The following is a 72,089-nucleotide window of genomic DNA, read 5'->3' as shown; positions in this document are numbered from 1 at the left end:
TAGTTCCCTCCTACTGATTTCCCTTCATTCAATACGGGCTGTTCAACAGGTATCGTAGTTTCTTCCCTATGTTGTTGTAGTAATCGCCTTGTCTCCTCCATCTGGCGATCTAACATCATCTGCATCATTGCTTGTACCCCAGCCATCGTCATTGGCTCAGGTGCAGCTCCTACAACAGGTACTTGCTTAACTACTTGAGGTTGAGGTTGTTGATCCCTGTTTCCGTTTGTATTTGCAACTCCACTACGAGTTCTTGCCATTACAATCTATATACCAAATAAGACGAATTTAGGTCTTTATCCTCGATACGTATTTAAATTCCCTTATCACTCCGAAACGTTTACATGGTAGTTCTAATCTCGTAATCATATGCTTAGAATCTAATACACATAAGGTTTCCAGATCCGGTCGGCAACAAACCGTAGATCCAAACAAATAATGGCATATATGGCAAACATATAACATTTAACACATAAAAGCATTTTAGGCATCTTTGCTAAAATAACCTAGTGCTCGTGTCTTAAATATGGTAGACATGTTGGATTAATGTCTAAGTCCATAACTATATTTGGTATGTACTTTTCCCGAACCGGCATGGTCCATTTGGGTTGCACTTCACCGGCACAATTTATATGGATAGTCTTTTGAGAATAGTATATTTATGATTTATATTAATATATTATAAGTTCTAATATATTAATATGGAATCATATTATTTAATTAGTATTGATCAAGAATTAATTTAGAATTAATTAAGTGATCAAAAAAGAACTAATTAAATATGGACTCTTATATATATGGAATGGGCCAAGTTCATTTAGGTTGGGCTAAGCTTTCATGGATGGTCCATGGAGCTTTTAACCCATGGATCCTATGTAAATGAAAGGTCATGGGTATTAGGGTTTACATGGATGTAACCCTAATCCTCCATAATATATAAAGGGGTCATTGGCTCACAAAATTGGGACAAGTGTGTGAAAAAAAGTGTGGGCCGATTTTAGTGTGCATACATATTCTCTCAAGTTCTTCCAAGGTGTTTTAGTGATTTGTGATTCCATTTGAGGCTTCCACACTATTGGGGCTAAGCTCTTAAAGCTTGAAGACATCAAGCTACATCAAAAGGTATGTCATCTAACTAGAACTTTGTAGTATAGGTGCTTCATAATATGCTAGTTAGGATGAAACCTTGGAATAGTTAATATTTGCATGTATAATAGAGAAAATATAGATCCAAGTTTTATAGAGTTGCATGTACACCATAGGAGTGTTAGAATGCTCAAAATCCAACAAGACACTCATCTCACAATCATCACTTCGCATTCTAAGTTTAAGTCTAGAAATTCTACAATTTCTTAGTTCGCTTAAACTAATGCTCTGATACCAACTGTGACATCCCCTAATTTCTCGGCCAGAAAAGACCGATTTAATTTATGCTTTTTAAAATAAAATCAGAGAAATCTTTTTAAAAGATGTTGCGGAATTGGTCCCCAAAACAAAATATGATAAAAGTTTGTTAAAACCTTTCTTTAAGAAATATATAATTTCATTTCAACAGTTATTTACAACTACTGGCCTATAATCCAAAAATCTCTCATCGTCCTCTGACTATGCTCGGGGTCCACTACCTGTAACATAAAAAGCTGAGTGGGTCAGGCTTGGGAGCCTGGTGAGCATATAGGGTTTTCAACCCACAGTAATAATAAACTTATTAAGTTCACCAATCAACAATAACCCTGATTACCCGTTCCCGTTATCCTCACTTTACGTCCCTAAACACTTATCACAAGGGACCTAGCCTAAAGAATATCATCGGGATGGACACTACTGCTAAGGGGTTTCCTCAGCCATACATGTCCTAAAGGTAACCATGAGGGGGATGGAGTACAGCGAATGAACACTCAAGTTCATTACACCTACAGGTTGCGGGCCGTCCAGTGTTCCCTTGGACTATCTAGAAAGTCCGTGGTCGTCATCCAAACTCCGCTAGATGACCGAATCACAATCACATCGAGGCCTCTCATTATTTTTATCTCATCACACATCAAATATCTACCCATGTTTTACCCAACATATTTGTAGATAAAAATACATATACAGTTTAAAACTTGTATAAAACATCAATTCAACAGTCACCTCAATTAAACAATTAATATAATTACACGTAGCACGTATTTTATATAAAATACTTCATATCTAGGTGTAAGATGAAGGTGACTATACACTCACTTGATTTGATGATAATCGGGCAGCAATTTGTTTCCTAAAACGTTCGTTTCTAATAAAACCGGGAGTTTTATTCAGAAACCGGGCTCTGCGAGGGTCGGGCTTCGAAACCGAAAAGATAAATTTTCCGGGCTTCTCGGGCTCTTCGTGGCGTATTTCGGGGATTATAATCGATACCGGGGCTTTGGGGGATGTTAAGATGAAGAAAATATGGAAAAAGGGCTAAATATGGCAAAATTCCAAAACTACCCGAGAAGGCTCGCAAGCCCTCTATTTATAGGGGAGTCCGAAGTCGGTTAGATGGGAGGAGTCATCAGGCGAGGGTGCGTGGCAGCTGCTGGGCGAGGGTGCGTAGGTGGCTCGCACATGGGCTGCGCGTGCGAAGGGGCTGCTGGCAGCTTCTTAGTGGACCGAGGTCTAGGGTCCGAAGTAGGGGGGTTCGTGGCTCACTGCGAGGGCTCGGACACGTGATAAAGGGCACGCGTCGGACAGCCATTGGACCACTTCGGATGACTCACGAGATCGGATGACTCAGCCATATTTCGGATACGTGGCACATGCGAGGCGAGGACACATGGCCGAAGTCCACCTATGCGAAATTCCTCGGTTTTGGGGATTTTTCTCGATTTTCGCGCCAAAACTTCTAAAATCCATAACTTTTTGCATACGAGCTCCGTTTTTAACGTTCTTTATATGCACGCGTAGGTAAAATTACGCTCTACAACTTTCGTTTAGACTTCGTCGGCTAATTTTGACTTTAATTTTTATATTATTATTTTTAACAGACCGGGACAGGAAATCCGTTAAAAATTCATAACTTCTTCATCCGACGTCCGTTTTCGTCTGTCTTTTTACCGTTGTGCTACAATTGACGAGACCTTCGATTCTCGTTTAGGTCGTGTCGGCTAAAAATCACTCGATCTAAAATTCGCGTTTTTAGCGGTCTACTGCTAAGCTGAAACTTCGAAGAATCATAACTTCCTCATACGAATTCAGATTTGGGCGTTCTTTTTATACCTACTCTTGGTTTAACAAAGACTACGACTTTCGTTTAGATCACTAAGGCCAAAAAGTAGTTTATCAAAAACTCACTTTTTACGCCATTCGGCCCCATGCCGGTTTTGTCGCGAAACTTCGACAGGTCATAACTTCTTCGTTATAACTCGGATTTCGGTATTCTTTATATATCCGTAATCCTTGTCATGCCCACTACAAGTTTCTTAATAGATATCGGCTTTATCTAATATTTTATTTTTGACGCTCATTTTTATTCTTAATTAATTAAACCCTAATAATTAAGCATAAAACACATAATTCACATAATATTCACATAATTCCTTTTCATTTCTTCAAAATGAGTTACAAAGGTTAACCTAGACTATAATGTCAATATTAATGCCTAGCCTAGAAACATGGGTATTACATCAACCGACTTGCCGAGTTCATCCTTGAACTCGTCGAGTTCATCATCATCGCATGAATGTCTAAAACATGACTCGCCGAGTTGTATGAACAACTCGTTGAGTTCATCTTCATAACTAAGGAGATTGTCTTGGACTCGCCGAGTTCCTCCTCGAACTCGTCGAGTACTATGATCTTCATGTCCATTACGGACCCAGTCTGGCTGAATCCTTCACTAACTCCACTCACTGATCTGAATCATAACAGAAGGGTTTGGGTTTGCGACCCGACTCGCCGAGTCCATGAACGGGCTCGTCGAGTCCACCTTGTGACATCTCTATTCTGTCGATTACAGCCCATTCTAACACTTCCAAATCATAGATCTGGACTCCTAATGCTGGCATTGCACGTAAAGTTGCTAACTTTACGTGCATGCAAGGTGCTATGAGGCTAGGACACTTAATCCAAGCTACAATGAAGGCCTAGGTCATGAAATGGGACCTTAGCTGGATAAAGCCAACAACTTTGAGCTTCTAAAGCTCAAGAGTGTCCAGATCTGTTGTCCAATCCATCCTCAAAGGCTTAATACTTGGATTCTACGTGGAAATGACCCAATTGTGACAAAAAGGCAAGCTAGAAAGGGGATCTATAAATTGAAAGCTCAAGGTTCAGAAATTTTACCTCCTAACAGTTGCCAAGTCGATATGGAGGCTGGATCTACTCTTCCTTCCTTGTTCCTTTCTCTCCAAGCTTCCAAGATGCACTCTAAAGGCCCTTAATCTTCTCAAAATCTCAAACAATGGAGTTGGGTGGCTAGGGTTTTGGGTTCTGGACGAGAGAGGCTGCAAATGAACCCTAAGGAAGAGAATAAGATGCTTAAATAGGGTACCAAGTCCCGAAATTAGGGCTTCCTAACCCAGACCTGACTCGCCGAGTCCACTTGCCGACTCGTCGAGTCGGTCACTTAATCTTGCACACGGGTCCTGCTCCGACTCGTCGAGTTCTTCCTTGGACTCGACGAGTTGACCCCCCTTTGACTTAGGGTTTTCCTTTCCTTTCTTGGCCTTTCTAATACTGGGTGTTACAACTCTCCCCCACTTAAACTAGACTTCGTCCTCGAAGTCCGCTACAGCCAACTGTCCTGCAATCTGCTTTCAACTTTTCCACCTGATGAATCTAACTCCTGCTGACCGCTTCCATTGACCTTCCGCCTGGTCATTCAAACTAACACTAGTCCTTTCAAATAACAATCCTCAGGTGCACTCTGATCCCGTTAATCCTGAGTACCCAACTTACTCAACTGACAATCCTCCCGGTACTCCCCGAGTTCTTATGCTGGACATCCTAGGGGTTCACCCCCTTTTTCCTTGCGCTGCCACTTGCCTTTCCAAGGCAACTTCCTATAAGCAATGATATTTCCGATCTCCACCAAGAACAAATCTTATGCTGAAACCGCACTTTTGGCCACTCTCAGTGCCGACCATCATACCAACACCCACGAAATATGCCCTCATACGATGCTCCAATCCCGAAAACTCCACCCAGCGTGTGAATTCAGACCATCTTCCGAGATTATCCGATTCCGCAGTGAGCAACTTAGCATTACCCGATCAGCTCACTGCCTTCTGCACCAAATACCTTTTCATCATTCCTGCCTGAAGTCCTGCCAACTCCCATCCGCCTTCCGGATGAACCGAGACCACCCTGGTCCCAACCGATCCACCGTTACCCAAAATACCGGTCCCCCACCGGTTACCGAACGCGAGAACATTCCCTCAGTCGCTCCCAGCGACTCATGAAGATATCGCGACTACCTGAACTGCTCTACTAACCCAGCCACTGTGGCTCTAGAAGATCTTGGATCCCTGATCCCCTACCTTACCCTAGGGTCTCTACCAGGTCCCACCTGTTGCTAAAAGAACACGGGCCTCGCCCACGGGTCCCACCCATCTATACTTCGGAGCGGCCTCTCCCACAGGTCTCACCTATCCAGGGCTATGCAGACCCACTCCTCTTCTGATCTCAACTAGCTAACTTTCCTGATTCTTATCATGCTAGCTCGGAGATACGGGACCCCGCCCACACTCCGTGAACTAGGAGATACGGGCCCCCGCCCACACTCCGCTAACTAGGAGATACGGGCCCCCGCCCACACTCCGCTAACTAAGCTGCTAATGAATGCTACGGCTTACCCGCAGTCTTACATCACTTCCCTCACTGACTCGCTGCTGGGGAATGCTGCGACTACCCCGCAGCCTTATATCCCGACTAAATTCGCACCTGCCGAAGGCTCTCCGACCTGGTTTCACCGAACCAGCCATTAACTACTCGCGAAGACGCGAACTCAAGGTTGGGAAGTTTCCCCCAACTTCCAACCTAACTGCTCCTCAAACCAACAGCCACTAATATCGATGCAGTACCATAGCAATTAAATCATAAATAAAACTGTCAAGCAGCTAAAGGATACGCACCTGCCACATCCGGGGCTGCTCGCATGTCATCTGAAACCAACTGGTACGTCCTGCTCCGTGCCGTAGGCGCCTCTGCCCGGCCCTGCCGACCGTCGGTGATCCTCAAAGTCGCGGGAGCAGGTGCTATCACCTGTCCTGCTGAAAGCAAACTCGGACACTGGGCCTTCTTGTGGCCCCTCTGACTGTAATGAAAACATATCAGGTCTGATCCCTAAGTAATGGTAGCTGTACAATCTCTGCTGAAATGGCCAGTCCGGCCGCACTTGAAGCAGCCTGAATCACCACCACTATCGCTCCTGCACGTACCCTCATGCGTCCTGCCACAGTTCCCGCATCGGCTGCAGCTCTGATAATCCCTCGATCTCGAATCTGACCCCTTGGGCCTTTTGCCCGAACCTGTGGCTACCTGAATCTCATCCGACTTCCTCTTCCTGATCTGCTCCAGATCAATCTCCCTCTCCCTGGCCTGAGCAATCATGTCCTCCAGCGTCTTGCAGCTGGACATGCTCACAAACTCCCTGATGTCAGCTCTCAACATCTCGTGATATCGGGCCTTCTACATTTCCTCATCCGCGACATACTGTGGAACAAGAAGAGCCCTCTCTCTGAACTTGGCGGTGATCTCCGCCACTGTCTCAGTAGTCTGCCTCAAATCCTGAAACTCTCGAGCTAACTGTTGCACCTCAATCATCGGTGCAAACTCGGCCCTGAACCGGGTCGAGAAATCACTCCATGTCATTGCGTCCAACGCGGCATCATCCCCGATAGCATGAACAACCTCCTCCCACCAATCCCGTGCTCTGTCCTTTAGAAGACAGGAGGTGAGTCGAACCTTGTCCCCCTCGGGACACCGGCTAGAACGAAAAGCGTTGGCAACATCAGCCAACCATCTGCCATTAGCAATGGGGTCCCTAGCCCCATGGTAGTCTGGAGCTCCACAAGCTCTGAACTCCCGGAATGTCAATGTACGTGCTCCCAACAAGGCCATCATCTCTGTGCGGAAGGCTCCAAGCCTCTCATCTAAAATCTCCATGATGCCCTCCTTGACCGTGCCAAAGATCACAGGAGTCTGGTCTAGAATACTGCTCGTAACCTCCGCTGATACAAACTCCCTCATCCGCTCCTCGAGCTGCTTGGTCCCTGAACCCAAGCCTGATCCCTCTCTGACACCTGACCCATCAACTGGTCCATCTTGCAATGTCGCCATTCTTCAAAAAATCATAACTATCATCAGAATACACCCTTCTACTAAGGGATCACACTCACACTGCAAGTTTCCCGGTTTCATCTCAGCCCTTCTTGAATCGAGTACAGATCCTCTGCTTTCAGTAGTATGGGCCCCTACTACCTTCCACATCTATCCGTACTTTCCTCAAGAATTGCCTCGACTACACCAAGTCCCTTTCACGGCTACTAACACTGCTCCCATCACTACTCTCATCCTAGGCTTGGCCTAGGGTAATCTCCAACTCACTATCTGCCATCAGCTGCATAAGAAGTCCCTGTTATCTCCCCTTAACTAACTCGCGAATATCATTACATATTGCTTAGACTAGATAATTCTTCGAATGAGAGGTCCTTCCCTACAACGGTTAGACTCAGACAAGAGCTGCGAAATAAGGCTAGACCTAACCTTCTGAAATTATTTAGTCCTTGCGATATGTAACTTAACATATTCGTTTACTAGTTAATTGGAGATAACTAAAACTCCTAATAGCACTAATCAAGCAGCATTCGGGCATTGGAAAGATAACCACATAATACAATCAAGTTGTTCTCTCCTCCAATCAGGAATCTGTACTAGCATGCAATTCATAAGGCTCACGCACATATAACAGGCACATAAGGCATCCTCCTAGATCCTTAGTCCTAATCTAGCATGCAATTCTAATAAGCATATCATAACATAACTTGTATGGGTATTTTGGGGTACTTACTTGAGCTCGGCTGATTGCATGCACCACACCCTTTTCTATTTTCCAAAACTCTTTTCTCTTTTTAAGTTTCTTTTTCAAAAATTCTTTTCGAAAATGATTTTCTTTTGAAAACCTCATACCATTTCCTTAGTTTGAGTTCAGACACATCCGAAAGCGTGCCCGAATCCCTCAAACCAAGGCTCTGATACCAACTTGTAACATCCCAAAAATCATGACCAAAAATTTCATTTCTAATACCTTACTTAAACCACATTTGTCAATCCATAACATAAATCATAACATAAAATCTGAGTGTTAATTCAAAACATATTCTTATTATCAGAGTAAAACATCCCAGGCTGATTGACTATGGTGTGTGCCATGCGATCATCCCGAGCTCTTCCCTCCGCTACCGGAAGTACCTGAAACCAAAACTGAAAACTGTAAGCACGAAGCTTAGTGAGTTCCCCAACCTACCACATACCATGCACATAATCGCATACTGCAAATACTGGGCCTCGCCCACTACCTCGGGCCCCGCCCGCTACAACAGGCCCCGCCTGCTCCAGGCTCCGCCTGGCTTCAAGCCCCGCTCGGTGTACATATCTGTTTCTCTTAGGCCCCGCCTGTCTCTGGGCCCCGCCCGCTAACATATATTAACATACAATCATATCATAACACATAAACTGAACATATACTACTGGATTCTTGTTCTAAGGCCTCACCTATCTTGGGCCCCGCCCCTGTCCTGCTACTGATGAGTCATGGAACCCCGTCCACGCTCCTACTGATAGTGAGATACGGGCCCAGCCCACACTCACTCCTTTCCTACCTTGGGCCTCGCCCCTTCTCTGCTGCTAATGAGATATTGAACACCTTCCACACTCTGCTATTGGTGAGATACGGGACCTCGCCCACACTCACCTCCCTACCAGGCACATACATGTATCACACATACAACTAGTATAAACTATCATGTTAACCGCTACTTGGGCACCCGCTCGCTAACATTGGACCTTGGTCCTGAATATCATACTAGCATACAGTGCCTAGGGCTAACCCCTGGGTCTTCCTACTCAAAACTACATGGGCCGGCATTGTGGCCATAGACCCATCCACACAAAGGGAAAACTCACCTCGTACTGCTGAAACTGCTAATAACCCTCTGGCTGCTATTCAACAACTCTCCGAACTGCTGCTCCTCTAGCTTCCCGAGCTACCAATACCAATAATAGTAACACTGAGCCTATCTGTCCTCAAGAAGTCAACTATGTCAACTCTAGTCAAAGTCCTTCTCAAGGTCAAAGTCCTGGTCAAAGTCAACCTTCCAGTTGACTCGACTCGTCGAGTTGTTCTGCCAACTCGCCGAGTCCATGCTCCTCAAAACCCAAACAACCCCGACTCCACTCATCGAGTCTAGCGATAACTCGACGAGTTCTCCTTCATCTAACACTTCGGGACTATCTTCAACCGACTCGCCGAGTTCATCCTTAAATTCGTCGAGTTCATCATCATCGCATGAATGTCTAGACCATGACTCGCCGAGTTGTATGAACAACTCGTCGATTTCATCTTCATAACTAAGGAGATTATCTTGGACTCGCCAAGTTCCTCCTCGAACTCGTCGAGTACTATGATCTTCATGTCCATTACGGACCCAGTCTGGCTGAATCCTTCACTAACTCCACTCACTGATCCGAATCATAACAGAATGGTTTGGGTTTGCGACCCGACTCACCGAGTCCATGAACGGGCTCGTCGAGTCCCCCTTGTGACATATCTATTCTGTCGATTACAGCCCATTCTAACACTTCTAAATCATAGATCTGGACTCCTAATGTTGGCATTGCACGTAAAGTTGCTAACTTTACGTGCATGCAAGGTGCTATGAGGTTAGGACACTTAATCCAAGCTACAATGAAGGCCTAGGTCATGAAATGCGACCTTAGCTGGATAAAGCCAACAACTTTGAGGTTCTAAAGCTCAAGAGTGTCCAGATCTGTTGTCCAATCCATCCTCAAAGGCTTAATACTCGGATTCTACTTGGAAATGACCCAATTGTGACAAAAAGGCAAGCTAGAAAGGGGATCCATAAATTGAAAGCTCAAGGTTCAGACTTTTTACTTCCTAACAGTTGCCAAGTCGCTATGGAGGCTGGATCTACTCTTCCTTCCTTGTTCCTTTCTCTCCAAGCTTCCAAGATGCACTTTAAAGGCCCTTAATCTTCTCAAAAGCTCAAACAATGGAGTTGGGTGGCTAGGGTTTTGGGTTCTGGACGAGAGAGGCTGCAAATGAACCCTAAGGAAGAGACTAAGATGCTTAAATAGGGTACCATGTCCCGGAATTAGGGCTTCCTAACCCAGACCTGACTCGCCGAGTCCACTTGCCGACTCGTCGAGTCGGTCACTTAATCTTGCACACGGGTCCCGCTCCGACTCGTCGAGTTCATCCTTGGACTTGACGAGTTGACCCCCCTTTGACTTAGGGTTTTCCTTTCCTTTCTTGGCCTTTCTGATACTGGGTGTTACACAAATCCCTCAACGACTGATGCTCCATCTGAGAATTCCTAATTCTCCCCCACTTGGGAAACTAACCACTACCTACTAGTGGCAAAATCAAAACACTATTTAACCGTCCAAACCAAGCATTTCCACACTTCACCATAGAACGATGAATCCTGAAACGAATAATCTTCGCAAAAACAACCCTCCTGGCATGGAGCAACTGCACTTCAGAAGAAACCCGAATCCCAGTTGACACTTCTGCATCTCCAATTCATAGTTTCTGGCCCTGGAATGGTGATCCTATATCCTAACTTCCCGTTCTCAAACATCCCTAGATCCTAACCGTCTATAACCCCTCGCTACTAAATTCCTCAAACCCTCCTATGTCCTAATGTCATATGCTGAAGGAGATGGAAAATTCACAATATAATTACAACAGTAAGATAAGAGGTAGAAAACATACCAGCAACTGCATCTGGCGCTGTCTTGGCCTCCTCTGCTGTAAGCTGGAAGGCACGTCCCTGAGCCCTCGGGGGCTCCGCTCTACCCTGACCCCCGTCAGTAATCCTTAATGTAGCCGACGTTGGAGCCTGCACCGGTCTAGCAACCAGCTGTGGATAGTTGGTCTTCACGTGACCAACCTGATGGCAGTGATAACAAATCCTCATGTCCTGAACCGGGGCCAACTGGCGACAATCCCTCGCATAATGCCCCTCCTTTCCGCACTTGCGGCACGCACCACCGGACCTACAAACTCCGGAGTGACCTTTCCCGCACTTCTCACACGTGCGGCCGCTCTGGCCTCCAAACCTAGAATCAGCGGTCTTGGACCGCTTTGGCACCGGCTGTGACTGCACCGGGGCCTGCCTCTACTCTCGCAACTGTAACTCAATCTCCAGGTCACGCCGCCTAGCGGCCTCCTGCAAGTCCAGCAACGTATCACATCGCTGGGTAGCAACAAACTGTCTAATGTCAGCCTTGAGCATGCTCAGATAACACGTCATCCAAGCCTGCTCTGAAGCAAACTCCGGGCAGAACATCGCCCTCTCAGTGAACATACGGGTGATCTCCGTCACCGAATCTGTACCCTGTCTCAACTCCAAGAACTCCTAAGCTAACCGTTCAAGCTCGACTCGCGGAATGTAACGGGAGCAGAACATCTCCCTAAACCGATCCCAAGAAACTGCAGCTCTCTGCTCATCTGAATAAGACCCTGTCATCAACCTCCACCAGTCCTTCGCCTCGGACCTCAACATGTTCAGGGCACACCTGACCTTCTGGTCAGCCGGGCAGGAACATGTGAAAAAGCATCCCTCGATGTCCGATATCCACCTCATGGCTATTATAGGGTCCTGAATCCCATCGAAAGTCGGGGGCTTCGTGTTATCGAAGTCCCGATACTGAAAAGCCCGACTGGCTCCTACCCCTGCCGTTGTTACAGCTGCAGTCGCTGCCGCGACAGCCGCCTCTGCAAGGGCTGCATAGCGCTCGTCAAAGTACTCGACCACGGCGGTCTTGATAGACCCAAACATCTCTGGTAGTTGTGCTCGAAACATAGCGGCAACCTCATCATGCAGGATCTCTCGAATCCTGGCATCTAGCTCCTCTGTCCCCATCTGTACCACAGTCTCGGGTGCTGCTGGCCTCCATCTCCTGATCCTGATCCTGACTCGGATCCAGTCACCAAGCGTCTCGTAACCACCATTCTGAAAACATACCAAGAAGATATCAAATAATCCGCATAATAATAGGGGACCAACTTCTAACTAAACCCTAGGGGTTGTGACTTCCTTGCTACGCGTATGGGTCCTGTGCTTTCAGTAGTATGGGCCCATACTACCATCCACACCTACCCATATTTGTCTCAAGTATCATCACAACGCCCTAACAATATACATAAATATAGCGCGCGCTTAATCCTCACTCCTAGAGGAATGATAAATATCTCGTAACTGGCCTCCCGGCCTCTCACTACCCACCCATCCATGAAACTTCCACCAACCCTGTAGCACTAGTGTATGCTAGCCATACATAACGTGGGACCCAATAGACTTTCCAATACCTGATCCTACCCTAAGCCCTTCATCATACAAGAACAGGAAATAAGGCCAAACCAAACATTCTCAGGCTGTAAGATCTTAATTATGTACAGCCGTGATGCATACACTAAGCAACTACAGTAATGATGTCAACTTCATATAAGGAAAACTCTAGGCTATCAGGCATCATGTAATCAGGCAATTCTATCATGCAATTCCTGAAGACCCCTAGCCTAGTACTAGCATGTTGTTCTAACATATCACATAATCAAATAAATGCATGGTATTTAGGGGTCTACTTACTGGCTCCGGCTGATCGTACACTTCGCATCCTCTTTTACTTATTTTGAAAATCATTTAAAAATCATTTTGAAAATCTTTCCTTGATTTGAAATTGGATTCACAAAAGTGTTCCTCCAATTCACTCAAACCAAGGCTCTGATACCAACTTGTAACATCCATAAAAATCAAGCCAATTTAAAACTTTTTAAATAACCAAAATACCATTAATTATTACATAGTGTTTTCAAAATAGTTAAGCATCAGAGTTCCCAGAAATCATAATCATCAATCGAGGAAGTGTACGGTCACGCCTTCGCCTTCCCGCGGTCGTCCGCTGAACCTGAAACAATAAACTGAAACTGTAAGCTCGAAGGCTTAGTGAGTTACCCCCAAAATACCAACCTCATATAACCATAATTATATCATATCGACAAATACAGAACAACCATGCATCTCGATTCTATAGTGTGACTAGTCCGCCCGCACCGGGCCTTCGGTCCACCTGGTCCACTCTCTAAGTGTACAGTATGACTGGACCGCCCGCACCGGGCCTTCAGTCTATCTGGCCCACTCTCCGAGCCTCGGCACGTCTGGACCGCCCTCTCGGGGCCTTCAGCCTATCTGAACCGCTCGCCGGATCTTCCGCCTGACTATGTGCCCTCCCGGGTCTGCAGTCTATCCGGTCCGCCTTGGGTATGTTGGCCTACAGCACAAAGCAGGACCCGCCTCAACCCAACCCCCAATCAAACAACCATGTGCACATATAACAGATAATCACATAACATTCTATAATCAAACAAACTGATCTAACAGATCATATAGCATAGCAACATCCTACAACGAGGATACCGACCTAAATGGTCACTAACATAGCATCATCCTATATACCAGGATACCGACCTAAACCAGGTCACTAAACATAATACCGTCCTAATTACCAGGACGTCGATCTAACAGATCAATAAACATATCCAACAAACATGTATACAATCCGAGGAAGGGTCGGCCTTGGTGCCTTAGACCCTGTTGATATAGTGAGGATAACTCACCTCGCAAATAGTGTTGCTACAGCAAAAACCTCTGATCGTTGTCTCACCGGAAAACCCGAACTATCACAAAATATATGCCGAGTCAATACACAACATAACAGTCTTGGCTAAGGGTCCACTCAATCCATGATGTCCATTCTCTTTTATTGGGCCAAGGCCCAATTCCAAGTCCATAACCTTGAAAGTTTTTATGCAAGGCCCATTATTGGCCTAATTTACTAAATTGGGACCAACTTCCTTATTGGGCTTAACCCCATGATCCACTATCACCAAGACTGGTCCAAAACATATCTACTCAGAAAGTCCAGCAAGGCCCAAACCCTACAAGCCCAAAAAGTTGCCCAAACCCAAAGCCCAAATCACCAAAAGTCCTCAGAAGGCGTACGTTGGGCGTACCCCAAGGCTACGCGGGGCGTACACGAGTCTCGCATTGACTGGAAAACGGGGTCATTGACTCAGTACGTTGGGCGTACAAAACCTTACGCTGGGCGTACGCAGGGTTTCACCAAAACCCTAATAAGTGCTTAATGGCTTAAGTACTTAAGGCCAAACTCCAGATCCAATGACCAAATGTGCCTAGGACTCATAAAGTCTCGAACTTTATCACTTTGGATGTCCATAAAGCTCTTAATCCATTAAGACCCTTCTACTACATGCATGGGACATCTTAAGCCATTGGGACCTCATTTTTATCACTTAAGACCTCTTCAAGGTCCAGAAAGGACAACATATCTCGTCCAAAATGTATCATGCACTATAATGGGGGTTTTTGGGACGAGAGATAGTTCCATAATGCTAGAAAGGCTAGATCTATGACCTACAAGCATAAAGTTTGAAGCTTTTTACCTTTTGGAGCTTCTAGGGCACAACACAACTTCAGATCTACAAGCCAATCTCCTTCTTCAACAATTTGATGGAATGACTTCACCTTCAAGAGCTCAAAATACCCACCAACTCACTCTCACACACAAGAACTAGGGTTTGGGGACGTTTATGGAAGATGGAGGCTGAGAAGGAGGAGAGAAAATGAGCCATAAGGATGTTTATATAGCCCCCAACCCGAGATATTAGGGTTTCCTTCTGTTATGAGTACGCCCAGCGTACACAAGTGTAGGCCCAGCATACTAGGGCGCGCCCTAGTACGCTTAGCGTACCCTTATGTACGCGCATCGTACTCCCCCTAACTAGCTCGTGAATACCATTACATATCACTAAGACCAGATAATTCTTCGAATGAGAGGTCATACCCTACAATGGTTAGACTCAGACAAGAGCTGCGAAGTAGAGCTAAACCTAACCTTCTGAAATTATTTGATCCTCGTAATATGTAACTTAACATATTCGTTTACTAGTTAGTTAAAGATAGCTAGAACTCCTAAAAGCACAAAGAAATCAACATTCGAGCATTGAGTAAACAAAACCAAGCATATCCTAATCAGGCCATCATATCACTGACTATTCAGTACTAGCATGCAGTTCCTAAAGCTCATCCACATATAACAGGCATACAAGGCATCCTTCCTAGATCCTTAGCCCTAATCTAGCATGCAGTTCTCATAAGCATATTATAACATAACAAACATGTATGGGTAATTTGGGAGAACTTACTTGAGCTCGGCTGATTGCTTGCACCACACCATTTTCTCTTTTCAAAATCCTTTTTGTAAAATGGTTTTTCTTTTAAAATTTTATACCAAGTCCTCAGTTTGAGTTCAGACACACCCGAGAATGTGCCCGAATCCCTCAAACCAAGGCACTGATACCAACTTGTAACATCCCAAAAATCATGACCAAAATTTTTTGTTTTAAATTATTAAATAAACCATTGTTATCAAATCATCTCATCCAAAGTGTAAATCATAGTATCTCAAAACATCATATCTAAAAACATATGTCAAAACATCAGAGTAACATCCCAGGCTAAAACATCATGGTGTGTGCAATGCAGTAATCCCGAGCTCTTCCCCTTGCTACCGGAAGTACCTGACACCAAAACTGAAAACTGTAAGCACGAAGCTTAGTGAGTCTCCCCAAACTACCACATACCATACATATAATCACATAATAACATAATAACATATTATGGGCCTTGCCCCGCTTCATCGGGCCCCGCCCAATATTAGACAATGTCTGACATCGTTCCCCGCCCGACAGCGGACCGAAATCTGGCATTGGTCCCCGCCCAGCATCGGGCCCCGCCCGATGTCGAGCAAAGCTCGGTATACATATATGCATATCATCAAATACACATAAATAATCACTTAAGATAAACATGTAAACATTCCTCAGGCCCCGCCCGGCATCGAACCGAAATCTGGAAGCATACAAACATTCCTCGGGCTTTGCCCGACATCGGACCGAAGTCCAGAAACATACAAAACAGACACATGCAAGAATCACGAGGACATCAAGCATACAAACATTCCTCGGGTACTGCCCGACATCGGATCGGAATCCGGAAACATATAAACCTACATCGGGCACTTCCCGACGTCAACCTTGGCTCGGAACATACTAGCATACATATACAGGCCGGCATTGGTGCCTTCGACCCGTTCATACAGGAGGAAACTCACCTCCAATGTCGTATCATAGATGAAACGTCTTTGTCCCAGAGCTCTACACACTACCTGAATCAAAATAACCCCTTAGATATCATTTATACTCATACCTCTTTATGGGTCAACTGTGGTCAAAGTCAAAGTCAAGGTCAAGTCAAGTAAACGCTCCGAGTTGATTAAACTCGCCGATTTTACCCTTTAACTTGTCGAGTTCCCATGAATCGTAGAATCATGAAATCGTGATCTAACTCGTCGAGTTTTCCTCCAACTCGCCGAGTTTCTACTTCTCAACAGAAACGAGACTTTCCTAATACAACTCGTCGAGTTCCCTTGTGGACTCGCCGAGTTCCTTCAACAGAATCGGGAATGTTCGACACACTCGTCGAGTTCCTTTATGAACTCGCTGATTGCCTCTCATTTCTAGTCTATTCAGCCCTTTTCTTAGATCTAAAGTTCTAGAATATAGATCTACATTGTTTCAATGGTGTATTTCTGTAAATTCGACAACTTGATGGCTTTGCATGCCTCAAATGGACCCAATCTCGAGATATAGCAACCTACTTCTATGGACATGGTCTTTTCTTGGACAAGAACGGGTTTAGAACCCTTTTATGAATCCAAAGACCAAATAACATAGAGAATGGGAGTTTGTAGCATCAGGACTATGAAGGTTATCATGTTCCAACAAAAGGGGGGTCAAAAGTTCCATAAAACAACACTAATATAGATCTAAGCTATTATTCATCAAGTTAGGGACTTTTTACCTCAGAAAGTTGCCAAAGATGGACGAGATCCCAAACCTAGTGCTTCTCCTCAAGCTCAATGACCTTCTAGTTCTTCCAAGCCCTTCACCAAGCACAAGAACACACAAAATCCACTCAAAACTTCAAGTTTCTCAACAAGGAGCTCACAATACAATTTAGGATTTCAGGGAGGCTGATGAGGGCTGGTGGGGAAGGATTAGGTCCTTTAAATAGGGTGCAAAACCCTAGAAATTAGGGTTTCATCCCAACCGGTCTACTCGTCGAGTTGAGGCCTCTCAACTCGTCGAGTAGGTTACTTAAATCACGTGGTCATGATCATCCCTACTCGATGAGTTTGGGGCTTCCAACTCATCGAGTTGCTCTATAAACATGAATAAATTATAAATTAAATGCATACCAGGAACCAAGCGTTACATATAAGTCAAAGTTTATCTGTTCCTTTTGCCCTAACGGGAAAAGTGATATCTTGGGCCCCTCGATGATTTTGTGCTGACTTATATGTCGGGCCCGGTCAGGACTGAATTGATGTGTTCAGTTAAGTTCCTTGTCAAACAAATCATAAATCGGGAAAAAAACTGATGGACATTGAGAATGATTATGTTTCATGTCTTTGTCCACACGATATCTTGCAGAACGGAGGATTATATGATCCCTTATCTAAAGGACGCGCCATTGACTAGGTCAGAGTTCGACAGTGGGTTTTGAAAGCTACGATTGCTTATTATATTCTGAAGTCATACTTGCAAGTTTAGTTATTGGACTTATCCAAGTAGGGGATTGTTGGATTAGGTGTCCAAGCCCATAACTATTATTGGTATGTACTTGATCTGATAGTAGCATGATCCTTTTGGGTTGTCTTCACCATAGCAACTTGACAGGATGACTTTGGAGAGAGAGGTTATTTAATGATTTATTAATATATTATAAGAATAATATATTAATTAGAAATCATATTATTTAATTAGTATTTAATAAGAAATTAATTTGGTCTTAATTTTGGGATTAAAGGAACTGATTCAAAAGTAAGGGGATTGGTTTGCAAATCACAGATAGTTGCAAACTAGGCTGTTGGACTCCTTTGGAATGGGGTGGACGCTTTTCTATAGGGAGGCCCTATAGAAATCATCCAAGTCCTTCTAGAAGGAAGTCCATGGGCTGCTTGGAGCCTAAGCAAGGAATTAGGGTTTCAACTGGAAACCCTAGCAGCCACAAGTATATAAATGCCCCTAGACCACTTAAAATCGGCCACTGCTTCACAAGGAGAAACCCTAGCCGATTTATGCCCCCCTCTCACTCATCCTTTGCTTTTGGTGTTTGTGATTCTATTAGAGGTGCAACACGTGAAGCAATCAAGCTTTCAAGAGTCAAGATCATCCGTGGATTACTTGTTATTACGAGATAACGAGAAAGGTAACAATTAAACCCTAGTTTTATATTAAATTTCGAAATTATATGCTAGTATTAGGGTTATTGCTTTGGAATATCTATTTATATATATAACTATAGAAAAACGTAGATCCAAAGCATTAGCGTTGCATGAACACATAGGAATGTTGTTGTGCTCAAAACCCATCAGATGAGACCTTCTCACCAGTGGTTAAGATTTAATCTATTAGGATAATGCTCGTCGTAGCTGCCTTTCATGATTATGAAATTTGGCAGATGGATGTCAAAACTGCTTTCCTTAATGGGAAGTTGGCTAAAGATGTTTACATGATTCAGCCACAGGGCTTTGTTGATACAAAGTTTCCCAATAGAGTGTATAAGCTTGAGAAATCCATCTATGGATTGAAACAAACATCTCGCAGCTGGAATCTTTGCTTCCATGAAAAAGTCGAAGAATTTGGTTTTTCTAGGAGTGAGGATGTAACATTTGAAATTTACTGGTATGTTTTTTTAAACCTTAATGTAAAATTCCTCTCATTTTAGTCCCTAGCTAGTACATGGGGCGTACTAGCCTATTTATGGGTCGCACATGCACCCATGTACGATGGGCGTACGTAATGCAGGGGAAAAACCCTAATTTTTAGGTTTTATGACCTATTTAAACAACTTATGACACCCTTGGACCTCCTAATGAACAACCTCCATCTCTCTATACCCTAATTGGCATTTGTGAGATTTGAGCTTGGTAGTGAGTTTTGGTGGTGTTTTGGTGAAGTAGAAGAAGAAAAACACTTGGAGGTTACTTGGGAGTGGCTTGAGCTTGTACATCCAAAGTCACCTTCATCTTAGAAAGCCATTTGTGGTAAAAAAAAAAAGCTCTCATATTGATGGTTCCTTATGCTAGATCAAACTTACGGTGTTATTTGTGCATTTTTCGGTCCTTTAAGCCATATTTGAGATTATGGTCTACTCCAGAAGCCATGTATGCTAGATCTTAGCACCTTTGAGGTCCTTTGTCCATAAAAATGTAATCTTTATGAGTTATTTTAGTCCATGCAATTTGTTAGGGTCCTTAATATGGTTCTTTTTGAGTTTTGGGTCCTATTAAGTCGTACATGAGTAAAGTCGCCAACTTTACGTGTTAAGTCACCATTTAGGATCAGATCTGAGAGTTTGACTTGATGGCTTAACCGATTAAGTGCTTAATGAGTTAGATTGGTTGTATGTGGAGTATGCGGGGCATACCCAACTCGTATGCTGCGTGTATTGGCCCCGGAGGAGTACACTAAGCGTAAGTCTGAGTATGCCCAACATACTCAGTAGTTGGACTTTTGGTTGACTTTCATGGGTTTGGGCCATATTTTTGGAATTTTAGGGTTTGGGCCTTGTTGGGACATTGGACTTCTGATTTTGGGCCATTGCTAGACTATAGGATTTCTTGGAATTAGGACCATGATGGTTTTCGGGCCCAATTAGGAATTTGGGCCATATTAGGCCTTGGGATGCCATTTAGGAATTTGGGATTTTTGAGAAAATGGGTTGGGCTTTGGTTTTGGGCCAAGTAAAAGAAGGGTAAAATGGTCTTTTACCCTAGATATTGGACAAGTAATTTGGATTCTTGAATATGGGTCGAGATCCAATTACTAATCGAATATTATTTGATGGTGTTAGCGCGGGGATTTTTCGGATCAGTAGACCAAAATTTTATTTGAGAGATTCAGCAGCTTGAGGTGAGTTTCCTTACTGTGTTTAGCGGGTCGAAGGCACCAATGTTGGCCCATGGTTTATTATGATTAGGATGCTAGTTGTTTGCGTGACTCTACATGTATATTTTCTGATATGTTTAGCGGGCGGGGCCTGATGATTATATTTTATGCTATTTATCTTTGTGATTCTTGCATGTGTTTATGTGTTTGTATGTATATCGGGCAGGGCCTGATGACTGATAAATTTGTTCCGAGCGGGGCCTGATGCCGAGCGGGGCCTAATGTCGGGCGGGGCCCATTATATGTTTGATACGTATGGTATGTGGTATTGTGGGGAACTCACTAAGCTTTGTGCTTACGATTTTCAGTTTATGTTTTAGGTACTTATGGTTCGAAGGGGAAGAGCTTGGGATGACTGCATTGCACACACCACATTGTTCTGCAGTTTATATGACTATGATGTACTTGGATGTTTATTGACACACTATGATTTGACTATGGTTTTTTATGATATTGTTTTGGGTGTTGGTTTAATTAATATACAAATCGAAATTTTTGGTCTTAATTTTTGGGACGTTACAGATAATGAGTTTTGTGTATATGTCAAAGTTAGTGGGAGTATAGTAACTTTTCTAGTGTTGTATAATGACATTCCAACCTTGCAAGAAGTAAAATTTTGGCTTGGAAATAGTTTCGCTATGAAGGATCTAGGAGAGGTTTCCTATATTCTCGGGATAAGATTTTTGAGAGATAGAAAGGACATGCTAATTGGACTTAGTCAAAGTACATACTTGGACAAAGTACTAAAACATTAGTATGGAAAATTCCAAGAAAAGAGAGCTACCTATTCAGAGCAATGCCAAATTGAGTAAGACTCAAAGCCTAAGTACAGATGAAGAGATAGCTTACATGAGTCGAGTCCCTTATTCTTCGGTTATAGGATCGATCATGTACGCTATGACATGTACTCACCCAGGTGTATCATTTTCTTTGAGCATGGTCAGTCGCTATCAGGGAAATCTTGGCCAAGCTCATTGGACAACAGTTCAAAACATTCTTAAGGATTTGCGAAGGAAAAAGGACATTATTCTAGTCCTTGATGGCAATGATACATTGAGAGTGACTAGTTATAGTAACGCCAACTTTCAAACAGATGGGGACAACTTTCGTTCTCAATCTGGTTGGGTATTTACATTAAGTGGAGGAGTAGTTACTTGGAAAAGTTCCAAGCAAGACACAATGACTGATTCTACCTGTGAATCAGAGTACATAGCAGCAAGTGAAGCATCAAAGGAAGCAACACGGTTGAAGAACTTCATCGGAGATCTTAGAGTTGTTACTGTTGGATTAGGTGTCTAAGCCCATAACTATAATTGGTATGAACTTGATTTGATAGTAGCATGGTCCTTTCGGGTTGCCTTCACTTTAGCAACTTCACAGCATGACTTATGGAGAGAGAGGTTAATAAATGATTTAATAATACATTATGAGAATAATATATTAATTAGAAATCATAATATTTAATTAATATTTGATCAGAAATTAATTTGGAATTAATTTTTGGATTAAAGGAACTGATTAAAAGAACGGGGACTATTTTGCAAATCTTTGATAGTTGCAATACTGGGTTGATGGACTCCTTTGGATGGAGTGGATGAAATCTATAGGGAGGCCCTACAAAATTCGTCCAAGGCTTCTAGAAGTGGAGGTCCATGGGCTGCTTAAGGCCTAAGCAAGAAATTAGGGTTTCCACCTGAAAACCCTAGCAACCTCAGCTATTTAAGGACCCCTTCACCAAGGATTTTCGGCCACTGCTTCCTTGAAGAAACCCTAGCCAAAATTCTAAGAGTTTTGTCCTCTCTCTTTCTCATCCTCTTGATACAAGTGTTTGTGAGCCATTAGAGGTGCAACATTTGGGGCACTAAGCTTTTGAAAGTCAAGATCAAGCAAGGAATTCTTGTTATTACTATATAGCAAGCAAGGTAATCTTCATAACTGTCACAACCAGCATTTTAGCTAGAAAATTCTATTCCTGTGTAACCATTCAACTACTGTAAAACTTATACTCTAAGTAAATCTCACTCAATGCTCATTTAGATTCATCAATTATGTTCCTCAAAGAGTCTGAAGCCCTAATAACCATGGTTTGAGCCCATATTGGACTAGGGATTCCTTATTGGGCCTAATGGACCAATAAGCACCCAATTCAACCTTATTGGACTTAGAAGCCCTAATTGGATCCTAATTGGACCCAATTCATAAATCTAAAACATTTTGGACCATTTGGGTCTAGAATGATTCATTCTAACCCTAATGGGCCTTATTGGGCCATAACTAATCCAATTAACCTTAGTAAGCCATAAGCCCATTCTTTTATTCTATTTGGGCCGTGAATGCTTCCAAGAGCCCAATAGGCCGAAAAATCTTATGTTTAGGGTCCAAAAATCTTAGCTAGAGTTAATGGGCCCAATCTACTCCACCCTTTCTTCTTGGCCCAAAAATATCGGCCCATGTATAAATAAAAAAAAGGAAAATAAGTGAAATGGGAGAAGAGTTGACTTTGGAGTGCCACCTCCATATTGCCCAACATGTATCAATACTAAGATCTTCCATACATCCATGCTTGTCACTTCACCATCTCCCTTCCCCTCTCCTCTTCTACTCTCGGCCGAAGACAACACACACACACACACACACACTACACCAAATTCTCTCAAACACTCTCAAGGATCATCCTACTCCTTCCATCAAAAATCTCAAAAATTGATTGTGTCTCAAGAAGGTTTTCACAAGATAATCATCACTTCTTGGTAAGTCTTTACACATCCAAGTTTATAACTCCATTCTCATGTTAGATCACTCTTTTAACCAAAGGTTTTGGTGATTTTTCTTCCTAGAACTTCTTAAGTTCGAAATCTACTCAAGAAAGCTTGCTAGGACCAAAATCTTCTTCACTTCTTCTTCAAAACCGAAACATCAAAGCAAAGGTGAGTTCATACCCCCTTGTTTTCGGTTTTCATATGATTTTTGGGGGAGAATGCAAGTAAAATGTGTAGATCTATGTGTTATATGCATGTTTTGTGTGAATTCTTAGTTTGTTTGGTAATAATGCGTTAGATCTTGGCAAATCTCGAAATTTTAAGTATTATTTAACAAAGATCTATGAACTATGATATGATATACATTACATTATCAAGACAAAAGTGAATACATGTTTAAGATGCAAAAGAATTCAACAAAAACCTTGTTAAAGGTCAAAATTGTCAAGAAAACAAAAGATAAGGGTAAAAAGTAAAAATTATGTTTTTAAAGGGGCCAAACAGGTCCTATATGTATAAAAAGGTATTTTTATGCTAAACATACTTTTAAAAGGGCCAAAAATGCAAAATTTAGCTTAATTGGCCAATACTTTGGGCCTCACGGCTTCGGGCCCAATTTGCGAAAAAAATGAAGTTTTGGGGTTAAAAATGTTATTTGGCCAATGTTTGAGTCATAAATGTAAATAAACCAAATTTAGAGGTGAAAATATCATTTATTTTCAAATTGGACCAAAAATGTAAAGTTTTCCAAAAATGGGGCCGAAAGTGTAAACTTTTACAAATAAGGGGCTGAAAATGTATTTTTCTGCAAAAAAGGGTTCTAAATGCAAAAATATAACCTTTTGGGGCTAAAACCGTAATTTTTTAGACATTTGGGACAAAATGGCAAATTTTTATAAATTATGGACTAAAGTGTCATTTTTACAAAACTTTGGGCCTTAATTAAAAATTGGAGGTTTATTGGCCAAAAACGTCGTTTTTACAAAAAGAGGATTTTTATCATCAATCTATTAAACTTCGAGCTAAAACAAACAACGGAATAAAACAAACGAACGGAATACGTCGATAACTATTTATTGGGCCTAATATACACGTTATTCGGCCATTGGACCCTAAGGGCCCAATTAAATGCATATTAAGCCAAATGAATTCCATGACGTGTTTATTGGGCCTTATGACCCACTTACATGTTAATTTGGGCCTAGGTTATGGATTACATGTTTATTGGGCTTTTGTGACCCATTTACATGTCTATTGGGCCTAAGTTACCATTTTACATGTTATTGGGCCTTTGTGGTCTAAGTACATGCTAATAGGGCTTGAAATGGAAATTTCACATGTTAATAGGCCGTAACTATACCTTTGCGAAATCGTTAAACGTCGTATATTTATATATGTAACTTTTGAATACAAAAACATACCACAATTACGTAAACATTAAACAAAATAACAAGGGGTTAAGAATCTAGTGAGACATGTAGGTTGGCACCTCTGAGTGTACAATCATAGCCTGTAGTTATAATCAGAGTTTCCTGGTAGGAAAGCGGGAGTTTGTGTATAGATCTATACGGGGTGACCCCCCACGCCTTAGTTGTTCGCTACAGCTAGACTAGGCCAGTCTAGGGCGACAACATCCTTAGCAAGACCGACATTTGGAAAAAAACCAAGACGGGCGACCTAGTCATCATCATGCATGGTTATAACGGCTCATATAGGGATTCGATACCAAAAAGCTTAACCTTTTGAAGATAAATTCTTTAATTGTGTCAATGCAAAACGACTTATTTAACGATACAAGAATCTAAACGATGTTATAAAACAGAAAATATCAGATTTTCTGGGGAAATTATTCATACAAAATTATCATTTATTGAAAATAAAATGAATCTAAACTACACTCATACAAGGTTTATCTATTAAATTCACACATGCATTTATACTCGATTTTCACATCATTTTCAAAACATTTTACAGAAAATATCGGATTTTCTGGGTTTTTATGAAAGATACAAAGACTTTTACTCAAATATACTTATGAACTCACCAACATTATATATGTTGACCGTTTTCAAAATAACTTGTATTCTCAGGTAATCGTTAAGCCGGAAGATTTGCAAGTATGTATGGTTTCGTTTATGTAATAGCACTTAGCGTACTTTTAACAATTTGAACTTATGTATTTTAACAATGTACTTGATGTGAACAATGCCAGTTGTATTATGTAATGTTGGTGATGAATGTGTTATGTTTCATGTATATTCATTGTGATGATTATTCAATTGATAGTCACACGAGCCCCCGGACGTTTCCGCCGTCTGGTTCGGGGGTGTGACAATAATCCTTTTTATATATGAATTTCGAATTATATATGCTAGATATAGGGTTATTTGTTTGGAATTTCTTTTGCATGTTCAATTAGTGAAAAACTTAGATTCAAAGCAATTAGGGTTGCATGAACACATAGGACGTTGTTATGCTCAAAACCCATCAGTGGTATTAGAGCCTAGGATGTTTTTCAATTGAATTTGATGCTTTTGTGAATTGTCCAAAGTTGAAGCAAACAAAATTCGCAATCTGTTTACTGAACTCGAAGAGTTCATTGAGGAACTCGACGAGTTGGGTTGACTCGATGAGTTCATGGCCTGACTCGACGAGTTGACTCGTCAGATGCCTGATTTTTCGATTTTCAGATCTTGTTTGATTTAGGATAATTACCATAATTCATTTTTAATGCCTTAAATTGAATCTTCTGAATGGTAATCTGATTTCCTTATCAAATAAGATTGATTTGGTCAAATTTTAAGATAATGGTAAAATTATTTGATTAATTTAATTATTTAAAATTTGATCTAGTAAGTTTGAAAAGTTACAAATTACACCTTTTAGTTTTGGAATTTAAAATTTAATTAAAAGTTTAATTTTGAAATATTAAATTCTAAAACCCTAGTATTTTAAAAGATTAAAATACACCCTTATACTACATAGAATTAAAAGTCTAATATTATACATGTATAAGAACAGTCAGTCTTACCGTTAGTAGGCCTCATTCACGAAGCTGGCCTATAAGGGGTGTTTAAGGAAGCTGCCTATAAAATGACCGTCATTGGGTATCCATTCTTACCCACCACACTCTTGACTAGTGGAGGGTCATTAGCCGAATGGGTAGGATAGGACATTAATCTTCATTGATAAGTATAATGATAACTATACAGTAACTAAACATTTTTCATAAATTCCCAATCTTAGTTACTTTAGGAAAATGTGAATTTGATGCTAATCCATGAAATTGCACATTGCACTTTGTCAAGTCGTTAGTGGAGCGTGTGTGGTTATCCGACACACTAACTTGGACTAATAAAGAGTGGAAATGGGTAGCTCGTAAATTATCATTGATCAATGGAGCGTGTGTGGTTAACCGACACATTGATTTGGTGGTAAATGACATCGAGAGTACCCAGCTAATTTGCATGGTTATTCACACCTTGTTTGTGATCCTCGGTATCCCAGTCACAAACTTGAAGGGCATAATCGAGATTAAACATGCCATTGAATAGTTCAATGAATCTCAAAGAATCTAGGAATTTCATTTCATTTAATACCTAATTCACTTAAAAAAATTTCGTGGTGGAATTGGTAAATCGTCATTTACCTACCTTTAACTAATTTACAATTGAATTAAGGCATCCCTCTTCCGAATTGTGAATTATTTTGTTGGGTCATAGCCTTAATATTTCCTTTTGGGTGTTATATTAAGCATTCGTTATCTAATCAAAACTTCTCTTTCTTCTTTTTTAGATGTCAACCTCAAACAACGCTTCTGGCTATTCAAACAACAACAACTCTGCTAACTCTTTCTCGCTCTTGAACATTTGCACGAGGATCACATTCGATGGTTCCGGTTTCAATGATTGGATTCGCAACATCCGAATGGCCTTGCGTTACGAGGACAAGGAATACGTCCTCGACAAGCAGTTGAACAAGATAGACGAAACCAAAGCTACTCCGGAAGAAATGGCTGAGTATACGGCCCAATGCAAGGATGCTACTAAGGTGTCTTGCATTATGGTGGCTACTATGACTCCTGAGCTGCAACGGTTCTATGAGGACTATTGGCCTTACGAGATGTGCCAATACTTGATGGAGAAGTACTATCAAAGTTCGCATCAAGAAAGGTATGAGATATTTAGGTTACTTATTACCACAAAGAAGAAGGACGGAGAGTCCGTCACGACCTACCTGCAACACATGCAGAGATATGTGGATCATCTACTCAAGATGAATGTGAACTTCGATGAGGAGCTGGCTATTGACATAGTCTTGCACTCATTGCCTCCTTGCTATGATCAGTTTAAAATGACTTATCATTTGAGCAAAGAGGAAGTCACCTTGAGTAAGCTTCAAGGCTTATTGAGAACTGCTAAAAGTGGATTGAAAGGAAAAGGTATTAAATCCAATCCTACTACTGCTCCAGTCATGGCTATTCGGTAAGGAAAGGGGAAAAAAAGAGGAAAGCTCCCTCTAAGCAAAGATGGAAGGGAAAGTCTCATGATGGGTCTTCTTCTAGTGGACCCAAAGTAAAATCCGGTTCTGCTCCCCCTGTCTCAGATCCAAAAGAGGCAACGTGTTTCTACTGCCAAGATAAGGGGCATTGGAAGAGAAGCTGCCTTAAGTACCTGCATGACATCAAGGATGGCAAGATCAAGCCTACCTCGGCAGGTATTTACACTATTTTGTCTAAAAATTCATCGCACTCTAATTCTTGGGTCCTTGATACACGATGTGGTTTTCACATTTTCTCTTACTTGCAGGGACTAAGAGAAAGTAGGGATGTGGAGCTTGGGAAGATGAACCTGATAATGTGCAATAGGAGATCGTCACATGTTACCAAGATCAGCGTTTACTCTTTAAAGCTTAATAGTGGATTATGTTTAGACTTGAATAATTGTTGCTACTCGTCAGAAATGACGAGGAATAATATTTCTTTTCATGGTTTGTACAGACAAGGCTTTATATATTCATTTAATAATGAAATTGGTTCTATTAATTCTTATTATAATGGTGTATTTTATTTTGAAGCATTTCCTTATGATGGTGTATATTAAACTATGATGGTTGTAGAATTTTTAGGAAATAGTGTGGTGCACATTGATTCGTCTAAGGGTTTCGACAAAAAATGCTTGTGGCATTGTCGTCTTGGACATGTCAACAAGAAGCGCATAGCCCAACTCCAAAATGATGGAGTGTTGGAGTCATTTGACCTAAAGTCAGATGACACGTGCGAATCTTGTTTGCTTGGAAAGATGACTAAATCACCTTTCACTGGTTCGCATGAAAGAGGTGAGGGATTGTTGGATATCATACACACTGATGTGTGTGGGCCCTTCAGATCCATCACAAGGGATGCGAATCGATTTTATGTGACTTTTACCGATAATTTTAGCAGATATGGATATATCTACTTAATCAAGCATAAGTCAGGAACCTTTGAAAAGTTTAAAGAGTTCAAACATGAAGTCGAGAATCAATTGGGCAGGAAGATCAAGATGCTCAGATCTGATAGGGGTGGTGAGTATCTTAGTATCGAGTTCCATGACTATCTTAAGGAATGTGGAATTGTTTCACAATTGACACCTCCTAGGACACCACAACTTAATGGTGTGGATGAGAGGCGTAATCGAACCTTGTTGGACATGGTTCGTTCCATGATGAGTCGAGCTTCGCTTCCAATATCGTTCTGGGGGTGTGCCTTGGAGACTTCCGCCCATATCCTTAATCTAGTCCCAACAAAGAAGGTTGCCAAAACACCTCACGAGATGTGGACAGGGAAGGTTCCCTCGTTGGCACATATCAAGGTTTGTGGTTGTGAAGCTTTTGTTAGATGAGAGACTCACGACAAGCTTGAACCTCGAAGTGAGCGGTGTATTTTCATCGGCTACCCACAGAAGTCCTTTGAATACTTGTTCTACAGACCTAGTAAGAACGTGGTCTTCGTAGCATGAAGGGAAGTTTTCTGCGAGAGGGAACTCATATGCAGAGAGGACAATGGGAGCATAATTGATCATGAAGAAATTAAAGAGTCAAGCGATGAAGGAACCTCTAACATTGGCACTCAACCAGAGGAAGAAATTCCTGATGAGGCAATTGACAGTCATTACCTCTTAGGCGTTCTAGTAGGGTTAGCATTCCGCCTGTGTTGTATGGTTTCCATATGACAACAGAAGGTGATACATTTATCAGTGATAGTACACTGATAAATTTGGATGAACCTGCTAACTACAAGGAAGCCATGGCGGGCCCTGAGTCTGCAAAATGGAAAGAGGCAATGGACAGCAAGATCTAGTCCATGTATGACAATCAGGTTTGGAACTTGGTTGACAATGTACCAGGTCGTAAGACAGTTGGCTGCAAATGGATCTTCAAAAAGAAGACTGACATGGATGGAAAGGTGCACACGTTCAAGGCACGGCTAGTTGCGAAGGGATTTACTCAAACCCCGGGGGTTTACTATGATGAGACCTTCTCACCAGTGGCCAAGATCAAGTCTATTAGGGTTATGTTAGCCATAGCTGCATTTCATGATTATGAAATCTGGCAGATGGTTGTCAAAGCTGCTTTCCTTAATGGGAAGCTGGCTGAAGATGTTTACATGTGTCATCCAGAAGGTTTTGTGGATGTAAAATACCCTAATAGAGTGTGTAAGCTTGAGAAATCAATCTATGGATTGAAGCAAGCTTCTCGCAGATGGAATCTTTTCTTTGATGATAAGGTCAAAGAGTTTGGCTTCTCTAGCAGTGAGGATGAGTCCTGTATATATGTCAAAGCCAGTGGGAGTATAGTTTGCTTTCTAGTACTATATGTTGATGACATACTACTCATAGGAAACGACGTTCCAACCTTGCAGGAAGTTAAGTCCTGGCTTGGAAAGTGATTTGCTATGATGGCTCTAGGAGTGGCTACCTATATTACGGGGATAAGGATTTTGAGAAATAGGAGTAGAAGACTAATTGGACTTAGTCAAAGTACTTACTTGGATAAAGTGTTGAAGCGTTTTAGCATGGAGAATTCCAAGAAGGGAGAATTGCCTATCCAGAGCAATACCAAGCTGAGGAAGTCTTAGAGTCCGAGTACTGATGCTGAGATAGCAGAAATGAGTCGAGTACCATACACATCCGCAGTTGGATCGATCATGTATGTTATGACATGTACTCGCCCTGATGTGGCCTTTGCTTTGAGCATGGTCAGCCGATATCAAGGGAACCCGGGTAAAGCTCACTGGATAGCGGTAAAGAATATTCTTAAGTATCTGCAACGAACAAAGGACTGGGTCCTTGTTCTTAGTGGAAGTGATGACTTGAGAGTTACTGGTTATAGTGACGCCAGTTTTCAGACAGACCGAGACAACTTTCGTTCTCAGTCTGGTTGGGTGTTTACACTTAACGGAGGAGCAGTAACTTGGAAAAGTTCCAAGCAAGAGATCGTGGCTGATTCAACATATGAGTCAGAGTATATAGCTGCGAGCTAAGCGTCAAAGGAGGCTATATGGTTGAAGAACTTCATTGGAGACCTTGGAATTATGTCAGCCATAAAGGAGCCTATGGAGATTTTCTGCGATAGAGAAGGAGCGGTTTCCTTAACCAAGGAACCAAGGGATCATGGCAGATCCAGACATATCGACAAGAAATATCACTTCATCAGAATTCGGGTAGAAGAAGGACTCCTCATCGTCAAGAGGGTATCGTCATAAGAGAATCCTGCAGATCCCCTTACTAAGGGTCTGAGTAGGATTAAGCATGTTCAGCATGCTAGGAGCATTGGTCTGAAGGACGATATTAGTTTTAGTGATTAGATAGATATTTTAGAAACTTGTAATTGATAAATGTAATTGACTTTTCGTTATTATATAATGGAGATTTATATATGAGTATTTTTTTACTATCTTTTGTCAAGTGTTTATTTTGTGTTTCAACTTTGCATGTTTTACTTCCAGAATAATTGGATTATTCAAATTATCCACAGTTGATCATACTTTGGAAGCAAGTAGTGAATTAAGACTGCCATGAATTAACTTGTAGATTGTCTAAGTGGTTAGACATAGCAATGGTTTGCTGCAATGTTCATGAGTACTCCTGAAGTGGGGATTTGAGTATTGGATTAAACCCACGCTCATTTGAATTACTTCATGGAATTTATCATGAGTAATTGTGAGACTATAATATCGTATAGTCTTTAAGCCGAGATATATGAGTTGTTGTTTACGAGTTGGTTGTGCATTGATAATGCATAAACGCATCAGTAACTTGATGTTATAAAACGCATTGTTGTGTATGATTTGATGAGTAAATAGTACAATCATATAAGTCAAAGTTTATCTGTTCCTTTTATCCCACGGGGTAAAAGCGATATCTTGGGCCCCTCGATGATTTTGTGTTGACTTATGTGTCGGGCCCGGTCAGGACTAAATTGATGTGTTCATTAAGTTCCTTGTCATACAAATCAAAAATCGGGAAACAAACTGTTAGACAATGAGAATGCTTCTGTTCCATGTCTTTGTCCACATGATATCTTTCAGAACGGAGGATTATATGATCCCTTATCTTAAGGACACGACTAACTGGGTCAGAGTTCGACAGCGGCTTTTGAGAGCTACGATTTCTAATCAGATTCTGAAGTCATACTTGTAATTATAGTTATTAGACTTATCCAAGTGGGAGACTATTGGGTTAGGTGTCTAAGCCCATAACTATATTTGGTATGAACTTGATTTGATAGTAGCATGGTCCTTTTGGGTTGCCTTCACTTTAGCAACTTGACAGGATGACTTATGGAGAAAGAGGTTAATAAATGATTTATGAATATATTATGAGATTAATATATTAATTAGAAATCATATTATTTAATTAGTATTTGATCAGAAATTAATTTTGAATTAGTTTTGGGATTAAAGGAACTGATTAAAAGAACGGGGACTGTTTTGCAAATCATTGATAGTTGCAAAACTAGGTTGATGGACTCTTTTGGATGGAGTGGACAAAATCTATAGGGAGGCCCTATAGAATTCGTCCAAGGCTTCTAGCAGTGGAGGTCCATGGACTGCTTAAGGCCTAAGCAAGAAAGTAGGGTTTCCACCTGAAAACCCTAGCAGCCTCAGCTATTTAAGGACCCCTTCACCAAGGATTTTCGGCTACTGCTTCCTTGAAGAAACCCTAGCCGAAGTTCTAAGATTTTTCTCCTCTCTCTTTCTACAAGTGTTTGAAAGCCATTAGAGGTGCAACATTTGGGGCACTAAGCTTTCGAAAGTCAAGATCAAGCAAGGAATTCTTGTTATTACTATATCGCAAGCAAGGTAATCTTCATAACTCTTTTTATATATGAATTTCGAATTATATATGCTAGATCTAGGGTTATTGCTTTGGAATTTATTTTGCATGTTCAATTAGTGAAAAACTTAGATCCAAAGCAATTAGGGTTGCATGAACACATAGGATGTTGTTATGCTCAAAACCTATCAGTTACGACCATTCAGGAACCAATGGAACTTTTCTGCGATAATGAAGGAACAGTTGCTTTGACCAAAGAACTGAGAGATCATGGAAAATAAAGACATATCAAGATAAAGTACCACTATATCACACATAGAGTTGAAGAAGGTCATATCATAGTGAAAAGAGTCTCGTGAAAAGATAATCCTACATATCCGCTCAAAAAGGCTATGAGTAGGATTAAGCACAGAAAGCATGATAGGAGCATTGGATTGAGAGATGACATTAGTTTTAGTAGTTAGATGATTAGTTTGAAACTTGTAACAAAATAAATGTAACTGACTTTTGGTGATTAAATAATGGAGATTATTTATGACTTTGTTTACTGCCTTTGTCAATTATTGATTCTTGTGTTTCGTTTTGCATGTTTTACTTCCCGAATAATTTAATTATTCAAACTCCACAGTCGCTCATACTTTGGGAAGTGAGTACTAAATTAAGACTGTTATGAATTGGATTGTAGATTGTCTAAGGGAGTTAGACATAGAAATTGTATTGCTACAACATTCATGAGTACTTAGAAATGGAGATCTAAGTATTGGATAAACCCACGCTCAGTGAATTACTTCATGGATTATATCACGAGTAATTCTAAGACGATACTATCATATATTCTTGAAACGGTGATATATGAGTTGTAGTTTACAAATCGGTTGTGCATTGGTGTTGCGTAAACGCATCAGTAACATGATGTTATAAAACACATTGTTATGTGTGATTTGGTGAGTAAATGATACAATCATATTGTAACATCCCAATTTTCAAGGCCAAAAATTTCATTTTAATTAAGTAATTTATAAAATAGTTAACCAAAACATCTCCATTGTTACATCAATCCACAAAACCATAATATCGTATCTCAAAACCAAATCACCAAAAGTAATGAAAACCAGAGTACAATCCTAGGAGTCTCAGAGTGCGGAATCCAGTCTGTGTGTGATGTGCCGCTACCGCGTCGGCTCCTTCCCCTTCGCTGAAGAGGTACCTAAAACCAAAACTGTAAACTGTAAGCACAAAGCTTAGTGAGTTCCCCCATCATACCACATACCATACGTAACACATACTGTCAGGCATATCGGGGTGCCCAACCTACCCCATGCCAGGCATGTCTGGGTACCCGACCTACGCTGCTGAGCATACCGGGGTGCTCAACCTACCCCTGCTAGGCATACCGGGGTACCTAACCTACCCCTGTCAGACATACCGGGGTGTCCGACCTACCCCTCCGGTTTATCTCAACCTGTGACGGGGACTATTTCACCCCCTACTACTACCACATAATATCATATCGCATATATCATAATTTGTCTAGCATAGTTGGGCACTAATCTACCCCTTCGGTCCTATCGACCGGTAACCGGGGACTATTTAACCCCCTACTATCACTATCACATAACATCATATCATACTAGCACATAAACATAACAGGTAGTAGTAAACATAGACAATTATCACAAAGACAATCATCTAACAACTCCTACTGGTGGGCACGCATTGTGGCCGTAGACCCACCCCTACTGGAAGGTAACTCACCTCAATGTCGCGTAGTGTCTGGACTGATCTCGGTGTGGAAATCGACTCTCCCCGACTCTGCAATCCCTACAAGACAACTCTTCTAAGTTATCAACCCATACTCGTGACCCTTACAAGGGTCACTCAATCCCAGTCAATGTCCAAGTCAAATCCATGGTCAAAGTCAACATCTGGTTGACTCAACTCGTCGAGTTTGCCCGCCAACTCGACAAGTCCCCATGACCACAAAAGTCATAAACTCGTTCCTACCCGTCGAGTCTAGCAAGATCTCGACGAGTTCGCCTTCAACAACACATCAGACAAATCTTCAACCGACTCGCCGAGTTCGTTCTTGAACTCGCCGAGTTCATCTTCATCCATAAGAAGATGTTCAGTCGATGACTCGCTGAGTTCCTCTTGAACTCGCCGAGTCCGTCTTCATAAGTTGGGAGATTGCCTTGGACTCGCCGAGTCTGTTCATACACTCGCCGAGTGCTATGACTTTCAGGTCCATCAGCACGTCCATTCTTTGTTGAGTCCTTTTCTAGACTCAAACAGGTTCCTCAAAACAACAAAGGTTGGGAAGCCATTACCCGACTCGCTGAGTCCCAAGAACAACTCGTTGAGTCCGCTAATTCCTTGTTCCATAAACCCGATTTCTGTTGAGCTTATCTCATCCAAAGGGTAGATCTGACCTCTTGGGGTCGATATAGCACGTAAAGTCACTAACTTTACGTCTATGCATGGGCCTTTAAGCTCAAAAGGACCAAAAATGAGATCTACAAGATGCATGGGGCTCTCATGGCCATCTCCAAGGTCCAAGATCTGAAGCCATTACTTCTGGAAATGAGAGGGACGATGGAGGCTGGTTTGGGACGAGTTAAGTTGTTTAAATAGGGTGCAAACCCTAAATGTTAGGGTTTTGTCCAAACAGCTCCTACTCGTCGAGTCGGTCTTCCGACTCGTCGAGTAGGTCACTTAAACCCCCGATCATCAGTCGAGTCTACTCGACGATTTGGGCCTCCAACTCGCCGAGTCCCAGAGTAAAATGCAATATTTTCTTTAATTTAAATGCGTACCAGGAATCGGGTGCTACAAATCTCCCCCACTTATTTTAGACTTCGTCCTCGAAGTCTGCTGTTGAATCTGGAAAAAGCTCGGGGTAGTGCTCCCTCATTTCTTCCTCCAGCTCCCAAGTCCATTCTGATCCCTTTCGGTGCTGCCATTGCACCTTCACCAGCTCGACCCTCTTGTTCCTCAGGTCCTTCGACTTCCTGTCGAGGATCGCCACTGGCCGCTCGATGTAATTTAGGCTGTCATCCACCTGAATATCCTCCAAGGGTACAACTTTCGAGTCGTCCACCAGGCACTTCCGTAACTGGGAGACGTGAAACATACTGTGAATCAGACTGAGTTCGGCTGGCAAGTCCAGCCTATATGCCACCTTGCCCACCCGGGCTAAAACCTGGAAATGTCCAATATATCTGGGGCCCAACTTGCCCCACTTCCTGAATCGGATGACGCCTTTCCAAGGCGACACCTTCAGGAGGACCATATCCCCGACCTGGAACTCCAGGTCTGATCGGCGCTTGTCGGTGTAACTTTTCTGCCGACTCTGAGCAGTCTGAAGTCTGTTCCTAACCTGCTGAATTCTCTCTGTCGTCTTGAGCACCACCTCGGTGCTCCCCATGACCCTCTGTCCAACTTTTCCCCAACATACCGGGGTCCTGCACTTCCTTCCGTACAACATATCGAAGGGAGGATGGTCGATACTCGTGTGATAGCTGTTGTTGTAAGAGAACTCAGCTAATGGAAGATAGGTATCCCAGCTACCACCGAAGTCTAGAACACATGCCCGCATCATATCCTCCAAAGTTTGGATGGTTCCCTTACTCTGACCATCCGTCTGCGGGTGGAAGGTTGTGCTGAAGTGCAGACGAGTACCCAATGCGTCGTGAAACTTCTTCCAGAACCTGGAAGTAAACCACCCGTCTCGGTCCGAAATCACCGAAACTGGCACTCCGTGCCGAGCTACTACCTCTCGGATGTAGATATCGGCCAACTTCTCGGCCGAGATGCTCTCCTGGATCGGTATAAAGTGGGCACTCTTGGTCAACCGATCCACAATGACCCAAATCGAATCCACTCCCCGTGCAGTCCTGGGAAACTTGGTGATGAAATCCATAGTAATATCTTCCCATTTCCACATGGGAATGTCTAGCGGCTGCATCTTGCCGTGTGGCCTCTGGTGCTCGGCCTTGACCTTCCTGCAGGTCAAGCACCGCTCTACGTACCAGGCGACGTCCCGCTTCATGCAGGGCCACCAGTAATAAGGTCGAAGATCCCTGTACATCTTTGTCGCCCCGGGATGAATCGAGAATCGGGATTTGTACGCCTCATCCATCAGAACCCGGCGCACACCCCCATGATAGGGAACCCACACCCTGCGGTGTAGCGTCAATAACCCACGGCTATCATAGTCGAAGGAGGAAATCTGTCCCATAATATGCTCGCTCTTCCGATGTTTGTCCTTCATAGCCTCCTGCTGGGCCTCTCGGATCTGCTCCAAAAGAGGAGTCACCACCGTCATCCTCATGCAGATGTCTCTGATCGGCACTGCCTTGCGGCTAAGCACATCAGCCACGACATTGGCCTTCCCCGGGTGGTAAAGGATCTCGCAATCGTAATCCTTCACCACATCTAACCACCGACGATGCCTCATGTTCAGATTCGGCTGATCCATGAGATACCTCAAACTCTTGTGGTCCGTGTAGATGGTACAACGGACCCCATAAAGTTAGTGTCGCCAAATCTTGAGGGCGAAGACGACCACCCCCAACTCCAAATCATGCATCGGGTAGTTCGCTTCATGAGGCTTCAGCTGCCTCGAAGCGTAAGTGATAACGTGCCTTCTCTGCTTCAATACCGCGCCCAACCCTGAGATGGACGCATCACAATATACCACAAAATCCTCCACACCCTCAGGCAGGGCGAGAATCGGCGCCTCGCACAGTCTCCGTCTCAACGTCTCAAATGTTGTCTGTTGCTCAGGCCTCCAGCGAAAGACAACGACTTTCTTCGTCAGCCGCGTCAAGGGTACGACTATTTTGGAGAAGTCCTGAATGAATCTCCGATAATAGCCTGCCAGTCCGAGGAAACTCCGAATATCAGATGGAGACTTCGGAACCTCCCATCTCATCACGACCTCCACTTTGGCCGGGTCAACCAATATCCCGTTCTAGTTGACAAGGTGTCCAAGAAACTGCACCTCGCGCAACCAAAACTCACACTTGGAGAACTTGGCATACAAGCTCTCCCTCCTCAGGGTATCTAACACCTCTTGCAAGTGCTCCTCATGCTGCTCCTGCGTCTTGGAGTAAACCAAGATGTCATCAATGAAAACTATCACAGACCGATCTAGCATCGGTCTGCACACGCGGTTCATGAGGTCCATGAATGCGGAAGGAGCATTGGTGAGCCCGAAGGGCATCACCACGAACTCGTAGTGGCCATACCGAGTCCTAAAAGCAGTCTTCTGTATATCCTCATCCCTGACTCTCATCTGATGGTAGCCTGACCGCAAGTTAATCTTGGAAAACCAAGATGCTCCCTGGAGCTGGTCGAACAAGTCGTCTATCCTCGGGAGTGGGTAAAGGTTCTTCACCGTTACCTTGTTCAGCTCCCGGTAATCTATGCACATGCGATGCGACCCGTCCTTCTTCTTGACAAACAGGATCGGGGCTCCCCAAGGCGAACTATAAATCCCTTTTCTAACAGTTCCTGCAGCTGCGTAGACAACTCCTGCATCTCGGGAGGAGCCAACCGATATGGTGCCTTGGCTATCGGAGCCGCACCAGGGACTAGGTCGATCCTGAACTCAACCTGTCGCTCCAGAGGTATCCCAGGCAGCTCCTCTGGGAATACATCCGCATAATCTAGCACCACCGGAACATCTGTCACCATCGTCTTACCCTCCTCTCGGGTATCCATAACATAGGTGACATACCCAGCACAGCCCTGCTGAAGGTGGCTCCTGGCCCTCGCTGCGAAACATAGTGTTGGTCCGCGTTGCGGTCTCTCGCCCTGAATCACCAGCTCTCCCCCACTCGGGATACTGATCCGAACCAACTGCTGCACGCAGTCGATCACTGCCCCGTTGGGGCTCAACCAATCCATGCCTATAATCACCTTGTTCCCACGCAACGGAATAGGAACCAAGTCTACCAAATAGCGCACCTCGAACAACCTCAAAACACACTCCCTGAAAACCGCCGACGCTTGTACTGATTGGTCATCGGCAATCTTGACCTCTAGAGGGCAATCCAACATGCCCGAAGACTCAGGGAATATCTTGCTAAGCGCAAGAGAGACAAATGATCGGGTAGCGCCCGAATCAAACAGCATCTGAACTGGGATACCGTTCACATGGAACGATCCTAAACAAGACATATCGTATGGGACATCAACATCATAAGCAACATAAAATAAAGGCTAGGGAGAAGAAATCATACCCGTCACCACATCGGGGGCGGCGTGTGCCTCCTCGGTAGTCAACTGGAAGGCTCGGCTCCTCACCACTGGAGCCTCTGTCTTGCCCTACCCACCATCAGTAATCTGCAGGGTTGCTGGAGCTGGCGCCTTAACTGGCGATGCTGCTGTCAACTGGGGGCAATTGGCCTTTTTATGGCCTCGCTGGTTGCAGTGAAAACACAGCAACTCCGATGTCTGGAACGTGGGCGCAGGGGCGGTACAATCCCTGCTGAAGTGCCCCGTCTTGCCGCACTTATAGCAGCCTAATGACCCTAGTCTACACACCCCCTCGTGCGGCTTGCCGCACTTTCCGCAGCTGCTCCGGCCCTGATGGCCCTTCGACCTAATGTTGGATCCCTTGGGTTTCTTCCCCGAAACCCCATTCGCCTGTCCCTCTGCTGCCTTTCTCTTCCGGATGTGCTCCAAATCAATCTCCCTCTCCCGCATCCTGGCGATCATAGAATCCAGGGTCGGGCAAGCTGAGTAGCTGACATGCTCCCGGATATCAGCTCGTAACATATCAAGATAGTGGGTTTTCCGCATCTCCTCATCTCCTGCATACTGGGGCACCAACAATGCCCTCTCCCGGAACTTGGCAGTAATCTCCGCCACTGACTCCGTCGTCTGCCTCATATCCAGAAACTCCCTGGCCAGCTGCTGAAGCTCTATAGCTGGCGCAAACTCAGACCTGAACCTGGTCACAAAGTCCGACCAAGTCATAGCCTCAATCGTCGAGGCTCCGAACGAGTCACCAACCGAATCCCACCAAACCCTGGCCCGGTCTCTCAAACAACCTGCAGCATATCGCACCTTCGACCCCTCAGGGCAGAAGCTTGTCAACTGTGCAGACTCGATGTCTGCAATCCATCTCCTGGCTGTGATGGGGTCCTTAGCCCCATGGAAATCCTGCGCACCACTGCTCCTGAAGTCCTTGAAGGATAGTATGTGTGATCTTGATTGACTGGATGCCATATCGCTCCTGAACGCCCTGAGGCGATCCTCCATCAACTCAATGATCCCTTTCTTGATTTACCCGAAAATCATCGGGGTCGACTTAAGGATACCTCTCGTGATCTCAGAAGCAATGAACTCACGTAGTCCCTCATCAACTGGCTCGGTGCCTGCTCCCGAACCTGATCCTGAACCGGGTCCTGACCCTGAACCTCCTCCTCCGTGACGTGTGATCATCACCATTCTGAAACATAACACATAACTGTCAGAATCATACATAACCCTCAGGAGGTCTCATACACTCTACAAGTTTCCTGGTTCTATCTCGGCCCTCCTTGACTCGAGTACGGATCCTCTGCTTTTAGTAGTACGGGCCCATACTACCTTCCACATCTATCCGTACTTTCCTCAAGGATTGCTTCGACTTCACCAAGTCCCTTCTACTACTGTTGCACTCTTTTCCAATCTCGTCCTAGGCTTACCCTAGGGTAACTCTCCGACCTACTCTCCGCCATCAGCTGCATAAGGAACCCCTGCTACCCTTACCTAACTAGCCTGCGAATACCATTACATATCACTAAGACCAGATAATTCTTCGAATGAAAAGTCCTATCCCACAACGGTTGGACTCAAAAAAGAGTTGCGCAGTAGGGCTAGACCTAACCTTCTGAAATTATTTCGTCCTTGCAATATGTAACTTAACGTATTCGTTTACTAGTTAGCTAGAGATAACTAGGACTCCCGAAGCACAAAGCAACAGCATTCGGGCATTAAGTAACCCAATCCAATCATACTCTATCCAAGCTATCATATAACTGACTAATCAGTAACATCTTGCAACTCAAAAACACATATAGCAGGCATATCAGGCATCTTCCTAGATCCTTAGCCCTAATCTAGCATGCAATTCTCATTCATATATAGTAGGCATATAAGGCATCCTTCCTAGATCCTCTAGCCCTAATCTAGCATGTAGTTCTCATAATCATATCATATCATATCATAACATAACATGTATGGGTATCTTGGGGAAAACTTACTTGAGCTCGGCCGGTCGCGCACATCAAACATCTTGTTCTTTTTCAAAGTTCCTTTTTCTCATTTCAAACTTCTTTTCATAAAATGATTTTCTTTTGAAAATATTCATACCACGTCCTCAGTTTGAGTTCAGACACACCCGAGAGTGTATCCGAATCTCTCAAACTAAGGCTTTGATACCAACTTGTAACATCCTAATTTTCAAGGCCAAAAATTTCATTTTAATTAAGTAATTTATAAAATAGTTAACCAAAACATCGCCATTGTTACATCAATCCACAAAACCATAATATCGTATCTCAAAAACCATATCACCAAAAGTAATGAATGTTGGATTAGTGTCTAAGTCCATAACTATTTTGGTATGTACTTGACCCGATGGTGCATGGTCCTTTTGGGTTGCCTTCACCAAAGCAACTTGATAGGATGAATTATGGAGAGAGAGGATTAATTATGATTTATTAATATATTATGAGAATAATATATTAAAGGAGAAATCATATTGTTTAATTAATATTAGTCAATAATTAATTAAGAATTAATTTTGTGGCTAAAAGAGATTAATTAAACTTAGGGGACTAGAACTATCAATTATGTGATAGTTGAATATTGGGCTAATGGACTCCATATTAGAGGAGTGGACGAATTCTATGGGGAAACCCATTAGAAATCGTCCAAGGCCTCTAAGGAGGGAGTCCATGGGCTGCTTAGGGCCTAAGCAGTCAAATTAGGGTTTCCTTGTTAGATAACCCTAATAGCCTCACATATTTAAGGAACCCTAGGGCACCAAAAACGTGGCTAACCGATTCCTTAGGGTTTCTAGACGTTTTGGGTGCCTCTCCTCTTCTCCTTCTTCATCCTTATTGCTCTTGGTGCTTGTGACTCCATTAGAGGTGCAACACTTGAGGCACTAAGCTTTCTAAAGCCAATTACAAGGAGGAATAGATTGTTATTACTACATAATAATCAAGGTATGATCTAAACCCTAATTCATATGTTAATATCATTATTGTATGCTAGATTAGGGTTCTTGAGTCTTGGATGAATTGCATGTACAATAGAGAAACCTAGATCCAAGCATTAGGGTTTGCATGAGCACATAGGATGTTCTTTTGGCTCAATCCCATCAGTGGTATCAGAGATTTGATTGGTTTCAATTGCATTTGATGCTTATATGTTCGTTCATTGCTTGATATGAAAATCGTTTTCTGAAAATACCCAGCTCACGACGTGACTATCTCAGTTCACGACGTGAGCCCAGTCTGTCAGACGGACACGACGAGTGCAGTAGGCTACTCGACGAGTCTGTGGATCAGATGGCTCAAAATTCGGATTTTTGACTGATTTTGTGTTTGGATAATCACCAAAATTGTTTTTGAATAATAAAAACTGATTTTTATATATATGTTATGATTATCCTTACCAAATTAAAAGATAATTACCATTTATTTGAATTATAATTTAATTATAAGATAATCTTTGATTATTTAATTTATTTGGTGAATTATCTTATAAATAATCTTGATTAGGTCAAATTTAGATAATCATTAAATTAATTGTTTAATTTAAAATTATTTGCTATTTGATCCTTTGTGTTTTGAAAAGTTCAAAACTTGCCCTCAAGTTTTGGAATTTAAATTTTTGATTAAAAGTTTAATTTTGAAATATTTAAATTCTAAACCCTAATGATTTGAAATGTTTCAAAACTTGCCCTCAAGTTTTGGAATTTAAATTTTAATTAAAAGTTTAATTTTAAAATGTTAAATTCTAAAACCCTAATTTTTTAAAAAGTTCAAATTGCACCCTTATGGTTTTATTAAATTAATTAAGTGTATAATTAAAGAGAGTTAATAAATCCATAATGATATGGTTTACATTTAATTAAATTAAAAGTGTAATTTGTTAAATTAGACCACATAGTATTTTAAAAGTGTAAAATACACCCTTATACTATATATAACATTAAAAGTCTAATATTATATATGTATAACTTAAACTGCTAGTCTTACCGTTAGTAGGCCTCATTCACGAAGCCGATCTATAAGGGGGGTATAAGGTTATGGCCTATAAAATGGCCGTTTAATGGGTGTCCACTCTCACCCACCGCTTCCTTGATTGGTGGAGGGTCGTTAGCCGAACGGGTAGGATAGGGCAAACCCTCTCCTCATTAAAAGTATAATGAATGTTAAAGTAACTAAATGTTTTACAAAAATTCCCAATCTTAGTTACTTTAGGCAAAAGTGAATTGATGCAATTCCATGAAATTACACTTTGTACCCTTGCTAAGACGTTAGTGGAGCGTGTGTGGTTAACCGGCACACTAAATGGGTTCTAAGAAAAGGTAGCAAAGGGTGACTCGATGTTTGTCATTGTTCGGTGGAGCGTGTGTGGTTAACCGGCATATCGAATAGATGACTGTAACATTGGGGGCACTATGTAAGTTTGCATGGTTATTCACACCCTGTTTTGTGATCCTCGGCATCCCATTCACAAATCGAGGGGCATATCGAGATTTAAACATGTCATTGAAAAGTTCAATGAATCTCAAAAGATCTAGGAGTTTTCGATACATTTAAAACTTAATCTTTTTTTCGTTTTTCATGGTGGAAAATTAGCGAATCGTCATTCACTTACCTTCAAATATTCTGCAATTTGGGTTACGACATCTCTCTCAAGTGGTAGAGTATTGTGTTGGGTCCTAGCCTTAATATCTCATTTGGGTGTTTTATTAAGGACTCAATCAATCAACTAACTTGAATTTTCTCCCGTTTTGTAGATGTCAAAGTATGACAACTATGGTCTTCCCAAATCCCATGGAACAAGCCTTCCATTTGAAGATGATATTCCACAATTCGATCGAGGAACGAGAGATCATACTTCACTTCCTCCACCTCCTCCTATTGTTCTTCCTAACCCACAAGTTCAAAGGTTTGAAAAGTTCAAGCTCACTCAAGCCCTTTTGGCAAGTAACCATGAAGAAGGAAAGTCAGTGTGTGCACACGTCTTAGAGATGAAGTCACACATTGATAGGTTAAGAATGTTGGGAGTCGTTGTCTGTGAGGAGCTGGCTGTTGACTGGGTTCTTCAATCGCTTCGTGACTCATATAGTGAGTTTGTAAGAGAGTACTATATGATAGACCACGACGTGACCCTCATCGATCTCACCTATTTGCTTATTGCTGCTGAATCAGCAATGATTTGGCGCACTGGAGAAGCAAAGTTGATTGGTGGATCTACCTTCCAAACCTCTATGGACATAGGCAATGGCAACGAAAGGCATGCCATGGTCGAAAAGTTTGATCATAAGAGAAAGGCAATGTCTGAAGTAGTTCCGTGTGTTGTTCCAAAAGAGTCAATTTGCTTTTATTGCCAAGAGAAGGGGCATTGGATACGAAGCTTCCCAGTCTACCTGAGAGATCTAAGAGATGGGAGAGTCAAGACGTTTGGCTCTACTTCAGGTAAAATCCACTATCTAACTCCATTAAGTTCGTATTCATTGATTCTTAATACATATTGTGATAAGATTACAATTGAATGTTTTGCAGGATCAGAGAAAAGAGAGGAAGCTTGATGGAAGAGCAAGATGAGTCTGATCACGAAGAAATGGATCACGATCGCATGGATTTGAAGATCAGATTTTGAGCTTAGAAAGTTATGATAGATTTGTTAGGAATATTTGATTACATAGTTTTTCAGTTGATTTTGCATTGTAAGGACATGTTTTCCGCTGCTTTTATGAATAAAATAAAAAATTTTGATTTGTCTTATTTATATATATCCTTGCAATGAAATCATTGTGAAAAATTGATGTTTGTGTATTTCTATAAATGGATGTGATTCTTAGTTATGTTATTTATGGTAGTGTCAAAAAATTTCTAAGTAAGGAAAGATTCCCATCACCCAAGTTTCGATTGGAATGAAACTTGGAATCATATGATTTTAATCATGTGATGTATGGAAATCTTGGTACTTAGGAAATTAAGACTAATTCTTTGATCACACAAGTATGTGAGTCAAGTGAAGGACTAAAGGACTAGAACACAATGTTGTGCACTAGTCAAGTCCACCACAAATAACAATAAGACTGTTCGTCATAATTTACCAAAAGGTCTAGTAAATGTGGTTATACTTACAAGATTAAGTGTAATTCTGAATCATTGAAAAGTTTCAATGAATGGCAGAACGAATAAGAAGAATCAATTAGGCAGAAAGATAAAAGTTTCTCCAATCTAAGAAGAGGGAGAGTACTTTTGTATTGGATTTTATGATCGTCTTAATGATTAAGAACCATATCATAATTGATCATCTAAGGACATCTTAGTGCACAGTATGGCTAAGAAGAGGAATCGGAAATTGTTGAAATGGTTAAATCAAAAGGATGAGTCATACATCGTTCCAAAATCAAGTCTTAGAATCGTACTCCAAGATTGTGAATTGAGTGACACACACTTATCAAATGTGAAGTAGAAAATTGTTTTTCTTACTCTTGCACGTTTGAAATTGGTAAGTTGTGATGTCTTAGAGAAGACAAAGACCAACTAAGACCAAATGTGTGTAATGTTTTTGTCTTGATATAAACACACACTAACTCTTGGATATTTGTTTATCAAGAAATGTTTCTTGATAAGAGAATCTAATATGTCAAGAGGTCAGTGGGAGTCTGAAAATATTGAAAAGATTGAAGAACTAATCAAGAGTAAACCTATTAAACACTAGCACACGACTTGAGGTTTGTAACCTATCGTGTTGACAAAATTCTTTTTCTGTGCCAATCTTGTTGAGTGATTATGCATATGAGTTCTACGAGTTCTCAATAGGTTGCATAAGGGCAAACACCTTGTTCAATGAAAGTACATTGACTGGCATAGGTGAGCTGCTAAATAACTTGGAAGCAATGGTGGGACCCTTGATGGCAAGAAATTAAGAATGAACAAGTTCTGTCCATAAGAGTTTGAATTTGTCACAAACATTATCTTACGATTATGGTTATTCACATGGATAGGAACACATACACTATAAAAATCTAAGTGTCATAAGGTTTTCTCCTTCATGAAAATGATTGGGAGGAAACGCTTTCACTAAGAGAGATTTTAAGAAGATAGCGATAATGTAAATTGCATTCTCAAATTCGATTATGATTACGGCATCCCTCTTCGTAGTTCGAATTGTGAGATTTGGCAATTGGTCTGAACATTTGGGACTTAGAATATAAGTTCTAAATTAGTTTAGACACACATGTGAGCTGTCTAAGGAAAGGTGTGTGATTTTGAGAAGCTTAGATAAAGGCTTATCGAAGCATATTGTATTAAAAACAATAAACTTTGGAAGTCAATAAGTATTGTTTTCTAGAAGTTTAGTTGGTTTCTAAATACATGTCAAAGCTAGTGGGAGCATAAATGTTATGATGGAATGGATATAATCATCATGTTAGTGGGAGCATGATTATTATTTTAAGTATTTCAAGTTGGCAATATTAATTATAGAAAAACAAAAGTTTCACTTTGCAAATTTGCAGGGGTTGAAAAGTTGTTTTTGCTATAATTAAGGGAGAGAATGTTATACTTCTTTTTCAATCTAAAAGCGTAGATCGAGAAATTTTAATTGAATTTAGTCAAGGATATATTTATTATTGGCATTCTCAAAGTTCGATTATGATTACGACATCCCTCTTCATAGTTCGAATTTTGAGAACACGGCAACTAGAAATATTATGACAATATTATAGCAAGAAGCTGATAAAGTATCACGTTTTTCATTATGAATCGCATCCCATACGCTTCGGGTATAGGATCGATTGCATATGCTGTAATATTTGACCGTTCTAAAAATTTTCCAATTGCCTAGGGAATTTAGAGGAAAAAGGGAATAGAACCGGATTTTACTAAAATAATTAAACAACTGTCAAGGACAATCTAAGGTTCGCCAGGGATTTGTCGCTTATGGACAGTTGGAAGTATAGTCATGGATGGACCATATTGACATTATTATGAATAGATAAGATTAAATTTAGAATGAGTTGTCATATGGCAATCATTGGAAATGTTTCCATATTGGGAGTTGGATATCGAGAATCAATGTCTAGATTAGAAACTTTTATGCAAGAAGGATGTTCAAAGGAATGTACTTTGAATATGAGACTTCATGACTATGGAATTGTCTTATAACAATATCCAATAGAGTACTTTGTAATTTCATTGGCAAAGTCTTGGTGACTTTGGCGCTGTGATATTACGAAAGGACCGTTGCATAAAATGTTAGAATCTAACATATTCTAGTAGTGGCGAGAATTTTGTATTCTTACACTAATGGATTAGGAATTGTGAAATAAGCATCATTGGAAATGTGTTCATTTGATCTATTTCACAAAGTAAGGACCATAGGTAAACATAGTGTGCATGCTAAGAGCATGGGACAACTGTTGTTATAATTCAAGTAAGAAGTTGATTACCCGAAACAACAAATAATGAGTAATCAATATGGTGATTAAATAAAATGTTTTATTTATTCTCAAAGGTCTGGGACCATATAGGATTAGAATTATTTTTGTGTTTCACTTTGCATGTTTTGACTTCCCGAATAATAGATTATTCAAACCCTCCACAGTCGCTCATACTTTGGAAGTAGGTATGAAAGAAGACTGTCATGAATCTGACTGAAGATTGTCTAAAGTGTTTTAGACATGGCAAAAGTTTGCTGCAGGGTTCATGAGTGCTGCTATAAGATTAGAGTATTGGATTAAACCCATGCTCACTTGGATCGCTTCATGGATTTTATCACGAGTGATTGGTGAGACGATAATATCTTATATTCTTGAAACCGAGATGTGTGATTTGTATTCTGCAAGTCGGTTGCACATTGACAATATGTAAACGCACCAGTAACTTGGTGTTATAAAACATATTGTTGTGTGTGATTTGATGAGTGGGTACAAGCGAGAATTGAGTCGAAGTTTATATGTTCCTTTTACCCAAAGTGGGATAAAAGCGATATCTGTGGGCCCCTAGATGATTTAGTGATGACACCCTAAGCGCTTGGCCAAGCCGGGACTAAGTTGATCTGTTCAATTGTAGTCAGTTGTCAGTCGTCATAAATCAGAAATCGGGAAACAACACATGAATAGAGAGTATGATTAAAATCCATGTCTAAGTTCATACGATATATAGAATGGAGGAATATATGATCCCTTACCTAATCTAGCATGTAGTTCTCATAATCATATCATATCATATCATAAAATAACATGTATGTGTATCTTGGGGAAAACTTACTTGAGCTCGGCCGGTCGCGCACATCACACATCTTGTTCTTTTTCAAAGTTCCTTTTTCTCTTTTCAAACTTCTTTTCATAAAATGATTTTCTTTTGAAAAATTTCATACCACGTCCTCAGTTTGAGTTCACACACACCCGAGAGTGTATCCGAATCTCTCAAACTAAGGCTTTGATACCAACTTGTAACATCCCAATTTTCAAGGCCAAAAAATTCATTTTAATTAAGTAATTTATAAAATAGTTAACCAAAACATCGCCATTGTTACATCAATCCACAAAACCATAATATCGTATCTCAAAACCATATCACCAAAAGTAATGAATGTTGGATTAGTGTCTAAGTCCATAACTATTTTGGTATGTACTTGACCCGATGGTGCATGGTCCTTTTGGGTTGCCTTCACCAAAGCAACTTGATAGGATGAATTATGGAGAGAGAGGATTAATTATGATTTATTAATATATTATGAGAATAATATATTAAAGGAGAAATCATATTGTTTAATTAATATTAGTCAATAATTAATTAAGAATTAATTTTGTGGCTAAAAGAGATTAATTAAACTTAGGGGACTAGAACTATCAATTGTGTGATAGTTGAATATTGGGCTAATGGACTCCATATTAGAGGAGTGGACGAATTCTATGGGGAAACCCATTAGAAATCGTCCAAGGCCTCTAAGGAGAGAGTCCATGGGTTGCTTAGGGCCTAAGCAGTCAAATTAGGGTTTCCTTGTTAGATAACCCTAATAGCCTCACATATTTAAGGAACCCTAGGGCACCAAAAACGTGGCTAACCGATTCCTTAGGGTTTCTAGACGTTTTGGGTGCCTCTCCTCTTCTCCTTCTTCATTCTTATTGCTCTTGGTGTTTGTGACTCCATTAGAGGTGCAACACTTGAGGCACTAAGCTTTCTAAAGCCAATTACAAGGAGGAATAGATTGTTATTACTACACAACAATCAAGGTATGATCTAAACCCTAATTCATATGTTAATATCATTATTGTATGCTAGATTAGGGTTCTTGAGTCTTGGATGAATTGCATGTACAGTAGAGAAACCTAGATCCAAGCATTAGGGTTTGCATGAGCACATAGGATGTTCTTTTGGCTACATCCCATCAATGAAAACCAAAGTACAATCCCAAGAGTCTCATAGTGCGAAATCCAGTGTGTGTGATGTGTCGCTACCGCGCCGACTCCTTCCCCTTCGCTGAAGAGGTACCTGAAACCAAAAATGTAAACTGTAAGCACAAAGCTTAGTGAGTTCCCCCATCATACCACATACCATACGTAACACATACTGTCAGGCATATCGGGGTGCCCGACCTACCCCATGCCAGGCATATCTGGGTGCCCGACCTACCCTGCTGAGCATACCGGGGTGCTCAACCTACCCCTGTTAGGCATACCGGGGTGCCTAACCTACCCCTGTCAGACATACCGGGGTGTCCGACCTACCCCTCCGGTTTATCTCAACCGGTGACGGGGACTATTTCACCCCCTACTACTACCACATAATATCATATCGCATATATCATAATCTGTCTAGCATAGCTGGGCACTAATCTACCCCTTCGGTCCTATCGACCGGTAACCGAGGACTATTTCACCCCCTACTATCACTATCACATAACATCATATCATACTAGCACATAAACATAACATGTAGTAGCAAACATAGACAATTATCACAAAGACAATCATCTAACAACTCCTACTGGTGGGCCGGCATTATGGCCGTAGATCCACCCCTACTGGAAGGTAACTCACCTCAATGTCGCGTAGTGTCTGTACTGATCTTGGTGTGGAAATCAACTCTCCCCGACTCCGCAATCACTACACGACAACTCTTCTAAGTTATCAACTCATACTCGTGACCCTTACAAGGGTCACTCAATCCCAGTCAATGTCCAAGTCAAATCCATGGTCAAAGTCAACTCTGGTCAAAGTCAACAGCTGGTTGACTCGACTCGCCGAGTTTTCCCGCCAACTCGTCGAGTCCCCATGACCACAAAAGTCATAAACCCGTTCCTACCCGTCGAATCTAGCAAGAGCTCCATGAGATCCCCTTCAACAACACATCAGACAAATCTTCAACCGACCCGCCGAGTTCGTTCTTGAACTCGCCGAGTTCATCTTCATCCATAAGAAGATGTTCAGTCGATGACTCGCCGAGTTCCTCTTGAACTCGCCGAGTCCGTCTTCATAAGTTGGGAGATTGCCTTGGACTCGCCGAGTCTGTTCATACACTCGCCGAGTCCTATGACTTTTAGGTCCATAATCACGTCCATTCTTTCTTGAGTCCTTTTCTAGACTCAAACAGGTTCCTCAAAATAACAAAGGTAGGGAAGCCATTACCCGACTCGCCGAGTCCCAAGAACAACTCGCTGAGTCCGCTAAGTCCTTGTTCCATAAACCCGATTTCTGTTGAGCTTATCTCATCCAAAGGGTAGATCTGACCTCTTGGGGTCGATATAACACGTAAAGTCACTAACTTTACATCCATGCATGGGCCTTTAAGCTCAAAAGGACCAAAAATGAGATCTACAAGATGCATGGGGCTCTCATGACCATAAAGTTGGCACCTTTATGCCATGAGGACCCTCCAAGGTCCAAGATCTGACGCCATTACTTCTACATTATCCTTTAAACCCGAAATGGCTTAGGAATACCCCAAAGATGTCAAGATTCAAGCCCTAAAGTAGATCTATAAATTAAGAAGTCAAGGTTGGAGCCTTTTACCTCCAACAAGCTGGAAATGCAACCAAATCTCTGGATCCACTGACCTCCTCTTGGATCTCCAAGTATTTCCTTCCTTCTTCAAACTTCATATAACCAAGAATGCACAAAATGGCTTAAGAGCACACAAACAAGGGCTTAGGGTTTCAATGTAGGGTTTCTGGAAATGAGAGGGACGATGGAGGCTGGTTTGGGACGAGTTAAGTTGTTTAAATAGGGTGCAAACCCTAAATGTTAGGGTTTTGTCCAAACAGCTCCTACTCGTCGAGTCAGTCTTCTGACTCGTCGAGTAGGTCACTTAAACCCCTGATCATCAGTCGAGTCTACTCGACGAGTTGGGCCTCCAACTCGCCGAGTCCCAGAGTAAAATGCAATATTTTCTTTAATTTAAATGTGTACCAGGAATCGGGTGCTACACATATAAGTCATATTTTATTCGTTCCTTTTGCCCTAATGGGAAAAGCGATATGTTTGGGCCCCTCGGTGAATTGGTGTTGACTTATAGTGTTGGCCCAACTAGGACTCCAATGATGTGTTAAATTTGAAGTCTTATGTCATCATCACAAATCAGGAAATCGGGAAACAAAATTTAGACAATGAGATTGATTCTAATCCGTGACTCATGTCTATATGATATCTAGTAGAACGGAAGAATAGTTGATCACTTATTTAAGGACCAATGTATGTTTAAATCAGAGTTCGGTAATTGCTTCGGAAAACACAATTTGCTATTTAATTTGGAATTTGTAATTTAGTTATAGACTTATCCAAGTGGGAGACTGTTAGATCAGGTGTCTAAGCCATTAACTAAATTATTATAAACTTAAATTATTAGCAAATTCCTTTTGGGTTGCCCTCAAACCTATTAAGAGACTGGAATGCTATTTGGAGAGAGAGATTGATTTGTTAATATGATTAATAAAGTAATTAGAAATAAAAATAAATAATTTATTAATATGTTTTGAGAAAAATATATTAATTCGAAATTATATTGTTTAATATTAAATTAATCATAAATTAATTGGAATTAATTTTAGGATTAATTACATTAATTAAAAGTGGAAGGACTAAAGGTAACAATGTCCAAAAGTTGAGCATTAGACAAATTCTAGAACCTCCTAGGGTTGGACGAAATATAGGAGGTGTTCTAGATAGTTTCTAGAGCCTTTCTTGGGATCTAAGGAAACATGGGGGGAAAGAAAAGGGATAAGGCTTATCCAAGGAAACCTACCTTATCCAATCGCCTTCTAGTTACCTATATAAAGGGTCCTTAATGATCTAATTTTCAACCAGAAACTGCACCTCGTGCAACCAGAACTCGCACTTGGAGAATTTGGCATAATGTCTCTCCCTCCTTAGAGTCTCCATAACCTCTCGCAGATGATCCTCATGTTGCTCCTTAGTCATACAATAGACTAGAATATCGTCAATAAATATAATGACAGACCGATCCAACATCGATCTACACATGCGGTTCATGAGATCCATGAACACGGCCGGAGCATTAGTGAGCCCAAAAGGCATCCCCACAAACTTGTAATGACCATAACGAGTTCTGAAATCATTCTTCTGCATGTATTCCACTCTGTACCTCATCTGGTGATATCCTGACCGTAGATCTATCTTGGAGGACCAATATGCGCCCTGCAGTTGATCGAACAAATCATCGATCTTTTGGAGTGGGTAACGATTATTCACCGTCAACTTGTACTGCTCCCGATAATCGATGCACATCCTATGGGAACCATCCTTCTTCTTTACAAACAATATTGGTGCTCCCCAGGGTGAACTACCCGGTCTGATAAACCCCTTGTCCAACAGCTCCTACGGGTGCGTAGACAACTCATGCATCTCTAGAGGTGCTAACTGGTAAGGTGCCTTGGCTATCGTAGCCGGACCTGGAACCAGATCTATATGGAACTTAACCTGCCTCTCAGGAGGCACTTCAGGTAAATCCTCTAGGAACACATCGGGATACTCCCGAATGATCGACACATCATCTATCGTCTTCTTTCCCTCCTCTCGGGTATCCAACACATAGGCCACAAAACCATCACAACCCTGCTAAAGAGATCTCCTAGCTCTCGCAGCTGAACGGAGAGTTGTTCCACACTAAGCACCCTCTCCATGAATAACTAGCTCTCCCCCACTTGGGGTTCGAACCTGAACTAACTGGTGCTCGCAATTGATAATCTCCACATTAGGGCTTAACCAATCCATCTCCACGATAACCTTGCTCTCACGCAAAGGAATAGGAACCAAGTCGATCGGATACCTCTCTTGAAATGACTCTACAATACAACCCCGATGAACCCTCAATGCTATCACTGGATGATCGTCGGTGATCTCCACCTCCAACGGATAATCAAGCTCCCCAGGAACATCACAAAATCTCTTGCTGAGCGCAGGAGATAAAATGATCGGGTGGCGCCTGAATCGAAAAGAACCAAGGCCGAAACACCGTTCACTAAGAACGTTCCTATACGACCACATACACATTAAGCAAAATAAATAAACAATAAATAAGATAAGGAGAAGATACATACCAGCAACCACATCTGGTGTTGCACGAGTCTCCCCGGCTGTCAGCTGGAAAGCTCGACTCCTCACGACTAGTGCCTCTGCCTTGCCCTGGCGACCGTCAGTGATCCTCAATGTCGTTGGGGTAGGTGTTGTAACCGCTCTCGCAGTCAAACTTGGAAAATCGGCCTTCTTGTGGCCCCTCTGATTGCAATGAAAGCAAATCAGACCCGAAATCGGGGTACTGGCAGTAGTGCAATCTCTATCGTAGTGACCTCTCTTGTCGCACTTATAGAAGCCCAAATCACCCACCCTACAAGCCCCATCATGCGTCCTGCCACACTTACCACAGCGGCCTCGACCTTACTGGCCTCTTGATCTCGAATCAAAGGTCTTGGGTTTCTTCGTTGAATCCACAGATATATGCACCTGCTCTGCCTTCCTCTTCTCGAGGTGCTCCAAATCAATTTCCCATTCCCGTTCCCGGCCTCTGGCTATCATGTCCTCCAATGTCTGACATGATGAAAAGCTAACAAACTCCTTGATATCCGCTCTCAACATGTCGCGGTACCGAGTTTTCTTCATCTCCTCGTTTGCAACATAATGGTGTACCAATAAGGCTCTCTCCTGAAATTTGGTGGTGATTTATGCCACAGTCTTAGTCGTCTGGCGCAGGTCCTGGAACTCGCTCGCCAGCTGTTGCAACTCGAAAACCGGTGCATAATCCGTTAGAAGTAAGGCCAAGTCATGGCCGCAATAGCTGGTGCTCCTAGATCATATCCAACCTCCTCCCACTAAACCCGGGCTCGCTCCCTCATACAGCCCGCAACAAACCTCACCTTCGACCCCTCGGGGTAGAAGCTCATCATCTGGGCACACTCAATGCCCGCTATCCACTGCCTGGCTACAATGGGGTCTTTCACCCCGAAGAAATTAGGTGCCCCACATCCCCGAAAATTCTTGAACGTGAGAGTACTTGATTCGTATTGCCCGACAAACATCTCGGCTCTAAAGGCCTGAAAGCGCTCCTACATCATCTCGATTATCCCCTCCTTGATCGTCCTGAACATCACCGAGGTTGCATTAAGGATACCTCATGTAATCCCAGACGCGATGAACTCGCGTAGCCCCTCGTCAATCGGTCTGGTACCATCGCCCGAACCAGATCCAGATCCTGAACCTCCTACTCCACCGCGTGTCATCACCATACTGAAACACAATACGCAAATAATCAGTTTACATACGAAGAGGTTCACACTCTAGAAGCTCCTCGGAATCATCATGACTTTCCTTGACTCCCATACAAATCCTATGATTTCAGTAGTACGACCCAATAATACCTTCCACACCTATCTGTAACTTCCTCAAGGATCGCTCCAAATCCTCTAAGTCACCTCCCTACTATCTAGATACTTTACTTGCACTACAGAGCACCCTACGCGCTAAAACATCTCCTAGACTTTCCTAGGGTTCCATTTCCACCATTCTCCGCCATCAGGTGCAAAAGAGACTCCCTCTAACACCTTCTAACTACCTCACGGATATAATTACATGTCACTGGCGCTAGATAATTCTTCGACTGCTAGGTCCCTCTCTACGACAGTTGGACTCAAACGAGAGATGCACAATAGAGTTGAACCTAACCTTCTAAAATTACCTAGTCCCCATAACAACAACTTAACGTATTTGCTTAATAGTTTGTTGACATCATTGGGGTCTCTAAAAGCACAAAGCAAGTAGCATTCGAGCACCAAGTGGTACCATCCAGTGCATCACCTAATCAGGTTATTCTATCCACATCTGAATTCCATACTAGCATGCAGTTCTACAAACTCAATCAAACAGGCATATAAAGGCATCTCTCTTAGCATTCTATCATGCAATATTGAGCAAATCCTTAGCCCTAATCTAGCATGCAATTCTTATATACTCGTATCATAATAATAACATAACGCATATATGGGTATTTTGGGAAATAGTTACTTGAGCTCGACCTATTGCACGCATCACACCCCTTTTCTTTTTAGAAATATATATATTTTTTATTTTAGAAAAGTTGTTTTCTTTAAAATATTTTACCAATTACTCAGTTTGAGTTCAGACACACCCAAGAGTGTATCTGAATCCATCAAACCAAGGCTCTGATACCAACTTGTAACGTCCAAAAAATACTAAGTAAAAACTTTCTTTAAGTTAACCAAAATAGTCATTTGTTCATTCCAAATACCCAATCAAGTGTAAGGAAAATGTATCAAAGTTATCAGGGTACAAAACAAAAGCATAGAATGCAGAACACTGGTGGATGTTGTGCGATCACGCCAGACCCTTCCCCTTCAAACCGGAGGTGCCTAAATCCATAAACATAAAACTGTAAGCACAAAGCTTAGTGAGTTCCCCAAAATACCACATACCACATACATATAAACAGGCCTCGCCCAAAACATAACGGCCCCCGCCAAAATTGCATATGGGCCCTGACCACAACTTAACGGGCCCTCCCAAATTTCATACGCCCCCCCCCCCCCCCACAGCATAATGGGCCATGCCCATATATATATATATATATATATATATATATATATATATATATATATATATATATATATATATATATATATATATATATATATACATGCAAGAGTCACAAAGACAACAAGCACATATAGGAATATCAGCAAGTGTCACAAATACCACTATCATCCTACAAACATAATTCAATGGGCCGTCATTGATGCCTTTGACCCACAAGTACAGTGAAAAGACTCACCTCAATCCGAAGATAAACAAATCTCACACTCGCTGCTGCTACAAAAGCTCATCACACTGAACATATCCAAAACAACCCTAATTAACAATCAAGGTGATAATCCATAATCAAGGGTTCACTACATATTCTCTCTCTCTCTATCTCTATCTCTATCTCTGTAGGGTAAAAGACTATTTTACCCTTCCAAGCTAGTCCCTTCCAAACATGGCCTCAAGTCCTAAAAATGACTAATTCTTCTTATGGGGTTACATCATGCGTACTCCTTCTCTACGGATTACGTAGAACCTTTCCACAGAAAACAGGGCCAAAATCAGGCTATGTGATGCGTAGCCAGGTTTACACCTATGTAACCTCACTGTTTTCCAACTCCCATATTAAGTCCTTAATACTTTAAGACCAAACATTCAACACTCAGATCTGAATCTAATGGACGTCTAAAAGGATAAAGTTCCCGACTTTATGCCTTTACATGGCTTAATGGAGCCCAAAACCAAACCCTAAATCCATATCACCCGTTGATGACCTCAAACCCTTGCATAGGTGAAAGATAGCAACAAAGATCCAATTTTTATGACTTATGATCCTCGGAAAGAACATGAAATGACAACCTTAAGCTATGGAGTAGCTTTTACTCATAAGAACCAACATCATGGAACTAAAAGCATTTAAAACAAGAAGCTAATCTAGATCTAATTCCAAAGAACCATAAATGTGAGAACTTTATTTCTGAAGAAGTTGGTAAATAAGATGAAAGCTTTGGATCTTCAAGCTTGAGCCACACCAATCCACTATGGTAAACTTCTCCTTCTACAATATGCACCAAGAACACACAAAATGGCTCAAAAAAGCTCACAAAGGATTAGGGTTTCGAAATAACAGCTGGGGAGAGTGGAGGCTAATGATAAGGGAGGCCTCAAGGGACTTAAGTTCTTTAAATAGCATCTTAACCCTAAAAATTAGGGTTTGGGTTTTGAGAAATTACGCCCTACGTAGAGATTGTACGCCCTGCGTAGAGCATAAATCCCTCACGTCCACTTAATGACTTACGCCCTACGTAAGCATTGCATAAGGACCATATTTGCAAGAAAAATTATACTTAACCTATGAATGAAAAGTACCTGAAAAATGAGTGTTACAGTGTATTTGCTTAATGAAAAAAACAAAGCATTGGAAAAGTTTAAAATATACAAAACCGAGGTGGAATTGCAATTAGGCAATCCAGTTAAATGTCTTAGAACTTATAATGGAGGTGAAGTTATAGATCTCACATACTCCCAATCAGTGGGTATCATTCATGAAACCATAATACCTTACTTGTCACACCCCGAAACTGATGGCGGAAACGTTCCGGGGCGGAGGACGTCATGTGTAGCATCACAACCAATGAATAATAGCAATCATAGCAACGCAACCATTACAATGAATACTTAAGTAAAAATGTTTACATCGATTCTGAAAATTGTTTGAATTACATCATATAGTTTGTATGAATATAAACATTAAACTCTTATTGCTTCAACTCTTCAAAAACCCAGCAGGTACCTGTCTACTGATTTCCTGAGAATACAAGCAGTTTGAAAATATCAGCATAACACTGGTGAGTTCATAAGCAGTAGTTCGTAATGAAAACTTGATGATGAGCTAGCAGAAATGTTTGTATAGTTTCAAGAAAATCCGATATTTTCTTTAGTGAAAGAGTAGTGTTATCAATTTCCGTATAAAACCATGAATGTTCGTTACTGAAAACCGTAGTGATATGCGAAAATACTACCTCATGTGACTAGTTAGGGCTAATCATGAAGTATAGGTATTTTGTATGTGAAACCAATGCATAATCGGTTCTGTTTGAAAACCCTGACTTCAGCCAGTATACGTAGTGTGTGTTAGTTCTATTTAGTATAAATAGAATAGTTGAAGAGTACCAGGTTGTAAACTAAAGGTGATTTATACATAATGTGAGTCGTATAACCATGCTTGATATGACTAGTGACCTTTCCAACGTTCTTCAGGCGTTGAGTTAAATGACATTTGTACATCCCAGGCGTGCCCGCCTAACTGTAGCTAGCAGTTCGGATGTGGGATTGTCAGTCCCGAATAGATTTATTCACAAATCTCACGCTCTCCCTCCAGGAGACTCTGGTTATACTATGGTAGGATTTATCCCTGTACACCTAAGGGTACAGTAGTGAAGTAGCGCCTCACAGTATCGTACAATCTAGTTTACATGTAGTGTAGTAGCGTTCTACCATAGTAAAAATCCGTATGTATACCGTATGTAGTGATAATTACTGTAAACTGTTTCTGTCTTAGTGCATATGTTTAGTAGTGAAAGTTTCTATACTTGATATGTTTTAGAAAAATCCCAAACTATATCAATTATAGTCTGCATGTATAGTGAATAGCATGTCCGGAAAACTATGCAATTTTTGTGAAAACGTCCCTTATGCTCAACACAGTCCAAAAGGGTTAAAGTATGAGGTTTGCATAAGTTTTGAAAACATTTATGTTTAGCTTGTATTCCCCCCTGAAAACATTGAAAATATGGAAAATGTAGGGGTATGAACTCACAGTTTGTCGTAAGACTCGAGTGTAAGGTCGGCGTGGATACTGAGTGTCAACTGATGTTTTGTACGCAAGTGGATCCTATTAACATATGGTATCACATATATGTATCAGACAAGGACATAACATTATATGTTATGGAGGAAACCACCTTAGGGACTAGGAATCGTTTGAAACTAAGTGTTAGAATAACACGTGATTGAAGCTAGGGAGTTTGCGGCCGTAATTAGGGGTGTACGGTCAGGGTTTGCGGCCCAACAGGGTTTACGGCCCATGAGTTTACGGTCCAATGGGGTTTACGGCCCAAGTGTTTGCGGTCCATGGGTTTACGGCCCATGGGTTTGCGGCATGTGGGTTTATGGCCCATGAGTTTACGGCCGTAAACACTGGGTGAAATGTAGGATTTTTGGTTTTCAAGGTCCTTTCTAGCCTCTTGGGAGTGTTCCGAGTCTTTTGCATAGCAAAAGAGGTGCTAAAGGTCAAACCTTGATCATTTACTAGAGTTTACGGCCAAGGCGGGGTGTACGGCCGTAAACTCTTCGTGCTCATGTCTTTTGGGTCGATTTTTAGGTGGAAATCCAAAGTTTCAAGCAGATAACAAGCATAGAGAGTAGCTACTTACTATGAGAATGCTTGAAATGCGATTTTTAGCCTCTAAGAACTAGTGTGTTCTTGGTGAGAGAGAAAAATCTAGAAAAAGATGAACTTTATGAGATGAAACATGGATTCATCAATAGAAAAGGGATTGAAACACCATAGAAGTGAAGAATCACTTACATTCTTAGGGATTCTTGAGCTAAAATCGATGGTTGAAGAGAGAGAGTAGAGAGAGAAAGTCCTTTGAGTGCTTAGAGTCCGAAATGAAGGCCATTCATCCCTTATATAGGGGGGTGAGTTTGCGGCCGACCGTAAACGAGTTTACGGTCTCGAGTTTACGGTCACGAGTTTACGGCCGTAAACTCCTGGCCGTGAACTCTTCCTGGCCGTGAACTCGGGCTGGCGAGTGAAGTTTCGAGTTTTTCGCGTGATTTCCGGTTAATTCCGACTTGGATAAATACATATTATTGATTTAAAAGAGTAAGATCTTTTCCCAAATTAAGAATGTTAACGGAATTTAATAAAACCCCAAATTTTATTAACGGAAATCGGGTATAGATAACGGAAAAAGTTTCGGATTGTTACATTACTCGCCCCAACAAAACAAAACTGTTGAACACAAAAATCGAGTTTTAAAAGAAATGGTAAAACTGATTCTTTCTTACTCGCGATTGAGTGAGAGATTTTGGGGAGAGACCATGTTAATGGCCTACTATTTGTTGAATAAGGTTCCAAATAAAAAGAACAAAATTGTCCCGTATGAACTTTGGTTAAAAAATGGATTTAAGCTAATTTTGGATTTGGGGATATCAGACAGTTGTAAAACATATTGAGCCCAAAATAAAACCTTTGGGAGAACGTAGAATAAATTGTATATTTATTGGATATGTTGAACATTCCAAGGCATGTAGGTTCTATGTAATAGAATCTAATGATTTGGTACCAATTAACACCGTTGTCGAGTCACTGGATGTGATTTTTTATGAGATGTGTTTTTCATCGATTCAAAGGCATAAGGATATGACTTTTGGCACTAATGAAGTGCAAAATCCAGAAAGTTCGGATCATGTTGTTGTACCAGAAACATAAGAGCTTTGTAAAAGCAAAAGGGGCCGAATTACGAAAAATTTATGTTCCGACTTCCAACTGTATTTAAATATGATTTCAAAATAATATTTAAATATTATATGTAATATTAGAAATATGAAGTTTGATATGTAATTACTATTTAAATCATTATCCATAAAACAAATCTAGAATGCTTAATTTAAACCTATGTTTCCTTTTAAATATTAATATAAATAATGATTTTTATTTGCTTCTGTTTTAAATTGGATTGGCAAATATTCAACTCAATGAATAGATTATGTGAGTTTAATCTAATATAGGAATGAAGATTTATGATATTGTTTTTATTAGTTACTAGATTATGACCCGTGTAAAACGCGGGGGAACATATAAAAGTATAAAAACTGACACAATAATTAAAAAAATACATGAAAATATATAAAAAGAGGAGTGGATAATGTTTTTATATTGATGTTTGGATGAATCATTATAACATTAAAAATTGAGTCATGTGGTAGGTATACAGAACTTATGATCTGTTTATGGTAGTGTCCTGAAAACTTTATCAAAAATTGTAATGGCATATGTTAGCAAGATGAAGACGACATTGAAAATTTGACAAATGATATGAGATGGATTTGTTAAAAACAAAACTCTTTGAGATAAAGTTGAGTCTTTCTCTTTAAGATAAAGCTGAAAATAAATATGTTGGTGGTAATAGTATAACAAGATCAATGATTAATAATCAATAATCAATAACAATCCACATTAACAAACTTATGTGTATTCATCACTCACTCCATATGCAAAAACTATGTCCTTAAAATCCTCTAATACAGCAACTGCACATTAGTTCATAAGTTTCAAATCTTGCTCATCATTAGGCTTCTCAGATACTCGAACCTCAGAAAATCTAGTGAAAAAAATAATAAGAAACCAAATACAATTTTTTTTAGAAATAACCATTTGTTTAATAATTTACCTGTGGAAGTGAGAGCCATCTATTCTTATTACAATCCAAGTAAATGGGAGCAACATGTTCTCAAACTGAAACAATTTCATGTACTCATGTTTGATATTATTCACATTTTTCCTCAAAACAACTTGGATATCCTTGCAAAGACAGGAGTAATCATTCCAGAAACTTCTGGAAGCTATATTTTCTGAATGAACGATTATGACCTTTTGCAATCTTTTGACATGTGATTCATTGTCATGGATCTTTAAGGTATCATTAACTTGCATGATAGCTAAGATTAGTTCAACAGAAGTTTGATTCATACAAATGATCACTAATAGATGTTTGAGCCATTTCTTGGTTTTAAAATTGCAAAATGCAAATAATGTTTCCTCATTTATTCATTGGATACTTATGTTCAAATCCTTCATTGTCAAATTTGCGAGGTTACTAAATAAACACGTTTGTTTATCCTTTACAATCAACAATAATAAAATATCTATTTCACCATTTTCTTACTTCATAGTGAAAATGAAATCATTTGATTGGATTTACATCCGTAAAAGTGATGATATAGAGAATTCGAACAAATAATTTAATCTATGTGCTTCAGATTTGAACAAACACCGAGTTGGATAAGGATACATATCATCAACATGGTAAGGGAAGGAAACATGTCCTCAACAATGGTGTCTCTGGCTAAGGTGTTACGCCCGCAAATTCTGGCTAGACGTTTGGGGTATAATAATAATTATTATATATTTTATCGAACAATTAAACTCGTTGAATAGAGTAATTATTCTTCATATGTGTTACGAGCTAATAAATAATTATCGTATACATGATATGTAAACAAATATTATTAGTGTAAAATATTTGTAGATAACCTGTGACAACCCGAAATTTCTATCTTGTACAGTCATTCAATTCAATCAAAGTCAGACTCGTTTCTGCTATATTTTAGCACTGTTTAGAGTCTGTTTGAATGTTATAAGCCTAATACCTTCAAGTAGGAATGCTAGGAAGTGTATTCTAGAGTGCAGTGTGCATCATACAAGCCGAAAACTCCATTAATAAGGAGTTTACGACCGTAAACTAGAGTTTATGGCCGTAAGCACCTCCTTGGCCGTAAACTCATGTCCATATATGAGTTTTACCTTCATTTCTAGTCATTCCTTACACTTCCAAGCCTAGATTTCGGATTCTCTCTCAACTATCATCAAGATTTTCACCTTCATCTTCAAAAGAGTAAGCTTTCCTACCATTGTATTAATGGTTATCCTTCTTAATCTAGTATCATTCTTCGATTTCATCCGTGAAATTCAGGTTTTTGGGTAGATCTTCAAGTGTTCAACACTTTCACCAAGAACACCAAGAACACCAAGAACACATACTAGTTCTTGGACCGTGAACCCCCTTTCAAGCTTCAAAACGTAAGTATCCTTCCATATACTAGTTATACTATAGAAGCTCTTAAATTACACCCTTGAAATCAACCATTTCCCAAGATCAATGAAAGTTTACGGCCATGAGCATCTCCCTTGGCCGTAAACCCTTGTTAAATCTCCTAGTTTGGCCATAAACTCTTCTTAAGGCTAGGAATGGGTCAAGACACCCTTCCTTGATGCTGAATAGGACCATAAAACACTTTTAGGCATGTGTATTTATGAGTGTACGACCGTAAACACATAGGGCCGTAAACCCTATGGTCGTAAACACATTGGGCCGTAAACACAATGGCCGTAAACTCCATTGTGTGGCCGTAAACCCCTTAGATGCAATCCTTTGTGATTTAAACACTTCAATCCAAGTGTTTCCTAGTCCCTAAGGTGGTTTCCTTGAATGATTAGTTGTATATACACTAATTATATCCATATATGTATCATTATATGCTATTAGGATCCGTTTGTGCTCGAGGCTTCACTTGACACTTATCATCCTAAATCGATCTTTCATTCGTATCACTCACTACAGGTGAGTTCATACCCCTTAACTTATATTTTAAATGCTTTTATGGGGGGGGGATACAAGTAGAACTATTATAGTTATTATATCAATCACATGTGATTAATAACTATCAAACAAGTGGATTTTCTTATACTTCAAACTGTTTTATCAAATAAGCTCTTCAAAACATTTTTATAAACTGACATCAAGTCAATTGTTACCATTCAAATGGTTAAAACTCTTTTATATGTTAAACTTTCTATTAAACTCTTTTAAACTTATATATTGTCAAAATCATATCTATATGTATATAGTTATATAAGTAAGGTTGAAAGGACTTAGGACTGATAACTCACTTTATTTCATGTTCCTTGTTTGGTTGTGGACTTAGGGTATCCGGTTGTTTGTCCGAGTGTCGTTTGAATCTTAGTTATATATTATGTATATGTGTATAGATATAAAAGTTCCTACATCAGTTCAGCACCTTTGGGTAGCAAAGGTGTACAAACATACTCAGTCGTTCAAATAACATTACTAGTAAACTATAATAGGTATAGTTTAGAGGATCACTACTCACTATTTCTAGTACAATGAAACATTTAAGATTCAGTTCATTCATGAGTCACTACAAGCTTACTATTATGAGAAACATAAAGAACATACTATAACGAGAAACAGATAGAACATACTATGATGAGAAACTAAGAGAACATACACTACACTATACATACTATACACTAGACAGAGAGAACATACTATACACTAGACAGAGATAACATACTATACAAATACAAGAATACTATAACATTAATGTGAGCCACTACTTCATGATACGACAATATACTGTCGTGTCACGTTTTGTAACCAGAGTCTCCTGAAGGGAGAGCGTGAATTTGTGTATAGATCTATACGGGATTGACCATCCTACACCTTGCTGCTAGCTACAGTGGGACCTGCAGGTCTACGGGTGACGAATGTCATACCATTTTGGCGTCTCGAACGTCGTGTCTTACTAGTCAATCAAGTATGGTTACAATCTTATCACATTTTACCTTAATTAAACAAACAGGATTAAGGTAGTTAGTACATTGGTAGTCACTTAGATAAAACTACAGTACATCTTTATTTTTCCCATTTCATTCACATTGTGATCTTCTCACAAAAACAGTAATGAAAACTATATTTTGATAATGATAGTCATACTTTGGGAAAATACTCACTTTTACAAACAAACAACTTATAGAACATTCGGGCCTTGGTAGAAGGCTACTTTTTAGTAGAAAATATAGGATTTTCTAGGAGATACAAACATTTACTACAAAAACTTACAAACATTTACAAACACTTTCATACAAGCAATGACACTAAAATACTTATGAACTCACCAGATTTAATGCTGATCTACACTTTCAAAATAACTTTTATTCTCAGGTCACCAGTAGACAGGTACCGATGACCAGGTTTTGAGAAGACGGAGCACGTTCAAGACTCCTCTCTTATTTTTGATTCATATTTTGGTGTCTTATAAACTACAGAACACACTTGTATTAAAGTTATATTATTAATGCAATGGATGATGTTGTTGCTTGTTTTACTATTATGCATTGTTGTGATACTGTACATGACGTCCTCCGCCCCCGAACGTTTCCGCCGTTCTGGTTTGGGGGTGTGACATAACCATCATATAAAATATTATCAGTGTAAAATATTTGTTGAAAACCTTAATATAAAATTTATTGTTAGGCGATAATATTAAAAATAAAATATTATTTAGGATAACTAATCTAAACGAAAGTCGCATAGACCATAACCATGAGCACATGGATATAAAGAACACCCAAATCTGACTTCGTATGAGAAAGTTATGATTTATCTAAGTTTTGCGTTCAACCCGATAAGACAATGTGTCATAAAAAGTGAACCAGAGATAGGTTGCTTTTTAGCCAAAGTAATATAAAGGAGAGTCAAAGTCCTCATAAATACAGGACCATTCATAACAAGAATGCCTAAATCCGACTTCATATGAGTAAATTATAATTTTTCGTAACAACACAATACAATAGTATGTGTCACAGAGTACGAAATAAAGACTGGTCACTCGTTAGACAAAACTATCTAAACGAAAGTTGATATCTATAAAATTATGAATCCGTCGATATAGAGAACGTTGAGAACAGAGCTCGTATGCGAAAGATATGAGCGAAACTTGGTCCCTACTCTTCAGGCGCGACGAAATCTTTACAAATTTGTAAATTTGAAATAAAATGAGAGTGGAGTCTAAATGAAACTTGTAGTACTCATCGATATGAAGTCGTAGATATAAAACCCGTCAAAAAAAGAGTTCTTTTTTAGAAAGATATGAGCGAAACTTGGTCCCTAAGCTTCGAACATGGTGAAATCTGTTCAAATTTGTAAATTTGAAATAGAATGAGAATTAGCCGATGGAGTCAAAATGAAGGTTGTAGTACTCATCGTTACAAAGTCAGAGATATAAAGAACGTCCAGAACGGAGCTCGTACATTGAAGATATGTATGCGCGCCCCGTGTCTAGAAGCCTCTAAATACAAGTCATATTCTTCTTCATTTCTTGCTCCAATTCTTCAAACTTTCTCTAGATTTATCCATTCTTTCATGTCTGATTCTACTTAGTTTTTAGAGTACTTAAGTGAGGTTCTGCGATGTCAGAGAGCCAGACGAAAAAAAAATTTCAGAGTTAAAGTTCTGCCTGCAAACTTTCCAAACTTTGTTAGAAAACCTGGTAATTTAAGGTGCACTTATTATGCTTTAAGTGTAATTTATATTTATGTTCATAGTCGTTATTATAAAATTTTAAATATGATTTATGAATAATAGCAGTCATTATACTGATCGATCTACTTATGAGAGTAATGTCTAGGCTATATATGTGAGGTGTTTAAAGTGGATTTTCCAAACAACGTATCTTTATATACCAAATGGATCCTACATCCGATACGATATTACTTGGTTGTTCCTTATCAGCTACAAGTCAGTATTCTTTTGGGATTATTGATAAATCTGAGAAAAACATTATAACGAATAACCTTTATAAATACGAACCAAATACTGAAGCTTAGTAATATTCGTATTTAGGTCGTTTTAAAGGGGAATCTGAAGTGTCAGTCAAGGAGATGACTTTCCCGTGAGTCTTCCACCTATATATGGTGAGTGCCTAGTTACTTTCATGAGAACGATTTAATATAAGTATTAAATACTTAAAAGATTAAATTTATGCTAAAAGCTTGTTATTGTTATCCTATGCTAATATGTGAATTAATTGATTGGTATCTTGAATACGTATTAAATGTATATTTGAAAATATTACATAATCAGATGAGATTATATATATATATATATATATATATATATATATATATATATATATATATATATATATATATATATATATATATATATATATATATATATATATATATAGACACACACACACACAAAGTATTTTTGGTTGATATTGCGTGATAATCTTGATACAAGTAATATTACTTAAAAATATTTAAAAATATGTCGAAATACTCGTCGTTTGAATTTTGTGCAATATATAATTACCTGTAGTATGATAAGTATTTTCATAAATAGGAAAAAAGTTTTGGAAATTTTTTATACGTAACATATTCTTGTCTAGTGATAAAGTAAGACTTATAAATGATGATTAGTACAAAGTAAGTTGGATAAATACTTATTCATACCCTATGTTATAATAATATTACATTTACATGGAATACGTATTGAAAGTTAACTATTTATATTAGAGTCTAGTCTAGTTTTAAACTAAGACATATAAATGATGATTAGTTCCAGTTAAGTTGGATAAAAATATAGTCATATATTGTATTACAATAATATAGTATAAACAGGAAAACAGCTTTGTAAGTTGATTACACGTATTATAGTTTTGTCTAATAATGAGATAAGACTTATAAAAGATATTTAGTTCAATTAAGTTTGGATATTAGGTAACATCATATTAAGGGTGTGTGTGTGATAGGAATGAAGAATAGAATTATGTTATGTGATACTATCAGGTGTCGATGTATGGATTATATACCAGATTACACTATTGTATTCCTTTGGACAACCAAATATGGTGGGTCCGATCAGGAAACTGAAACGGTATGTCTGGTTATCTACCAGAGTAATATGACAACAGTTGATTATTCTAGACGGTCTTGTGAATTACATTGCTAGTGCGGACTTATAACTCACATACATAGATGAAATGAGATATAATATTCATCAAATACTCTGATGGCTTGAATTGCCTTAATGACTTAAATCGGACAAGGAAACCCCTAGCTGTGTAGTCAAACCATTGCTCTAAACGATTCATCAGGTGAGTTGATTCTTCATGATAATCGTGGACTAGGATTTGTGAGAATCTGTTGGGATGGGTATGTATGGGTGTGATGTTTTATAGATATCTAAGTTATGAGATATATCTATATTGTTTGGTAACAGTTGGTTTTGCAGGTTTGATAATTATAAATTATTATCATAATAATATTGTGGGATTGAAAATTCTATGTGTCTCACCAGGTTTCCCAACCTAACCTACTCAAATTATATGTATCACAGGTAATAGGGCTAAAGTTGCTGGAACTTGATTAAGATGTCGAGTGATTAAGAGACAACCTTCAATAGTGTTCAGGACCATTAGGTGTTTACGCTGTAACATATGTTGTGTATTAATTATGACATCCTTAGGGTTTTGTATTCTAAAATAATATATTTACTCAAAATATGTTAATAAAACGAGACAGTTTTCGCAAAATGTTTTATTGTACCGGGATTTTCCGCAAACAAAGATATTGTGATTTTTAAAGCATAAAGAAAAGTTTTTTTGGTTCTGAAAAATAGGGGATGTCACATAGGGTTTTCCAAAGATGTTACCTGTAAGATCAATAACGATAGTGATTGTTCAATTGGGCAATGAAAAGTTGATGAAGGAGGTGGATCAGGAAAAAAAATTTAGGTGAGTACATGAGGGTTAATAGGGGAATGGATGGTAGGTTGTATCGGCGGCGTACAGAGGGTGGTGGTAACAAACGGTTGTCAGAGACTCAAGAGAGAAAGGAGAGACACATATGAGATGTGGTTTGATGGTGGTTGATGGTGTATAGAGGAGATTAGGGTTTTCAACATGTAGAAGGTAAGACCGTAAGTTGCAATTAGACATAGTAAAGATTGATGAACAAAAACTGTGTTTGACCAAAACTTTGGTCAAGGGCGATATCAACAAAAAGATCTAAATGTGGAAAAACTATGAATGAAATGTAATCAAGGCCCATATTTCTTCATTTTTTGAATTTAGGTTTTTGTTTTAATAAATATTAGAGAATAGAGATGTTATGATTTGGATTAGTTTATCATGAAATTTGGATATCTTAAACTTTGTATGGTAATAATTATATACATAACTTAGATATTAAACTTATTGATCTTATTAGAAAATTCAAATCATTTTTTCAATTATATATTGGTTGGGTTTTATGTAATGATTTTTTTAAAAAAAATGGTATTCCCTCATAGAGCAGGCTCATGAACCACTGTTTTAGGTAATGGAGCTTTCGGTGAAAAAATAGTAACCTAACAAGAACAAAAATTGGGATACATGATACCCACGACTATACCCATAAATCCATAAATCCGATGGTTATTTGCTAACTGATTACCCAATGGGCCGAGGCTAGGTTTGGGATACGGAATTATAATCAGGTATTTAAAAATAATCTGAAAGATCAATGAAAATAAAACGTAAACGACGACTCTACTGATCATCTTCGATATTTTTTTATTGCAGTGATTATTTTCATATTGATTATTATTATTATCTATCAAGATCACCGATAAAATATTTGAGAAATTAATATGAGAGTCTTATGAATTACATACATGGTAAATTTTAGGCCATATGCACTTTCGCATTATATTTGATCATTTAATGGTGTTAAAAACAAGAAAAATAACCCACAAATAAAAGGAGAGAATTTAGTCTATAAATTTACCAAAATACCGAAATCTTCTCATCATTACTTCCAGTTTGTGAATTTGAAACCAATGATTTAAAGGGCAAAAGGGTATTTTCATAACAGTAATAATCATTCAACCTCATCATCCTCAACAATCATCTACAAAGTTTATATCGAAACAAAATAGAAAATCCCACAAACATTTCTACATCGTAATCATAAGGTTAAATTAGTTTTACGATATAAATTTCACCAAACCCTCCTTCCATTAAAAAGCTTATTTCATATCCCATTTCTGCAAATTCTGCCATGTCACTGTCTTTTGGTAAGTTATTTTCGCATTATTCATCTTGGATTTTAACTGTATGCCTGTATTCTTTTCATTAATTTAATCAAAGATATGATTTTCAATCTTTCTTAGGATGACCCACAAAAAAAAACATAACCCTATTACTGTTCATCATCAAATGTGTAATCTTTCATAATAAAAGTAGGGTTCTTTTTGTTTCTTGCTTAATCAATGATTGATACTTCACTTTAGTTAGCCTCGTAGACGACAGATCTCTCTTTTAATCGTCTTTTTGCCCTTTTGGTTTTCGTTTTCTTTTTTGTTTTATGTGTTTTTCCTTTATAGAAATCCAATCATGTTCTATACCTTTTTCTTAATCTTCGATTTCATCATTTTTTATCAATCAAATCGTGTTTAAACCTTGTTCTTAATCATCTCCAATGCATTTCCTATTTCTTTTTTAACTTTGGAAACGTACAATAATTTTCGCGATTTGATAAAAAAAATTTATAAATGCAATATATATTTTATAAAAAGTATTTTAAATACTTAAAGATTAAAGATTTTCTCATAGGAGTCCTTGTGTAGACCTTCTAAAACTCGTTGATATACGTGTATATTCTTGTATATTATATTGTTATTATATGATCTCTTTTACCCAAATAGATTTATTATCTTTAGAATGTCAGAATAATAGATATTGTAGTTGTCGTATTACACTAAAAAAGAATCAATGGCTAAGAAAACTATATATTCTACAATGGCTACTTTGATGATTTATTTTGATGATGAATACAAAAATGGTGGTTGTTCCTTACGAAGGTGATTCCTTGTTCTTGAGAAGCTCATTAATGGGGATACAGTTTTCCTTCATTTTTGTTTCAAACACGTTGTAGACAATGAAGATTCATATAATTAATGAAAGGGAGAATATTGACGTATTGTTTGATTAGTGTAATTTGTCTTGTTTGTGTGTATTCAGTAAGGATTTAGTCGGGAAAAAAAGGTAGGAGAAGGTTGAATGTGAAGTTGCGATGACAACATCTTCTTCTACAGAAAACAAATTCTCAGTTCCAATCAAAGAGAAGAGTATGCAGTATTATCTTTATCCACCTCCAGTTGGCCAATATGAAGATGTTATGGCCAGTTACAAACTCTTCATGGATACTCTTGGGAAATTCCATGCTGCTATGGGAACAAAATTCAAGTAAGCTTCTGTTTTTTTACTCCTTAAGCCCAATTCCAATAATATGGGTATATCATATGAGCCCAATACTAACAATCATTGGCCCACATGTAACTTATAAAACCTTACACACTACCAGAGTTTTTTCATAAAGGTTTTTGTTGTGTCACTAATACCACAGTTTTTCATAACTTATTTATATTATTCTATTGTTTTTTTGTATAAGTTGGCTAATTACAATTGGTGAATATATATGGGGCCCACAACAATGGTTGGAAAAACTCAATAAAGTTCTTGTTGTATTGTTGTATATAAGGATAATGACATAAAAACCCTTAAGTTTGCAAGTTTTTTTTGGTTTTGCCCAAAGTTGTATTTTAGGTCCATTAATGTCTCAAATTTGCAACTTTTTTTCTTTTCAATTTTATTTTGTGGTTTATTAAAGCCCTTAAGTTTGGCAGAAATGTTCAGTTTTACCCTTTTTTCTGGTTCATAAAAGCCCTTAAGTTTTGTTTTCTGGTTCATAAAAGTCTTTAAGTTTGGCAGAAATTATCAGTTTTACCGGATAAAATTGCAAAAATGGTAAAATTGAAAAAAAAAAAAAAAGTTGCAAATTTGAGGCATTAATGGATCTAAAATACGACTTTGGGTAAAACCGACAAAAACTTACAAACTTAAAGGTTTTTATGGCATTTGCCCTTATATATATGGGAAGTTGTTGAGTACTTGATTTACTGGTATGGTGGGTCAGCTAGGGGTTGTTGAATAAATTGTTTGCATAAGATTGATGTTATTCTAATACTTTGCATGTTGTAGGATTCCGATTGTTGGTGGAAAGGATCTTGACTTGCATCGCCTATTTATGGAAGTCACTTCCCGTGGTGGCATTAAAAGGGTACCCTTAATCTTTCTTCCCATTACTTCTCATTTTCTTATCATTTTTGTTACCTCTTTCCATGTCATGATGAAACTGAAATTAATAATATAGGTTCTTGAAGACAAAAAGTGGAGAGAGGTGACTAATGTTTTCAACTTTCCACCCTCAGCCACAAATGCTTCTTTTATTTTGCGCAAGTATTACATGTCACTCCTTCACCATTTTGAACAAGTCTACTACTTCAAAGCAAAAGCATGGACTCCTGTTCCTACTGGTATGCTAATAACTCTTCACTCGACCAATTACATGTTATTCTAATTTCTACACCTTTCGACACTTTCACTGGAAAAGCCCTTAAGTTTTCACAAAATGTCCGGTTTTACCCTTTTGTGTATTTTTGGTTCACTAAAACCGGAGGTTTGCAACTTTTTTTTTTCAATGTTACCCTTTTTTCAGGTTTACCTGGTTAAACCGAACATTTCTACCAAATTTAAGGCCTTTAATGAACCAAAAATATACAAAAGGGTAAAACTGAAAAAAAAAAAAAATGTTGCAAACCTCCGGTTTTGGTGTAACCAAAAATACATAAAAAGGTAAAACAATACATTTC

General features: G+C 40.0%; 1 protein-coding gene across 1 annotated transcript in view; it reads left to right on the top strand.

The window, feature by feature from the left end:
• The first annotated feature begins 70,216 nt into the window (after positions 1-70,216).
• The window catches only part of LOC145157801 (high mobility group B protein 15-like), a 3,697-nt gene continuing 1,824 nt past the window's right edge, over positions 70,217-72,089 (top strand). Inside the window, exons 1-4 of the mRNA XM_079076792.1 lie at positions 70,217-70,294; positions 70,427-70,623; positions 71,419-71,497; positions 71,591-71,753. Coding sequence (XP_078932918.1) covers positions 70,217-70,294; positions 70,427-70,623; positions 71,419-71,497; positions 71,591-71,753 — 517 coding nt within the window. The remainder of the gene's footprint in view (positions 70,295-70,426; positions 70,624-71,418; positions 71,498-71,590; positions 71,754-72,089) is intronic.

The sequence above is a fragment of the Lactuca virosa genome, chromosome 2 (assembly GCF_052849685.1).
Source record: "Lactuca virosa cultivar CGN04683 chromosome 2, Lactuca_virosa_CGN04683_v6, whole genome shotgun sequence".
Classification (NCBI taxonomy): domain Eukaryota; kingdom Viridiplantae; phylum Streptophyta; class Magnoliopsida; order Asterales; family Asteraceae; genus Lactuca; species Lactuca virosa.
This window is presented reverse-complemented; position numbering and strand designations above follow the sequence as displayed.